This window comes from Schistocerca serialis, chromosome 1 (assembly GCF_023864345.2).
Source record: "Schistocerca serialis cubense isolate TAMUIC-IGC-003099 chromosome 1, iqSchSeri2.2, whole genome shotgun sequence".
In the NCBI taxonomy this organism is placed as follows: Eukaryota; Metazoa; Arthropoda; class Insecta; order Orthoptera; family Acrididae; genus Schistocerca; species Schistocerca serialis.
In genome coordinates this window covers 1176336974-1176401888 of record NC_064638.1, presented here as the reverse complement: position 1 = coordinate 1176401888, position 64915 = coordinate 1176336974, and the positions used below count along the sequence as shown (strand labels likewise).

Genomic DNA, 64915 nt, shown 5'->3' with positions numbered 1-64915 from the left:
ATTTAATTTAATATTTTTTTTTAAAAAAGGCTCTGTATGGGCTGTATTGGCCTGTTATAATCCTGCAGCTCATCTCTAAGTTTGCGTGATGGCATGGCTGCTTGATGAGAATTCCAAATGCTCTATCTCGTTTGTAGGACTGATCACACTTGCATCAGGTGTATGATTTTCTTTACAGATACACCGCACTTTCCCAGAATCCTGTCAATCTGTCTTCCATACTACAGATTTTATATTTCTCTACCATTTCATATCACTTTGTAACATGCTGTGAAATTGACTGCCTGACAAAAAAGTGAAACACCCAGAAGTCATGGTCGTATGTCCCTGTAACTTTGTAACAAACTGACCATTGGAGGGTTTGTAAATGATTGGAGTTGCAATTCTGGGGACAAGCAGAACGGCCATCAGAGTGCACTAGTGTTGTTCATTTTTAGTGTCAGATGTTGAGTGATCACTCAAGAATGCCACATACTAATGTGACACAGCGGTATCAGCACCTGACAGAATTTGAAACGGGCCTCTTCGTGGATCTTCATTTGGCCATCTTGTCAAATCGTGCCATATCCAGATTTGCGGGGCATTCTGAGATGACAGTAGGAACGTGATGGAAAGCATACTCATCAAGGTTCAGGTTGAATACATCTGATCACCACAACAGGGGATCTCGCAACACTGCCCCAAGCACATGCTGATTGCATCTGCCCTCTCTCAACTAATTAAATTTCATTTAAAACACTGGAAAGTCCAGGATGGAATGTAAAACTATTATGAAAAGGAAAGTTGGCACTCACCATACAGTGGAGATGCTGAGTTGCAGATAGGCACAACAAGCTTCAACTGCCAGAGACTGCAGTCGTGTGTGAGAGTTGCGTTTGTGTGTGTGTGTGTGTGTGTGTGTGTGTGTGTGTGTGTGTGTGTGTGTGTCACCTATTTTCGACAAAGGCCTTGTTGGCTGAAGGCATATTTGTGACAGTATTTTGTTGTGCCTATCTGCCACTCAGCATCTCCGCTAATGATGAGTGGCACCTTTCCCTTTCATAATATTGTTAAATTTCATTTCATTTACTCCTCCCTTAGTAACCAAGTAATACACAAAACCGATCCAAGCAATACAAATATGGCTTTATTCATAAACTTCTAAACAACAATGTAAATAACACTCTCATGAATCCAAACGTAACAAGAACAATACAAGAGAAGGAAAGTTGCTACTCACCATATAGCGGAGATGCTGAGCCGCGATAGGCACAATAAAAAGATTCACACAGTCATAGCTTTAGGCCATTAGGGCCTTTGTAAGCAGTAGACACACACATGTGAGTGCGCGCGCGTGCCCCCCCCCCCCCCCCCCCCCCAGACACACACACATACAAGGGCAACTTGCACACACATCTGCTGTCTCAGAGAGCTGAAACTACACTGCGAGCAGCAGCACCAGTGCATGATGGGAGTGGCGACTGGGTGGGGGTAAGGAGGAGGCTGGGGTGGGGAAGGTGGAGGGATAGTTGGTGGGAGTGGCGGACAGTGAAGTGTTGCAGTTTAGACGGAGGATAGGAGAGAAGGTGCGGGTGGGGGGGTAAGTAGCGGAAAGGAGAGAAATAAAAATAAAAGAAATTAAAAGACTGAGTGTGGCAGTGAAATGATGGCTGTGTAGTGGTGGAATGGGAACAGGGAGGGGGCTGGATGGGTGAGGGCAGTGACTAACGAAGGTTGAGGCCAGGAGGGTTACGGGAACGTAGGATGTATTGCAGGGAAAGTTCACACCTGCGCAATTCAGAAAATCTGGTGTTGGTGGGAAGGATCCATATGGCACAGGCTGTGAAGCAGTCATTGAGATGAAGGGTATCATGTTTGGCAGCGTGCTCAGCTACAGGGTGGCCGTTCATGCGGACAGACAGCTTGTTGGTTGTCATGCCTACATAGAATGCAGCACAGTGGTTGCAGCTTAACTTGTAGATCACACGACTGGTTTCACAGGTAGCCCTGCCTTTGATGTTATAGGTAATGTTAGTGACCGGACTGGAGTAGGTGGTGGTAGGAGGATGTATGGGACAGGTCTTGCATCTAGCTCTATTACAGGGGTATGAGCCATGAGGTAAGGGATTGGGAGCAGGGGTTGTGTAAGGACGGACGAGTATATTGTGTAGGTTCAGTGGATGGCGGAATACCATGGTACGAGGGGTGGGAAGGATAGTGGGTAGGACATTTCTCATTTCAGGGCACGACGAGAGGTAGTCGAAACCCTGGCGGAGAATGTAATTAAGTTGCTCCAATCCCGGATGGTACTGAGTTATGATGGGAATGCTCCTCTGTGGCCGGACTGCGGGACTTTGGGAGGTGGTGGGAGACCGGAAAGATAAGGCACGGGAGATTTGTTTTTGTACAAGGATGGTAGGATTATTACGTTCAGTGAAGGCTTCAGTGAGACTCTCGGTATATTTTGAGAGGGACTGCTCGTCACTGCAGATGCGATGACCACAGGTGGCTAGGCTGTACGGGAGGGACTTCTTGGTATGAAATGGGTGGCAGCTGTCGAAGTGGAGGTATTGCTGGTGGTTAGTAGGTTTGATATGGATGGAGGGACTGATGTAGCCATCTCTGAGACGGAGGTCAACATCTAGGAAGGTGGCTTGTTGGGTTGAGTAGGACCAGGTGAGGCAAATGAGGGAGAAGTTGTTGAGGTTCTGGAGGAATGTGAACAAGGTGTCCTTACCCTCAATCCAGATAGCAAAGATGTCATCAGTGAATCTGAACCAGGTGAGGGGTTTAGGATTCCAGGTTTTTAGGAAGGATTCCTCTAGATGGCCCATGAAAAGTTTAGCATAGGATGGTGCCATGCAGGTGCCCATAGCCGTACTGCAGATTTGGTGGTTGGTAATGCCTTCAAAGCAGAAGTAATTGTAGGCGAGGATATATTTGGTCATGGAGACTAGGAAGGAGGTTGTTGGTTTGGAATCCATAGGGCGTCTGGAAAGGTTGTGTTTGATAGCAGTAAGGCCATGGTCATTAGGAATGTTAGTGTACAGGGAGGTGACATCAATAGTGACGAGCAGGGCACCGTGTGGTAAAGGGAGAGGAACTGTGGAGAGTCAGTTGAGGAAATGGTTGGTATATTTTATATAGGAGGTTGAAGGTGTTGGTCTATGAGAGCAGAGATTCTCTCAGTGGGGGCACAGTAACCGGCCACAGTGAGGCGTCCTGGGTGGTTGGGTTTATGGACTTTAGGAAGCATTTAGAAGGTGGGAGTGTGGGGAGTGGTAGGGTAAGTAGAGAGAGATGGACTCTGGGGAGAGGTTCTTGGATGGGCCTAAGGATTTGAGAAGTGACTGGAGATCTTGCTGGAATGGGATCACTGTGGCATGGTTTTTAGGTGGAAGTATCTGACAGCTGACGGAGTCCTTCTGCCACGTAATCCTTGCCGTTCAAAACTACAGTGGTGGAGCCTTTGTCTCCAGGTAGGATTATAAGATCGGGATCAGTTATTAGATGGTGGACTGCGGTTCTTTCTGTGGATGTAAGGTTAGTATGCATGTTGAGGGATTTGGGGAATGATGGTGAGGCAAGGTTCGAGGATGAGAAATTCTGGAAAGTTGACAGGGTGGTTTGGAGGCAGTGGGGGTGGATTACGGTTGGATGGAGGAGTGAACTGAGTTAGGCAAGGTTCAATGTTGGTCTTTGACTGAGTCTGATTGGTCGAGTTGGTGGCGAAGAAGTGTTTCCACTGTAGGGAGCAAGAGAAGGAGAGAAGGTCTTTAACTAGTCCTGCATGGTTGAATTTGGGAGTGGGGCAAAAGGTGAGGCCTTTGGAAAGGACTGATATTTCTGTGGGACTAAGACTGAGGCTTCTGGAGGAAAAGTTCATGACTGTGTTGCGGGTCTGTTTAGGTTTTGAGTTCCTTGTGGTGGTGGGAGGGAGTTTTGGAGGGTGGGGTAAATGTAGTAGGTCTGCGAGACAAGGTTTGTCAGCTATGAGGGGGCGTGGGGGAGGTTTGGAGGCTGTTGTAGAAGTGGTGGACAGTGGTACTCTGAGGCGGGAGTAAGAAGTGAGCAGGGTGGAGAGCTTTTTGAGGTGACGTTGTGCATGTTGCTTAAATTCCTGCAGGGCAAGAGTTTCAATGTGTGTTATGGGTTCCAGGAATTTGGGATTACATAGCAGAAGAATTTTGCTCATGTAGAGAAGGTACTGCAAGGAGGATTGGGCTTGGTTGATATGGTTTTGCAGGACTATGTTGGCAAATGCTAAGGATTGGCAGAATCTGAACAGGTGGAGGTCATTGTCGAAGGAGGGGTGGCAACCAGAGATGGGTAATTTGATGGTAAGGCCATTAGGGCAGATTTCATGAGCCAAGCAACAATGCAGGAACAGTATGGGGGGCTGATATCTGGCTAGGGATAAGGAAACCTTTCTGTATTGACACAGATGGAAGGAGCAAGGATCCATGGTGGTGCAAAAATGCGAAAAAATACGTAAGAAAGTAGAATTACGTCCAAAAAATTACGCAAAAATACACCCTAATAAGTGTGAATAGTACAAAATGGATGCACAGGGGGGAAAAAAAGATATGAAATCTGAGGAAGACAACGATAGTGGAAGGCGAAAACTCACTAAAATTGGCAAAAAGTCACAAAGGTCAAACGTCTGAACTGCAACACTTCACTGTCCGCCACTCCCACCATACTATCCCTCCTCCTCCCCACCTCAGCCTCCTCCTTACCCCTACCCAGTCGCCACTCCCATCATGCACTGGTGCTGCTGCTTGCAGTGTAGTTTCAGCTCTCTGAGACTGCAGATGTGTGTGTGCAAGTTGCACTTGCGTGTGTGTGTGTGTGTGTGTGTGTGTGTGTGTTTGTCTACTGCTTACAAAGCCCTAATGGCCAAAAGCTATGATTGTATGAATCTTTTTATTGTGCCTATCGCAGCTTAGCATCTCCGCTGTATGGTGACTAGCAACTTTCCTTCTCTCGTATTGTTACATTCCATCCTGGACTTTCCAAACATAACAAGACATAGAACAACTGATGTTAGTGGTACAGCTGGAAGAACCTAGTGATGGCCAGTCAGCGCTGCTCCGCACATATGTATGAGTCGCTGCCAAATGACATGGTGGAGATCGCATTGTGCACCTCTCTCACAGGTGGCCCATGCTGATACAGTTGGCAACTGATTCAAGCGCACACATGCGGCGACACTTCACTCTACACACTCACATACACTAGTAGCAGGATACAGTGAACCTCTGTCTCATGCAGAGTGGGTACCCAGGTGATGGAGGAGATGCCAGTGGCCCAACAAGAATAGATTCATTGGATCTGGAGTGGCAGCAGCCAGTGCTGATAGAGAGGGTGGATTGTTGTGCTGGGCGGGCACTGGAGCAAAGTGCTTAAACGTGTGGAGACGTAGGCACGCCCGAGGGTGATGGGCTCATGCAGCACCCAACGACAGCACCAGAGAGGAGGGTGCCATTGCCATCTTTGCATTGTCATCAGAGGCAGGTCCCACTGCAGATGAGATGGGGCTGGACCCACTGGCAGCATATCGATGCACTAGGACCATCCCGAGGCCATAATGTGAAGCGTCAGGTGCCAAAACTATGTAGCTATTCAACAGGCTGAAAGTAGTTTGGATTTCAACATTTGAAAGCACATTGGCAATCAGGGCTCCAGCAAAAAGGTACATTCTTGTGTAACTAGGCATGCAGTGGGTGGGCCAATGTGGCCGACCCTGGCAGGAGTCTATGGTAGTAGGTTATCTTCCCTAGGAAGGTGTGAAGCTCCTTCATGGACAAGAGGTGAAGCATAGATGAAACAGTGAAGATATGTTACGGCAGAGGGCGAACCCCATCCTGCGAGGCCTCGAAGCCCAAATAGACAATAACAGGTTGAAAAAAATGAGATTTTGTGAGATTACACTGTTAGCCAGCGGAATGTATGACAGAAAACAAAGTGCGCAAATTTTTCAAGTGATTCGCCATGAAGAAGCGCATGACATCAGTATCATCCAGATAATTAATGCACCTTGGGACAGGTATAGTAAATTGCTTTAAAAATCCTTGGAAAATAGGAGGGGCATGGGCCATGCCAAAAGAAAAGCATAAATATTGATTGAGATCAAAAAGAGTATTCAAAACGAGAACTCGCTGAGACTCTTCATCCACAGGAACCTGAAGATATGCTTCAGACAATTTTAAGAAAAGCATTGGTGACCCAATATTTTCATGAACAGTTCCTCCTGGTGTGAGAGAAAATAGGTATCCATGATCGGCTGCGCATTGACTGTCGTACTGAAGTCACCATAGAGGCGAAGTTTCCCCAATGGATTCTGAATTACAACCAGTGGAGTTGACCATTCACTATCCATAACAGGTTGCACCACCCATAGAGATTGAAGTATGTCCAATTCTGTTTTCACTTGATCTTTCAGGGTGACAGCACCAAGATGCACCTGACAAAAACGAAGCCAAGCTGTCGATTTCAAAGAAATATGAGCACAAAAATTTACAGCATGCCATATACCTTCTGAAAAAAAGTTTGAAAATTCCTTGCACAGTGTTTCCAATTGAGAACACAAGGTGAACTGTGTCGGTGACAGAAAATCCAAATGCCTGAAATACGTCCATACCAAACAGGTTCTTAAAACCACTATCAGCAACTACCAAAAATGTAACGGAGCAAGCCACTGACTTGTAAGAGGCAGATGCCATAAATTGTCCCAACAGCACAATGTTGTTTGTTATAAATAACCAGTTTCTGTGTGACCCGTGTCAACGGCAGTGAGCATAAATTTGCATAGGTTTGAGAATTCAATAACATCACTGAGAATTCAATAACATCACTGCAGCACCTGTGTTGACCTGTAGCCGGGGCACTTGGCAAAAAAACACTTAACTCGATAAACAACTTGGGAGAAGTTCCAAGCCTTGGAGTCACACAGTTTACGTCCATATCCTGAGCAACCTTTGGCAAACAACACGTGGAGGTGATGTTGCCTTTCTTCTGGTATGCATTACAAGTAGCCCAGCACTAATGGCACGCCAAATGTTTGTGCTGGACAAAACAGGAAGGACAAGACGGAAACGGAGAATGCTGATGCTGGTGCTGTGGCAGTCGTGGCTCCTGGGGATGGCCTTGGTCTGCTCAGTGCTGGGCCCGCATGTTTAACACCACCAATGCCCCTTGCTCATGCAAGCTATCTGTCATCCTAGTGGGCACGTGTGCCCACACTTCAGTTTGGTCACCCGCTGCCTGGAAAACTTCAAAAGATTGTGCTATTTGCAAAACTTTTGTCACCAGCTGGTTTTCACAGAGTAAAGCCTTCTTGTACACTTCCTTGTCCAGAGCTAAGCAGATAACCAGACCACACACCATACAGATTTTTTTTATCCGGGCATCAGTAACAAACTGATACTTATGGCTAAGGTCTTGAAGTTCACCTACTCAAGCCCTGCTTGACTGGTTTCGCATTGATAGATTTCAACTCGCGTCACTATGAAATGCATTAATTTGCGATGGTAGCTGGACAATAAACTGCACATGTGGTCAAAAGTAAGACCTGCTGGTTCCTGTGAAGGAGCAAGCTGACAAAGTAATTGATACATTTTAGGTGGAATCCATGCGAGGAAGAAAGCTTTGCACAAATTCGAATCTGTCACACCAAAAGCCAAAACATGCGTCTGAACCTTTTTTCATAAGCTTCCCAATCCTTGGCTGAATCATCATACGGAGGAAAAGTGGGTAGATGGACCAGTGGAACGGTACCCTGTCTGTTAATGGAAGCCAACAAAGGGGGTAACTGCCGAAGTAAGCTGTTCAATCAGGGCCGGTAGCACAGCGTCCATTATGACTGAGCTGATGAATCTGCACTTAAAGACTGCACACCAAACTTGTCGCCAATCATGTAGTAACCAAGTAATACACAAAATTGATCCAACTAAGACAAATATATCTTTATTCCCAAACCCCTGAACAATAACGGAAATAAGCCTCTCGTGAATCCATGTGTACCAAGACTCAGAACAACTTATGTGAACAGAACAAGTGGAAGAACAAAGAGAGCACTATTCTTGTTATATAATATTGGTGGGTTCTTTTTCTTTTCTATGGACAGTTTAAAGAGAGCTGCCATTCATTACACTGAATGCAAATACTGTCTAAGTAATTCTCCATTGTCTTCAATCATGCAGTGATGCTATTTGTGCTCACATTGTCAACAACCTAAAAATGTTGCTCGATCCTATTTGATCAATTATTTCTTTATATTGAGATTTTAGTAGTTTTATTATTCTTTCACCTATTTCTAAAGATAGTCTGTATGATTGTATCTCGGAAATCAGTTAATGGTGTGGTACACAGTGAAATGACTTTCAGCAATGTATGAAGAATGACTATCTGTTCAGCTGCATCTATTACTTGCAAGACACTGTGTGTTAAAAAAGTGAGTTGTTTCATGTGAATGTTTTTTTCCTGAACTTCGACTATTCCTTGAGCAAAGCATATTTTCCTCCAGGGACAGTATAATTTTGAAGCTTAGCATCAAATGTAATCCAGGATCCTGCGACAGACAGATGCAAGCAGTATTTGTCTATAAATCGGTGCATGCTTTCTTGTAACTTTCCTGTAAAAAACCTGGACCTTTTACCGTCATGTGGGACAATTTTCTATGCAAAAGGTTCTTGATAAACATGAGCTGGAAAGGGGATTAATTGCACAGCATATTCAATGTAATATCTAATAGGAATTTCATCAGGACCTAGCGCATCACTCTATATTGCAGTAGTAATTGTTGTAAAGTTTAATGGAAAGGCTTATTGCAGTGTCTTACATATGTGAGTGTGTGGAAATGAAAGTAGATATAGTACTATCCTCATACAGGGTGGAGCAGAGGAAACACATGTTTTTTGAACCGCTAGTACGTGGTGATGAGGGTGTATTGACCTCGAATGAATGTTGGCAGACTGCCCATATAATGCAGTTTCGATGGCTATGGGGTGCAGAGCATCGTGTGCTTGTTGTCGAGCAATACCAGAAACAATGATTCCGTAGTCACGGGGCAACGTCTTTTCCGTCAAAATTTTAGAGTTGGACATCGAGGTGCAGTGCCTGATCAAAATACTGTACTCCAATGGGTTGCAGTGCTTAGAAGTACTGGATCTGTGATGGAAAAAGAAACCACCTGGTCTTCCCCGTTCAGTTCATACTCCAGAAAATGCAGACCGAGTGAGAATGGCAGTTCTTGCTAGTCCGAAATGTTCGGCTAGACGACGTGCTGGGTATGTCATGTCGTTCACTCCACCGCATCTTACATGATGATCTTAAGTTTTACCTGTAGATTAGATTAGACTTACTTTCATTCCAATTGATCCGTAGTGGGGAGGTCCTCCAAGATGTGGAACATGTCAGAAAAACAACAATACATGACAAATATTTACAACTAAAACAAATAAGCTAATGTACCATTCCACAGGTCCCAAGTGGAATGATCGTCATTTTTTAATGAACACTAAGAGTCATTTTACAGATACTAATGCACTGAATTTAAAATAAAAAAGTTTTTTATTTATTTATAAGGTAATACAACTACTGTAATACTTATTTACAATGAACACATTACTGCACTGAAATGGTGCAGAAGTTAGATTATACTAACACACACACACACACAAATTTTCAATGAACACATTACTGCACTGAAATTGTGCAGAAGTTATGTTGTACTTATATACAAATCAGTTGGTTTTACTAAGAAATTCATCAATGGAGTAGAAGGAGTTGGCCACCAATAAATCCTTTAGGCTTCTCTTAAACTGAATTTCATTGGTTGTTAAGCTTCTTATGGCTGCTGGCAAGTTATTGAAAATATGTGTTCCTGAATAATGCATACCTTTTTGTACAAGACTAAGTGACTTTAAATCCTTGTGAAGATTATTCTTATTTCTAGTATTGATTCCACGAATTGAGCTGTTGGTTTGAAAAAGTGATATATTTTTAATGACGAATTTCATTAAGGAATAAATATATTGGGAAGCAGTAGTTAGTATCCCTAGTTCCCTAAACAGGCTTCTGCAGGATGTTCTTGAGTTCACACCACATATAACTCTCACTGCACGTTTTTGTGCCTGGCAAACTTTAGCTTGGCTTGATGAATTACCCCAAAAAATGATCCCATATGACATTATGGAATGAAAGTAAGCATAGCATGCCAGCTTTTTCATTTTTATATCCCCTATGTCTGACAAAATTCGCATTGCAAACAGAGATTTGTTAAGACGCTTCAGCAGTTCTGTGGTGTGCTCCTCCTAGTTGAATTTATTATCAAGCTGTAATCCCAAGAATTTAACACTGTCCACTTCTTCTATCTTCTTGTCATCGTATGTTAGACATATACTCTTGGGACACCCCTTACAAGTTCTGAACTGCATGTAGTGTGTTTTTTCAAAGTTTAGTGACAAAGAATTGGCTAGGAACCAGTGATTAATGTCCACAAATATTTTATTGGCTTATCTTTCTAAGACTACACTTGATTTGCTATTTATTGCAATGTTTGTATCATCGGCAAACAAAACAAACTTGGCATCTGGAAATGTTACTGATGAAAGGTCATTGATATACATAAGAAAAAGTAAGGGCCCCAAAATGGAACCTTGTGGGACCCCACATGTAATTAGTTCCCAGTTGGATGATGCCTGATAGCTTGATACATGTCTCTTTCCTAATAATACCCTTTGTTTCCTGCCAGAGATATAAGATTTGAACCATTTTGCAGCATTTCCTGTTATACTATAATATTCTAGTTTACTTAAAAGGATATTGTGATTTACACAGTCAAATGCCTCTGACAGATCACAAAATATACCAGTTGCCTGCAATTTTTTGTCTAATGAATTAAGCACTGTAAGTGTAGATAGCCTTCTCAACATCAGAACCTTTTAGAAATCCAAACTGTGGCTTTGACAGTATGTTATTTGAGATAAGATGGTTATAAAGACGACTGTACATTACTTTTTCGAAAATTTTTGAGAATGCTGGCAACAGTGAAATTGGACGGAAATTTGATGCTATTTCTTTATCTCCCTTCTTAAACAGTGGCTTAACTTCACCATATTTCAGCCATTCAGGAAATATTCCACTAATAAACGACTGGTTACACAGACAGCTTAATATGTTACTTAGCTCAGAATCACATTCTTTAATTAACTTTGTTGATATTTCATCATACCCACTAGATGTTTTTGATTTTAAAGATTTTATGATGGACATTATTTCTGTTGGGGTAGTGAGGGTCAAATTCATATTATGGAAGTTACTTGAAATGTCTGGTCTAAGGTAATCCATAGCAGCATCTACTGAACCTGACAACCCCATCTTTTCAGAAACAGTTATAAAATGTTTGTTAAAAAGTTCTGCAACACTATACACATCTGTCACCAATGTATCATTTACTGTTAATGCTATTTGTTCCTCTTCATGTCTGGTTCTACTGGTCTCCTCCTTCACTATATCCCATATTGTCTTTATTTTGTTATCTGATATGATTATCTTTTCCTTGTAATATATTTGCTTTGACATCCGTATTACAGTCTTTAATATTTAGCAGTATTTCTTATAATGTGCTATAGCATCAACATTGGAAATGTTTCGGATTGACAGATACAGTTTTCTTTTTGTTTTACAAGATACCCCTATTCCTCGAGTAATCCATGGCTTCTTTGTAGACTTTGCTCTAACCTTGGTAAGTTTTGGGGGAAAGCAGTGTTCGAATAAGGTAAGCACTTTATTAGCAAAAATGTTATATTTTTCATTCATGCCATGAGCACTGTAAACATCAGTCCAGTGAATGTCTCTGAGGAGTGTCCTAAAATAATCAATTTTTGGCTTACTGATTACCCTCTTGAGCTCAGATTTAACAGATTTTATATCCTGTTCAGTATTAACAGAAGGAACTGCATGTCATGGTCTGAGAGGCCATTGACTATTGGTTTTGTAATATAATTTTGTTCATTGGACTTTTCTATAAAGATATTATCAATGGCTGTTTGTGAGCAAGTGGCTATCCTAGTGGGGAACTTTACAGTGGGAATTGAGTTGAATGATAGTGTTACTACCTGAAATAAGTTCTTATTGGGAGAGTCTTTAAGGAAATCTACATTGAAATCACCAGCAACCACTATTTCTTTGTTTTTGATTGTTAAATGGGCCAGTACAGCTTCAAGGTTGACAAACAGATTAAAGTTACCTGCAGGTGCTCTATATACACTTAATATTATGAAAGATTTTTTTGTGAAATTCTAATTCTGTTGCACATGCTTCCATATGCTGTTCTAGGCAAAATTTATGAATGTCTATGTTCTTAAATTTATGACAGTTCCTGATGAATGTGGCAACTCCTCCTTTCTCCATTTCTGATCTACAAAAGTGAGATGCTAACCTAAACCCTGTAACACAAGATAATGATCGTCCAGCTCCTAGGTGAAAGGGATTTTGTGCAGCGCAGAGAGTTTTGTCGCGTAATGGACGATATTTTTATGGAAGATGCAGATGCCATTGTCTTAATGAGTGATGAAGCACATTTTCATGTAGACGGTTACATCAGTGTTCAAAGTTGTCGGTGTTGGATGCCAGAGAACCAACACAAATTACACCAAAGACCTCTCCACAGTTTAAAAGTAACAGTGTGGTGCATTTCAAAGATGGGGATTGTTGGACTTTTTTTTTTTTTTGAATAGGAAGGAACTGCATTTACTGTGACATCAGCATGCTACGTTAAAATGTTAAACAACTTTCTTCATCCAGAACTTAAAAGGCATCAATGGAACTTGAGAGAAATATGGTTTCAGCAGGACAGTGTCACAGCTCACACAGCGAGAGCATCCATGGAAGTGGTTCGACAAATGTCCCGAGGACATGTTATTTCGAGATACAGTGATGTTTACTGGCCCCCTCGCTCACCTGATTTGTCGATATGCAACTTCTTTTTGTGGGGATATTTAAAATCAAAAGTCTACATGAACAAGCCTCTCACAATCGATGACCTGAAGAATTCCATTCGTCAGGAAAATGAGCTGTGCAGAATGAAATGTTGGAGAGAGCCATACGTAGCTTTCGGGAGAGGATCCAAATTTGTATCCAGCAAGGAGGACGTCAACTCCAAGACATTATTTTTCAAACCTAATTAAAGTATATATATTTCAAAACTGCATTAAAAAATCCATCACATAATGCTTCTTTTTATTATTTTCATCAAACCATGTCCCGATCATTTGATAGTGAAAAACATGCATTTCCTCTGCTCCACCCTGTATATGAATACTTTTTAAATGCAGAATTAATTTGTTTTACCTTTTTGTATGTTGTCTTAAGTTTCAACACTAATGAGACTGAAATAAATGGTTGTAACCTCAGCATAAGTTGCATTGAGAAGTCCCAGTTTTTTATTTCTTGATGGTGACTAGTTTCAGACACCCGTGTCCATTATCAAACCATCTGTGCTGTAAATGTGACAAATACAGGCAATAGCCCATGTACAGAATCTGCCCCTGCAGTAATCAAAGCAGTATATGGCAGACTTAACAACAACACATTACATAGGAGTTCTTTAATGTCTGTCCTATGTGGTGTAATTTGCTGCTGTTAATTCGACCATGTATCAATTTGATTGCTGCAGGTGCAGTTTCTGTACATGGGCTGTATTTGTCACACTTACAGCATGGATGGTTTGAAAATGGACATAGGTGTCCAAAACCAGGTACCATCACGAAATAAAGAATAGATACTTCTCAATGCAACTTATGACGACAACCATTTACGGTGTTTCAATTAAAAGTTGCGGACCTATTTTTCACCTGCAGCATGCTCCAAGTTCTTACCAATGAGATTCCTGAGCAACTGGATCTAAGATTTAGACCAATTCTTTGGTTTCACATATAACAGGAACTTCCTAGGGATTTCTGATACATCTTTCACCATCATCTGCCTGAATATATTACTGTAGGCTTCCATATAGATCATCTTATGGATGCACAAGCTTCTCATTCTGTTTCCCTACATTCTTCTTTGTAGTGAAGCTGTAGCAATCTCTGTTTGCAAAAATCAGTGATTGGCACCATTAAACCATCATTCGTCTTTGCTATCTTTTATTATATGACATAATATTACTTATTTACCTAGAGCAGCATTCCTTAATCTTTTCAATGAATGGGACCTTTTTTAATGGTCACTTTTCTTGTGTTTCTATAATATGTTTGTACTCTAACATTCTGTAAGTGTTTTATTTGCAACAAAATAGTCAATTATTTCAAATAACATTTATTTGCTTTGAAAAGTAATTTCAAGCCAGAAGCTCTTAACATAACTAAGATTTAAAATAATACAATCAAACAGGACTTAAATTTTAATGACATAGGTGCTAATGTTTGTTATGTTTGTAAATATACTTTATGGATGAAAGACGAATTTTCTTGTGTGCTTCAGTACCAAGTCTGCTGTGGTATTGATTTATTTTTTTGAACCCTTAAGCTGAGAAACATGATTCGCAAATGGTAAAGTATCAACACCTAATTTGTGACAATTCTGGATATCCATCTTTTAAACTGCATCAGAATTCTCCTAACAACAGTAATTTAAATTTTTCTGCCAACAATGAACGCGATGTTAGTTTAATAAAAGTTTGGTATCCTCCTGAGGTGATTGAGGGTTGCGCTTTGACAATAAATTATTTTTGGTCCAGAATTCATTTTGGTTTAACCTGCTGTTCATTTGGAAAATACTTATTAAAAGCTTCATTCAGACTTTTCAAGTACTCAATAACTTCCTCTCCTGTGTCAACCCCTTCCTCTTTTAAAACACTATGTATTGTTGGAAAGCAATAAAACTTGTTGACATGCATACAAATTCTTTTTCTGGAAAACATTATTTCCTCTCATGAGCAGTAAGTACATTTACTTGCTTGGCTTGAAGGGTTAAATTAAATTCATTGACCTTTGTGTAAATGTTGCATATATAGGCAGTTTGAAGCAAGGAGCACAATGTTGCTCGTTGTATAGATGCTAGATGACAGAGTAATAAATACTGTTGTGGATGTTGGACAATGACTCTGATTGCACAGTGTGTAGCCATTCCCTTATTGTTAAGTTTTCCGTCTGCAGGGTTCCAGTCTGGTCTCTGATAAATACAGGCTTATTCACTCTCAGTGCCGCTTTTGTGCCTCATCGACAATGTCAGTGTGGAGACAGAGATTAGTGTCACATTTGTACCAACTATCCAAATTAGTAAGCAGAAATGAGGGTTAGTTGTTAATCATTTTTTTCTAATTTTGTAGGGGTGTTAACTTGAGTGATCTTCACAGAACCCTAGTGTTCTGCACAACACAGTATAAGGAATGCTGATGTACAGTATGAGTTAAGGTGTGCATGATTTGCAACAACTCTTCTGTTTCTTGAAACTGCACTAACGTAGGATGTTAGTGACTACAAGTATCTCCTCAATTCCACCAAACATAAATACTTTCCTAGCTTTCTTGAAGATGAGCATCATCCCTGCAATAGTGTCACGATTGCTGAATGATTGTTCAAATGAGTGGAAGGTCGATCTTGTTTTGTTTTGGTTGAGCCTTTCTTTGTGTGACTTTCTTTTTCGGGTATATTGACACAACCTGTTTAAACGATCATTTGCAGACTCACAAGCTGTAGATTACAAGCATGTGAGGTGTAGGTTTGTCTATAGGCTTCAGCTGGCGAACTGCAATTCCCCTACCAAATAGTGGTCATTCACAAAGGAGCACCCCCACGACAACTACGCTTGTCCCCTCCCCCCTCCTTGCAATGTCTCTGCATCTACGACCCAAGTTCTTTTGTTCATACTCCAGTGCTCATAAATGGAAGCACTCTTTATAAAATGTATATTGTGTATTTTAACTAATAATGACAATAAGTATTTTACAAAAACTTGTTCAGGATACTGTTTTTCCATTTTTATGTAATTTGTACAAGAGTTATAACATTTCATGCTGAGCTTCTTGAGATATGAAGTTTTTGTTTCTCTTATCTGGAAGACACACTCCTGCAACAGAAACATGTAATTAGACACATTATAGTTTGAAAACAACAGCAACATTCATAAATATAATACTGGGTGCTTATAATTAAAGTGCGGCTGCTCATGGAGTGCCATAGTATAATTATTATGGCAAAGAAACTTTGTAGATATGCCAATGCATTAACGTGGATCCAATCTCTCCTGGAACAAAATTGGTTCCAATTTTCACCACCAGGTGCAAATCTAGCAATGTGAATGCAATAAACGCATATAGAAATGTTTTTATATGTAGTGGATTAGGAACGTGACACAGGCAGAAGAGGTCAAACAACTCAGTAAACCATGCATGAAAACAATGGTTTCCACATAGTTGAACTTTTCCAAAGCACATGCTCTACAAGGAGGTCTTGATGACATGCAGACATCACGGTACATCTGACAGGGCCTCTGGTTGTATTCTCTTCAAAGAAGAATGGACAAATGATGATGGTGCTTGTGGAGCCACACCACACAGTCATGTATGGTGAGGGTAAAGGCTCCTTGTGCACAACATGTGGTTTAACAGTACCGCAAATTCAGCAGTTCTGTATATTCACTGTACCTTGTAGTGTCAAATGTGCCTCATCACTTCACAGAATATTGCCGGCCAGTTGTCATCAACTTCGATATGTGCCGGAAACCAATGAGCAGATTCATAACATTGCTGCATTGTTTTCGAATTTTACCATCATCATCTTCAAACAATTTAACATTGGATCTCCCCTCAGACCTTTCCATCAGTGATACTCTCACAACAGAAACAAATACCGTCTGGACAGACCTTGAAGGCCCAATGGTACTGACCAGCTGCTGTGTCATCCTCAGCCCTTAGGCGTCACCTGATGTGGGTATGGAGGGGCATGTGGTCAGCACAGCACTCTCCCAGCCTTTGTCAGTTTTCATGGCTGGTGCTCCTACTTCTCAATCAAGTAGCTCCTCAATTGGCCTCACACAGGTCGAGTGCACCCCGCTTGCCTACAGCACTCAGCAGACACTGAAGGTGACCCATACAAGTGATAGCCAAGCCCGACAGTGCTTAAATTTGGTGATCAGATGGGAACCGGTGTTACCATTGAGGCAAGGCCACTGGTGATACTCTCTCAATGCAACACTGTAATTGCTGCCATTCTCTTCTTGGTAGCCAGACTGACATTATGGATTGTCAAATGACAGAGTGCATATCACACCATCATACAAGTAGTGTACAGTGCCAGATTTGCACCTGGTGGCTGAAACTGGAACTAATTTTTTCCAGCGCAAATCTGTTCTGCATTAACGCATTAGCATATCTACCAAGTTTCACTGCCATACGATAATTACAGCCCAAATTGTATCTCCTTAAGTAGCTGCACTTCAATTATAACCACCTGTACTAGAAGGAGCAATTATTTACACTGTTCACCATTCAGCCTTAATGTGGCACTTACCACCTACCCACTGAATTTAAAAGATAATAAAATTAACTTCCATACTAACTGAAATCATATCTGCTTGGCAACATCTTGTACTCCATACAAGGATTTGTGAATGTGAAGTATTAAAAATGATATAATAGTTGTTAACTGACATTTTCATTTGTTAATAAAGCAGAATTTAATAAACAATAATAATGGAAATTCATAGATAGAAAAATACATCAAATAAGAGAAAGGTAACCACCTACCTAAAAAGGGCTGGTGCATGGCACACAAACACATACAGTGAAACCTCTTTATAACTTTCCTCCATATAATGTTTTCCCCTATGTTACATCCGTTTTCTTCGGTCCCGACTAAAAGCCCATATAAACAATGTTAAATTTTCCTCTTTACTGCGTTTCCTCTATATTACAATTTCCTCCATGTAACGCTCATATTTTTGTAACCCTGGTCAATTATTTACCTCTTTACAACGTTTAAGTGACTGGATGTAGACGCATCGTTTTCCATTCTGTGGATCACAGTTTGCACCGGCTCGGAAAGCCCGCGCTCAGCGTGTTTCGTGTCAGCAGCAGAACCCGGTCATGTGACATGTGACGCACAATCTGCTTGTGATCTTTTTGGTGCCATTTCAGTCGATGCTTTGTATTCATAGTGTATTGTATGAGCTGAGCAGCAGACAGCGTGTCTAGTAAGAGTATGTCTTCGATATAACTTTATTTAAGGTTTCATCAGTGGACATGGGTGAAAAGTGGAAGAACATTTCTCTGGAAGAGAAGGTTTCTGTTATTAAAAAAAGTGGAGGCATATCTTGGTGTGAGTCGTGTGGAGCTAGCAAAGCAATTTGAACTGGCCCCCTCAGCACACAACACTATTATGAGAAACATATCGTCGATAATCGAAGGGTTTGACAATTGTGGAAATTCGAAACTTATGCGTTTGAAACCATTGACTTGATATGCAAGAGTTTCAGGAATTAATAGGCAGTGATTCTGTCACTTTTGAGGACTTTGTGGCTGTGGATGACAATGTGGCAACCACTGGAGTACAAAGTATTGAGGACTGGCTCATATTCTATAATTGGGTCAACTGAAGAACGGGATACCACCTGTCATCTTTGGACAATGATGTCATATCTTAAGAATATGTTATAACTTTTTACAGTACAAACTGATCCATGATCCATTTACTTTCAGCCATCCACCTACCTAGCCACATGTTTTAATTACAAAAAACTAATTTGATACATTGATCATTTTCAATGAATATCATATTACAGTGTTGTGAAAATTTAAAATGTCATCTATGGCATCATTTGTCAAAGCTGATTAGTGGTATCCCGATCTTCAGTAATGCCCTATAATTATTATTTGGAAGCCTTCCTCTTTATAGTGTTTTCCTCTATACAGTGTTCAGAATTTGTGGTCCCTTGAAAAACGTTATATAGAGGTTTCACTGTAATAGGAAACAGCTAATACTAGCTCTTGGCCTCTTGCTCTTTTTCCAGTACGAGTACACACACACACGTGTGTGTGTGTGTGTGTGTGTGTGTGTGTGTGTGTGTACTCTTACTAGAAATGCTCAGAGACACTAGTGTTAGTGTTTCCTATTACGTGTGTCTGTGCACCACGCACTGGTCCCTCTACAAGGTGAATAAAATCTTTTGCACTGGCTGTTAAAGTACTTTTCATAAAAAAGTCACAACCAGTCTCACATCAGTAGAGACGCAGCCTCAGGCGATAGCTTTTTAAAAAATTCTGGCATAGCAAAGTGGTTGCTTAGAGCCAAATCCCAACATTTATCGTCTGGACAAAACATGCTAAAAGCGGTTGCCTATAATTAAACTGACTAGGATTGCATGGCACCATACTGTAGACAGCACACAAGTGTGCATACTGCCAGTGTAGGTAAGTGATTGCCTTTCTCTTATGTTATGAATTTAATAATAAAAGTACAAAAGCTGTTGCTACTAGCAATATTCAAACCAGAAGCGTTAGGATAATAAGACTTTCGTTCCAAGGACTCGCATAGTGCCAACTCTGTTAATAAACTTCGAATGTTTCATACTTAACAGTGCTTGAAAATTGTCTAATCTTCAAAGGTGATTTTTTTTCAGAATTTTTGAGAATCTGGTTTTATTGCTTTAGGATACTGATGTCCACCTACTGAGCTTCAAATCCTATAAGTTTGAAGAAAATCAAAGAGGACCAATCCATAACTGAAACTGTAATTGCACATAATAGAAATGTAACTCAACTACAGCACTTCATGAAACCATGCTGAGCAAAATATTGCCAGTAACAGGACACCAACAATGAAGCAAACACTTACAACAGAGAACTGTATAGCAGCTATTTTATGCATAAATAGTCTTTCCCCAGAAATCACATGGGAAACAGAAGCCAAGACCTGGCATGATCATTCAAAATTAACAACAGACCACTCAAGTACCAACACTTAAGGAAACAAATAAATAAAACCTAGTGAGCATTCATCACAACTAGTTCAGGAAGAACAAAGAAAGTTTTTGCATCAGGGGATACCCAGACACCCCACATTGTTTTTATGCAAACACTAACCAATCAGGAAAAAAAAACTAAATACATAATGATTGTTATATCTCACTGACACAGAGACCAATAGGGGAACGGCTCAGTTGGACACAATGGTAGAAGAAAGTAACTGTGGGACAAAAGTCAACTGCAATAAGCTGTTATTATGTTCACATTATCCATATGAGTCCTACAAGGTTGAGCAATTTCTGTTGCTTTCCCAAAAAGAAAACTGTGTTGTGGTTAACTGAGAAAGAAAAAGACTTCAAGAAGTGGAGATAACTCTGGAGGATATCCATAAATGCACACCACTCATAAAGAAACTTGTAGCGCACCTTGGTTTCCAAGAAAAGCCACAACTAAAAAGCAAAATGTGAACTGTAGAGAGAAAGGTACAGCATAGTAGTAGTAGCAGCAGCTTTATTCATTCGTAGATCTCTTTTTACAAGGATATAGGACATGTCAAAGTATTTACAAGTTTAGATCAATTTAAAATAAGCCAATTCGTATACACATATATTTAAAGGCTTCCAGTTAGAGACAATCATTAGATTTATTCCTGGTATACAATACTTTTTTTACAAATAACTTATGTAATAATGTAGTGCCACACTGTTCACTCATATCTCACTATCAGTCTCACACACACACACACACACACACACACATTAGTGATCTCTGGGCCATTTTCTGTATCACAACTTCCCATTTGCTATCCTGAAAAACTGAGTCAGCATCCCTCCATAATGAATAAGATGTTGAGCTCAGAAAGAAGAAGAGGTGTCAGTATTGTGTTATGCATAGCTTGGGGGTAAGTATTCCTAGACAGGAAAAAAACAAAGTGAAAGTGTTATGTGGAATGTTTTATAATCATTATTATTATTATTATTATTATTATTATTATTATTACTTATTTATTTGTATAACATTTTTTTTTTCGAAATGTGGTGCTACAGAAGAATGCTGAAGATTAGATGGGTAGATCACATAACTAATGGTGAAGTATTGAATAGAATTGGGGAGAAGAGGAGTATGTGGCACAAGGGACCGGTTAATAGGACATGTTCTAAGGGATCACCAATTTAGCATTGGAAGGCAGCGTGGAGGGTAAAAATCATAGAGGGAGACCAAGAGAAGAATACACTAAGCAGATTCAGAAGGATGTGGGTTGCAGTAAGTACTGGGAGATGAAGAAGCTTGCACAGGATAGGGTAGCATGGAGAGCTGCATCAAACCAGTCTCACGACTGAAGACCCCAACAACAACAACATGTTCAATGTCACTTTATTGCTTATTGACCAATCATAAACTTCCTTGAGAGTTTCATTTGCTTTCTCAGCAATGAGTTCTCTTGTTTTCTCAGTGACTATAATATTGCTGTCATCAGAGAAGGGAATTTTTCACCATGAGTAACACTACTGGGAAAGTCATTGCTGTATGCCAGGAATAGTATTGGTCTTAATATGCTACCTTGAGGAACCCCTATATTAATGTATTTTGGTTCTGATAAGTGTTTTAGTCCCCCCATGAACCATGGACCTTGCCGTTGGTGGGGAGGCTTGCGTGCCTCAGCGATACACATAGCCGTACCGTAGGTACAACCACAACGGAGGGGTATCTGTTGAGAGGCCAGACAAACGTGTGGTTCCTGAAGAGGGGCAGCAGCCTTTTCAGTAGTTGCAAGGGCAACAGTCTGGATGATTGACTGATCTGGCCTTGTAACAATAACCAAAACGGCCTTGCTGTGCTGGTACTGCGAACGGCTGAAAGCAAGGGGAAACTACGGCCGTAATTTTTCCCGAGGGCATGCAGCTTTACTGTATGATTAAATGATGATGGCGTCCTCTTGGGTAAAATATTCCGGAGGTAAAATAGTCCCCCATTCGGATCTCCGGGCGGGGACTACTCAAGAGGATGTCGTTATCAGGAGAAAGAAAACTGGCGTTCTACGGATCGGAGCGTGGAATGTCAGATCCCTTAATCGGGCAGGTAGGTTAGAAAATTTAAAAAGGGAAATGGATAGGTTAAAGTTAGATATTGTGGGAATTAGTGAAGTTCGGTGGCAGGAGGAACAAGACTTCTGGTCAGGTGACTACAGGGTTATAAACACAAAGTCAAATAGGGGTAATGCAGGAGTAGGTTTAATAATGAATAGGAAAATAGGAATTCGGGTAAGCTACTACAAACAGCATAGTGAACGCATCATTGTGGCCAAGATAGACACAAAGCCCATGCCTACTACATTAGTACAAGTTTATATGCCAACTAGCTCTGCAGATGACGAAGAAATTGAAGAAATGTATGATGAAATAAAAGAAATTATTCAGATAGTGAAGGGAGACGAAAATTTAATAGTCATGGGTGACTGGAATTCGAGTGTAGGAAAAGGGAGAGAAGGAAACGTAGTAGGTGAATATGGATTGGGGCTAAGAAATGAAAGAGGAAGCCGCCTGATAGAATTTTGCACAGAGCACAACTTAATCATAGCTAACACTTGGTTTAAGAATCATGATAGAAGGTTGTATACCTGGAAGAACCCTGGAGATACTAAAAGGTATCAGATAGATTATATAATGGTAAGACAGAGATTTAGGAACCAGGTTTTAAATTGTAAGACATTTCCAGGGGCAGATGTGGACTCTGACCACAATCTATTGGTTATGACCTGTAGATTAAAACTGAAGAAACTGCAAAAAGGTGGGAATTTAAGAAGATGGGACCTGGATAAACTGAAAGAACCAGAGGTTGTACAGAGTTTCAGGGAGAGCATAAGGGAATAATTGAAAGGAATGGGGGAAAGAAATACAGTAGAAGAAGAATGGGTAGCTCTGAGGGATGAAGTAGTGAAGGCAGCAGATGATCAAGTAGGTAAAAAGACGAGGGCTAGTAGAAATCCTTGGGTAACAGAAGAAATATTGAATTTAATTGATGAAAGGAGAAAATATAAAAATGCAGTAAATGAAGCAGGCAAAAAGGAATACAAACATCTCAAAAATGAGATCGACAGGAAGTGCAAAATGGCTAAGCAGGGATGGCTAGAGGACAAATGTAAGGATGTAGAGGCTTGTCTCACTAGGGGTAAGATAGATACTGCCTACAGGAAAATTAAAGAGACCTTTGGAGATAAGAGAACCACATGTATGAACATCAAGAGCTCAGATGGAAACCCAGTTCTAAGCAAAGAAGGGAAAGCAGAAAGGTGGAAGGAGTATATAGAGGGTCTATACAAGGGCGATGCACTTGAGGACAATTTTATGGAAATGGAAGAGGATGTAGATGAAGATGAAATGGGAGATACGATACTGCGTGAAGAGTTTGACAGAGCACTGAAGGACCTGAGTCGAAACAAGGCCCCCGGAGTAGACAACATTCCATTGGAACTACTGACGGTCTTGGGAGAGCCAGTCCTGACAAAACTCTACCATCTGGTGAGCAAGATGTATGAAACAGGCGAAATACCCTCAGACTTCAAGAAGAATATAATAATTCCAATCCCAAAGAAAGCAGGTGTTGACAGATGTGAAAATTACCGAACAATCAGTTTAATAAGCCACAGCTGCAAAGTACTAACACGAATTCTTTACAGACGAATGGAAAAACTAGTAGAAGCTGACCTCGGGGAAGATCAGTTTGGATTCCGTAGAAATACTGGAACACGTGAGGCAATACTGACCTTACGACTTATCTTAGAAGAAACATTAAGGAAAGGCATACCTACGTTTCTAGCATTTGTAGAGTTAGAGAAAGCTTTTGACAATGTTGACTGCAATACTCTCTTTCAAATTCTAAAGGTGGCAGGGGTAAAATACAGGGAGCGAAAGGCTATTTACAACTTGTACAGAAACCAGATGGCAGTTATAAGAGTTGAGGGACATGAAAGGGAAGCAGTGGTTGGGAAGGGAGTAAGACAGGGTTGTAGCCTCTCCCCGATGTTATTCAATCTGTATATTGAGCAAGCAGTAAAGGAAACAAAAGAAAAATTTGGAGTAGGTATTAAAATCCATGGAGAAGAAATAAAAACTTTGAGGTTCGCCGATGACATTGTAATTCTGTCAGTGACAGCAAAGGACTTGGAAGAGCAGTTGAACGGAATGGATGGTGTCTTGAAGGGAGGATATAAGATGAACATCAACAAAAGCAAAACGAGGATAATGGAATGTAGTCGAGTTAAGTCGGGTGATGCTGAGGGTATTAGATTAGGAAATGAGACTCTTAAAGTAGTAAAGGAGTTTTGCTATTTGGGGAGCAAAATAACTGACGATGGACGAAGTAGAGAGGATATAAAATGTAGACTGGCAATGGCAAGGAAAGCGTTTCTGAAGAAGAGAAATTTGTTAACATCGAGTATAGATATAAGTGTCAGGAAGTTATTTCTGAAAGTACACTCCTGGAAATTGAAATAAGAACACCGTGAGTTCATTGTCCTAGGAAGGGGAAACTTTATTGACACATTTCTGGGGTCAGATACATCACATGATCACACTGACAGAACCACAGGCACATAGACACAGGCAACAGAGCATGCACAATGTCGGCACTAGTACAGTGTATATCCACCTTTCGCAGCAATGCAGGCTGCTATTCTCCCATGGAGACGATCGTAGAGATGCTGGATGTAGTCCTGTGGAACGGCTTGCCATGCCATTTCCACCTGGCGCCTCAGTTGGACCAGCGTTCGTGCTGGACGTGCAGACCGCGTGAGACGACGCTTCATCCAGTCCCAAACATGCTCAATGGGGGACAGATCCGGAGATCTTGCTGGCCAGGGTAGTTGACTTACACCTTCTAGAGCACGTTGGGTGGCACGGGATACATGCGGACGTGCATTGTCCTGTTGGAACAGCAAGTTCCCTTGCCGGTCTAGGAATGGTAGAACGATGGGTTCGATGACGGTTTGGATGTACCGTGCACTATTCAGTGTCCCCTCGACGATCACCAGTGGTGTACGGCCAGTGTAGGAGATCGCTCACCACACCATGATGCCGGGTGTTGGCCCTGTGTGCCTCGGTCGTATGCAGTCCTGATTGTGGCGCTCACCTGCACGGCGCCAAACACGCATACGACCATCATTGGCACCAAGGCAAAAGCGACTCTCACCGCTGAAGACGACACGTCTCCATTCGTCCCTCCATTCACACCTGTCGCGACACCACTGGAGGCGGTCTGCACGATGTTGGGGCGTGAGCGGAAGACGGCCTAACGGTGTGCGGGACCGTAGCCCAGCTTCATGGAGACGGTTGCGAATGGTCCTCGCCGATACCCCAGGAGCAACAGTGTCCCTAATTTGCTGGGAAGTGGCGGTGCGGTCCCCTACGGCACTGCGTAGGATCCTACGGTCTTGGCGTGCATCCGTGCGTCGCTGCGGTCCGGTCCCAGGTCGACGGGCACGTGCACCTTCCGCCGACCACTGGCGACAACATCGATGTACTGTGGAGACCTCACGCCCCACGTGTTGAGCAATTCGGCGGTACGTCCACCCGGCCTCCCGCAGGCCCACTATATGCCCTCGCTCAAAGTCCGTCAGCTGCACATACGGTTCACGTCCACGCTGTCGCGGCATGCTACCAGTGTTAAAGACTGCGATGGAGCTCCGTATGCCACGGCAAACTGGCTGACACTGACGGCGGCGGTGCACAAATAATGCGCAGCTAGCGCCATTCGACGGCCAACACCGCGGTTCCTGGTGTGTCCGCTGTGCCGTGCGTGTGATCATTGCTTGTACAGCCCTCTCGCAGTATCCGGAGCAAGTATGGTGGGTCTGACACACCGGTGTCAATGTGTTCTTTTTTCCATTTCCAGGAGTGTATTTGTATGGAGTGTAGCCATGTATGGAAGTGAAACATGGACGGTAAATAGTTTGGACAAGAAGAGAATAGAAGCTTTTGAAATGTGGTGCTACAGAAGAATGCTGAAGATTAGATGGGTAGATCACATAACTAATGAGGAAGTATTGAATAGGATTGGGGAGAAGAGAAGTTTGTGGCACAACTTGACCAGAAGAAGGGATCGGTTGGTAGGACATGTTCTGAGGCATCAAGGGATCACCAATTTAGTATTTGAGGGCAGCGTGGAGGGTAAAAATCATAGGGGGAGACCAAGAGATGAATACACTAAGCAGATTCAGAAGGATGTAGGTTGCAGTAGGTACTGGGAGATGAAGAAGCTTGCACAGGATAGAGTAGCATGGAGAGCTGCATCAAACCAGTCTCAGGACTGAAGACCACAACAACAACAAGTGTTTTAGTAAATGTTTAGATCTATCTGAAGTATGTACCCTGTCTGCTACGTATGATCAAAACCTGTCATTAGCTACCCCTCTTATCCCGAATGCTTCTAATTTATTTAATAGAATCTTGCGGTCAACTGTATCAAACACATTAGAAAGATCCAAAAATTTGCCGGTGACACACTCATCTTTATCAAGAGCATCAAGTACAACTTTTGTGAATTCTACTATGGCCTACTCTATTTTTGCCACTTCGGAAACCAAACTTTGATTCGCTTAAAAGATTGTATTTATTTAGGTAATTCATTAATCTGTCTTTCATAATTGCTTCTATTATTTTTGAGAATGTTGACAGCAGGGAAATGGGCTGGTAATTTTCTATGTCTTCTGCATTACCTTCCTTAAGCAAAGGTACAACTCTTGCCTGTTTTAACTGGCTCTGGAAATGTTCTTGATGTGAAGGATTCATTTATTATATTTGTTAAGGGGCCTTGTATAATCCCTATGCATTGTTTCAGTACACACATTGGTACTCCATCTAAGCCTACTAACTTCTTATTTTTTAGTTTTTGAAGAGTTTTATTGACTTTATTCTCTGTGGTTGGAAGTAACATCATTGTATTTAGTGCAACATTACTTACAGGTGTCATATTTGTTTTGGGAAATTTTTGCTGTAACTGCTCTGCAATACTTGAAAAATGCTCATTTGCATAGTTTGCTAAGTGTTGTAAGAATTCTGGATCATTGCGAATCTTTTTCATGGAACTGAGGTGTTTAAGTGTTTGGGAGGACTTCTTAATACCTGCAGTTATCCATCTGTTTTAGTGATATGTTGATACAGACATGCATACTTTTGGAAATGCCTTATCAAAGTTAAATTTAAACAATGTGGAGAATTTCATATTCACATTGGTTTCCTTATACACTTAATCCCAGGTTTGTTTTCTTAGTTCTTTTAAAAAATCTTTTATTTTTATTTCTGATAGATGTTGTTTGTAGGCTTGCAGTTCAGGGAATGATTCAAGGCCTGATTTTACTGTTGTTATTTGATGGAGATGATCTGATGGTCCAAGATTTCTTACAGCTACTTCACATTTTTCCCTGCCCATATTTGTGGCCACATGGTCAATTACTGATGCAGTGATTGTAGTAACCCTTTTTGCACTATTCACCAATAGGGACATGCCAAAACTTTGAAGGATGCTTATGAAGGTGCTGCTGGATTCATTTATGATATTACTGTTGATGTTAATGTCACCACATAGAATTATGTTGACCTTTGTACTTGAGACTTTATCGAGAACTTCTGTTAATTTATTGAAAAGAGTGTCCACGCTACCACTGGGAGATCTACACACACACAAAATGATTAATTTCTTGGTAATATGAAGTGCTGTTAATTCAATAGCTAATATTTCAAAGTGTTTTGCTGTCACTTACTGTACTGAGGTCATGTCTTGATTTGAACTGTGTTCCTTTTCTGATATAAATGCATGATCCTCCACCCCTTGAAGTAGTTCTGCAGTAAGAATCTGCCCTTTCATACAATGATAATACTACATGTCGGATTTCTGTGTCTCTACATCAGTGCTCAGTAATACAAACTACTGTGCAGTTCAAAAATTGGAGCTCAACTTCTGATAGTTGTATTTTATTTTTTATTAATAGCATGTTTTGATGGAGGACTGTTAAGTTTGTGAAATGCCCATATTACTCTTTCCAAAGGTTTGTTTTTCTTTGCGACATCTGGTATGCGTGATATATGAAGTGTTAAAATCTGTCGTGATTGTTTCAGTATTTTTTTTAAACTGCTGGAGATACTCTTTAGGCAGGGGAACCTGTTGTCTGGATTTATCCTAAAAAGGACCTACTTTTCCTGCCTATGACAACAGGTATTTGACCATGTGTGGCCCGAGATCCACCCCCTATACTTTCATTAATCAGCTGTACCAATCTTCCCTTCCCAGTCCTGTTTAGGTGTAGGCCATCCAAGTGAAACCCCATCTGTTGATAGTCCTGACTGGCACCAGAGAAACATGAGCAAAGTTGGCTGTCCTCAGAGCCATCCCTTGCCCCACACTGATGAATGGGGGCTACTGGGCTAACATTAAGACCAAGGCATCAGGAATAAAAAAGGAAAACTGCAGCTGAAATAGTGTGGTGTGAACATGGCCAGTACACGAAGAAAAGGATAAGTACCCCACAATTAGCCTCAATGAACATTTAATACATACATGCCCATGCACAAGGCTAAAACCACAACACTTGAAACTGTTTTCAAAATTTAATATATTTTTTTTTATTGATTTATTTAACCTGGCAAGATTAGGGCCATGAGGCCCTCTCTTACATCTAACCAGGCATTCTACTTATTTTACATTCATATGTTTTAGTAGGCATGTTAAACTACATTTAGTAAAAAAGTGAAATAAACAATTAGAAAGGTACACCTGGAAAAATACATGCATATAGAGTTTATATTCGTAGATCATAAGTACTGTTATAATTAGACATTATTGAAGAGACAGATTTTATATAGGGGTGCTGGCAGCAGGGAGTATGAGGGAGACTCATGGTGAAGGGAGGAGAAGAATAGAGAGACATGATGAAACATAATTAAGGAAATATAAAGGAAAAGAAGATTGCGTGGCTAATAGAGATAGATGAAGAGGAAGGCATCTCAGGAGCAAGATAGGATACACTAGCTTTGCTATTTGACAGATGAGAGGATTGGCCTTGTACATTAATTTTGTGGAGAACTTTATGAGGATGATAGTAGGAAATGCTTCAACTTCTTCTTGAAAGCAGCAGGAGATTGAATTTTACACAAGGTAAGGGGCAATTTGTTACAGAGGCGGACAGCGGCAACTGAGAAGGAGTCTGCAAAAGTTTTTGTTTTGTGAGTGGGCACAGTTAGGATACCAAATAAGAGTGACCTCGTGTTTCGATTATGATGGCATGACAGGTTTTTAATCTCTGAAGCAAGGTACTGGGGTGCTTCCGCGACGAGGAGTCGGTGAAGTAGACATAGAGTGTGGTAGTCACGCAACTTGTCCGGCCGCAGCCACCCTAGCTCGGAGTATGAAGCACTAACATGATCATATCGGCGAATGTTGCAGGTGTAACGCACACAGGCATTCATGGTTAGCTCTAGCTGTCTTTTGTTTTCACTACTCATGCCTTGTTGAATCACGTCACAATAGTGGAGGTTCGGTAGAACGAGTGCTTGCACGAGCTGGCATTTCAAGTCCTGTGGAAACATGTTCCGAAACTTTTTGAGAGCATAGAGACAAGCAGACGTCTTTCGACACACTGCGACTGTATTCTCCGCCCAGTTGAGATGCTCATCCAAAGTTACACCCAAGTTCTTCACTGTTTTCTGATATGGTATTGGAATACCGTCGAGCAGAATAGGAGGTAGCCGTTCGCGGAAATCTGAACTTATTAATTTCTGATGGGCTATTAAGATTACTTGCATCTTTTTTGCATTTAGTTTAAGCCCCAGGTTTTTCACCCATGTCACTACTGAAGACAGATCATCATTCATCTGAGCGATTGCAGTGTTTACATCTTCAGGTCTGACGCTTAGGTAGAACTGGAGGTCGTCGGCATAGAAATGATATTTACAGGAAAACAGAACCGACGAAATATCGTTGACATATAAAGAAAACAAAAGTGGTCCTAAGACTGATCCTTGTGGCACTCCCGAGGAAACATGTTTCCAGGAAGATTTTTCATTTACGCAGACAACACATTGCTGTCTGTCTTTTAAGTAGCTTTCAAACCATCTCATTGCACTATCAGAGAAATTAAGCTGTTGCATTTTTCTGAGCAATATGTCACAGTTAACAGTGTCAAAAGCTTTGCTGAAGTCCAGTAGCGTCAATATTGTTGCCTTTCGATTGTCGATGGCATATTTCAGGTCATCAGTTACTTTAATTAGAGCAGTGTTTGTGCTGTGATGTTTACGGAAACCGGATTGAAATTTGTCATATAGGCTGAATTCATGCAAGTGTTCAGTGATTTGGTCATGAACAATATATTCAAGTGCTTAGGAAACAGCAGGCAGTATGCTAATTGGTCGGTAATCACTAGGCAGTTGCGGGTTTTCGATCTTAGGGATGGGTCGAATTATGCTTCTTTTCCATGCAGTGGGGTATATTCCGTTCACGAGGGAAAAATTAAATATGTCAGTTAAGACAGGTACTAAGATATCGGCAACATTCTTAATCATGGTTATACCGATACTGTCCTACAGAATGAGTTACTAGTATTGTAAACACCTTTGCTCTATTAGAGATTATAAATATGTTTTCATGTTTGCTGCATGTGAAGAAGACGACTGACATACTACTTGACTGTTCGGTATATACTACTACACCGAACTGATAGAGCCTTACACATGACTATCACAACTGGACAATCTTCAGTGAATTGGTACACAAGGAGGATAAACTAAGAGAACTAATAAAATTAAAACAGTACTCACAAAGGAACTAGAGGCATGTGCCGCCAACAACAGGTGCAATGTTGTGACTGAAGATATTACAAGATCCTAATGGAGCAGCACTCAGCATCGAAATGGATGCAACAATAACAGTTCAAGAGACGAAAAGTAAGTTTGTAAGAAACATAAGTGCTGAAGTAGAATAGCTGATTGAAACATCTGTACTTTTGGAGTGGAGAATAGCAGTTAACTGTATTAGAGCTGTACTTTACATGTTTGGCCAAATTTTTAAGACTGAAGTATCATGGCCCAGATAATGTTATTTAAAGCAGCATGCCTTGTTCAGGGTTGTGTGAAGGTCAGCATAAGGAGTAGACAAGCATTACTGAAATGAAAATACTACAGATGTTAGGGGCATTAATGAAAAGACAGTATAACCATGAAGAACAAATGAGAAAAAGGGACGAAGAAAATGAGAAAACTGCAGGAAGGACACAAAAAACCAATGAAATAGAATACAGAATTTTTCTTGTCACCATCTAGTATTGCAGGAGGAGATATAGCTGGATACTAGTATTCAGAAACTGACAATTAAGAAAGAACTTCTGAACTGCACAAAGGGCTACAGAAACAAAACCAATTGGAAATAGCTGAAGATATGAATGAAGAAGTCTGCATGGGCATTAGGTCAGGATGACTGTGAAAAAAATAAACTTGTTGAAATAAAAAAGCAATATACAAGCAGTTTATTGTAATGGCCATTATAATTATCCGGGCTGTTATGCCGTGGTTGGTTGATGAATTCTATTTCCGGCCGTGAAAGTCTACATTTTAGTTGATTGTAATGTAACTGAAATACAGAAAAAAACTATACTATGGAGACTTTAGTTGTATCAAATGTATGTGTACATGAATCAAACAATTGTTAAATGTACATGACATACTGGGAGCAGACTGGAAGTCATAGAACATTCTGAAGGACAAAAGGTTATGTCTAAAGAGAAGACTACAGAATATATTGAGGCATTTACAAGAATATAATGTGGCATGACAGAAGCATCAATAGCTATGGGAAGCAAGCACAAATGGATCATGTACAATATAGCAGTTTGAAACAACATCTAGAAGAGGAAGAAAGCTACAGCGGAGAAACGAAAATCACACAGAAAATTGAGGGAATGGAAAGTACCCGTAGAACAATGAAGAGTAAATTAGACATCCTACTAATAGAGTACAAGGAAGTATTTTCCAGTAAACCTGGTGTCATCAAAGCAAAAGAAAGCCACATCAGCCATACTTTACAAAACCATACCTGATACTGCAAGCAGTGGTAGGGCAACAAGGTTTTGCATGTGAAGAAAAATGAGGCACATAAGGACACACCCCTCAACCTTCAGTGAACTTGGGATTTGTTAAGAGATTGGAGTTACCAGGAAAATGTAATTAAAGTTGTTTCTGACTCACTGTATTAGATGAGTGAGGAGCTAATTGGAGTTGCCAGGGAAATGTAGATAAAAATTGTTTCTGACGCACTATATTGATGAGTGGGAAGCTAACTGTAAATGCATGCCCAGACATCAGCACTGCACAAGCCCAGGGCAGCCCAGCTCATCCCCACCACTATTGGCATGCATGCTGTCACTGGGCATGACTGCGTATGTGTGGGGCTCCATCTGCAGCTGGAGCAGCAAGAGTGTTGATCAACAACAGGTAATGTCAAGCCAATAACTGTTTACCAACAGGGACCATATGCGCTAACATGCAGTTGTACGAGGGGTACACCCGTCCTACCATGACAAACAGCAAATGCTGTATCAGCAATAGCTTAGTCAAATGAGAAAGAAAGAAAGAAAGAAAGAGAGAGAGAGAGAGAGAGAGAATGTATGTATGTATGTGTGTGTGTGTGTGTGTGTGTGTGTGTGTGTGCGTGTGTGTGTGTGTGTGTGTGTGTGTGTGTGTGTAGAAAAAAGGGAGTATATTCCATGTTATGAGCTTTCTTCTGTGTTCTTTCAGTTGATGAATTCGAACTAAAGATGTTAGGTGACTGATAACATGGATGCTGCGTAACTGAACCATTAGGTGATTGATGTCTCACATTTAGTTTTGTGATTTCATAGTTAATCGTATTTCGTGTTTTGGCTATAAAACTTATGTGTTGTCTATAATATTACTATGATGTGGAATGTTAGAGGGGTGCGTTTCAACAACTGTATTAGTTATGTCGTTTCGATTAAACTTATTACAGTTTCTGCCTGTTTTTTGTTTTCGAAATTTGCTTCCAAATTTGAAAAAGAGGTGAATGGGGGAATGTAAGGCACCTTGCCTTACTGTGATATCTTTGCTTTAAGTAATCTCTGGGAGTACATCTACATCTACATCTACATTGATACTCCGCAAGCCACCCAACGGTGTGTGGCGGAGGGCACTTTACGTGCCACTGTCATTACCTCCCTTTCCTGTTCCAGTCGCGTATGGTTCGCGGGAAGAACGACTGTCTGAAAGCCTCCGTGTCAGTGGAAGCCACAGTGAGAGCTCTTGTTTGGATGGTTTGTTGGTTGATTTGGGGGAGGGGCCCTAAAAGTGAGGTCATTGGTCCCATGGGATTTTTGAAGTATGGGGAAGATAGTTGGCCATGCCCTTTCAAAGGAACCATCTCAGCATTTGCCAGAAGCAATTCAGGGGAATCAAGGAAAACCTAAATCAGGATGGCCAAATCTGTTGTTAGGGCTGTGTGCCTAGTAAAGTGGTACATTTATGAGTATTGTACGAGGGCAGTTCAATAAGTAATGCAACACATTTTTTTTCTGAAACAGGGGTTGTTTTATTCAGCATTGAAATACACCAGGTTATTCCCCAATCTTTTAGCTACACAACACTATTTTTCAACGTAGGCTCCATTCAATGCTACGGCCTTACGCCACCTTGAAATGAGGGCCTGTATGCCTGCACGGTACCATTCCACTGGTCAAGCCAACGTCGCACTGCATCAATAACTTCTTCATCATCCGCGTAGTGCCTCCCACGGATTGCGTCCTTCATTGGGCCAAACATATGGAAATCCGACGGTGCGAGATCGAGGCTGTAGGGTGCATGGGGAAGAACAATCCACTGAAGTTTTGTGAGCTCCTTTCGGGTGCGAAGACTTGTGTGAGGTCTTGCGTTGTCATGAAGAAGGAGAAGTTCGTTCAGATTTTTGTGCCTACAAACACGCTGAAGTTGTTTCTTCAATTTCTGAAGAGTAGCACAATACACTTCAGAGTTGATCGTTTGACCATGGAGAAGGACATCGAACAGAATAACCCCTTCAGCGTCCCAGAAGACTGGAACCATGACTTTACCGGCTGAGGGTATGGCTTTAAACTTTTTCTTGGTAGGGGAGTGGGTGTGGCGCCACTCCATTGATTGCCGTTTTGTTTCAGGTTCTTAGTGATGAACCCATGTTTCATCGCCTATAACAATCTTTGACAAGAAATTGTCACCCTCAGCCACATGACGAGCAAGCAATTCCGCACAGATGGTTCTCCTTTGCTCTTTATGGTGTTCGGTTAGACAACGAGGGACCCAGCGGGAACAAACCTTTGAATATCCCAACTGGTGAACAATTGTGACAGCACTACCAACAGAGATGTCAAGTTGAGCACTGAGTTGTTTGATGGTGATCCGTCGATCATCTCGAACGAGTGTGTTCGCACGCTCCGCCATTGCAGGAGTCACAGCTGTGCACGGCCGGCCCGCACGCGGGAGATCAGACAGTCTTGCTTGACATTGCGGCGATGATGACACACGCTTTGCCCAACGACTCACCGTGCTTTTGTCCACTGCCAGATCACCGTAGACATTCTGCAAGCGCCTATGAATATCTGAGATGCCCTGGTTTTCCGCCAAAAGAAACTCGATCACTGCCTGTTGTTTGCAACGCACATCCGTTACAGACGCCATTTTAACAGCTCCGTACAGCGCTGCCACCTGTCGGAAGTCAACGAAACTATACGAGACGAAGCGGGAATGTTTGAAAATATTCCACAAGAAATTTCCGGTTTTTTCAACCAAAATTGGCCGAGAAAAAAAATGTGTTGCATTACTTATGGAACTGCCCTCGTAAAAGTAGACTGAGTGCCAAGTAGGAAGAATGCTAAGCGTAGTAACTGATTGCATATATGTATGCTGGTGATATTGTGTTCAGAGTCACTTGGTTCATGGTTCAAGGGCCTAGTGTTTGTATAATTTACTATCGTTGTCTGATGTGTAATATGAGAATCGATACGGTGCGCGGATCAGGAAAGAGGGTATAAATGCGTACTTATGCTGTGAAAAAGAGCAAGTTTCACATAATAACTAGTGCTCTGATACAATTGCTGCATGTGAAGAATTATTTCTTTCTTTCTGGGGATCGGCATATTGTACGACTTTGCACCTGACCATTAGTACCCTGCACTGATGGTGCCTTACACAATGCTCACAACCTACATAGAGAACAAATGAATAAACATGAACACAGTGCCGAGTACAGGTATGGGAGACCACAGTTCTATTTTTGTAAAGTGAGGTGAAGTGTAAGTAATGCCAAAGCAGAGTAAGAAAAACTGGTTTCAAAAAAGGCAAAAAATACCAAGTTTGAATGAGATACCAGGAGTCTTTAAACCTCAACCTCCACTAATGAAAAATGGAAAAGCAGTTTTTTGCAGAACACACAAATAAGAGGTAAAAACACCATCAGTAAATTATATACAATTATATCTACACCTACATCTACATGGATACTCTGCAAATCAGAGTTAAGAGCCTGGCAGACGGTTCATCAAACCACCTTTACAATTATTCTCTATTATTCCACCCTCGAACAGTTCACGGAAAAAATGAACACCTGAATCTTTCCGTATGAGCTCTGATTTCCTAATATTACTATGACAATTGTTTCTCTCTATGTAGGTCGGCATCAATAAAATATTTTCGGATTCGGAGGAGTAAGTTGGTGATTGAAATTTCTTGAGAAGATTCCGCCGCAACGAACAATGCCTTTTTTTAATGGTGTCCTTCCCAAATCCTGTTTCCTGTCTGTGACACACACTCTCCTATTTCACGAAAATACTTGCTCTTCTTTGAACTTTCTTGATGTACTCTGTTAATCCTATCTGGTAAGGATCCCACAACAGGGACAAGCGTAGCGTATGCAGTCTTTTTAGTAGCTCCAATACATTTTCTAAGTGTTCTACCAATAAAACACAGTCTTTGGTTTGCCTTCCTCACAACACTTTCCAATTTAAATTGTTCATAATTGTAATTTCTAGGTATTTAGCTGAATTTACAGTCCTTAGATTACACTGATTTATCATGTAACCAAAGTTTAATGTTCTTTTTATTATTTTTTTGTAGCATGTTATGTGAATGACCTCACACGTTTCATTATTTAGAGTCAATTGCTAGTTTTCGCACTATACAGATATCTTTTCTACATTTTTTTTTGCAGTTTGTTTTGATCTTCTGATGAGTTTAATAGACAATAAATGACAGCATCATCTGCAAAGAACCTAAGATGGCTGCTCAGATTGTCCCCTAGATCATTTAAGTAGATAAGGAACAGCAGAGGGCCCATAACACTACCTTGGGGAATGTCGGAAATCACTTCTGTTTTATTTGATGACTTTCTGTCAATTACTACGAACTGTGACATCTCTAACATGAAATCACGAATCCAGTCACATAACTGAGACAATATTCCATAAGCATGCAATTTCACTACATGCTGCTTGTGTGGTAGTGTCAACAGCCTTCTGGGAATCTAGAAATACGAATCAATTTGAAATCCCTTGTCAGCAGTACTCAACACTTGGTGTGTGTAGAGAGCTAGTTGTGTTTCACAAGAACAATGTTTTCTAAATCTGTGTTGACTGTGTGTCAATAGACCGTGCTCTTCTAGGTGATTCATAATATAAGGAAAGACTGATTTTAATCTATAAAGACCAAAATGTACAGAAATATTATGTATTCACATTTCCAAAATGTCCACAGAAGGTGCTCTGTAAATAAAGGTGAAACACTCTTTAACTGCAGTAAGCTTAAGGAAGAAAATCCAACAACTTATTATAACAGCTGCTGTGGAAGTTGGCTATGTAAACAAACTTGTTATATTAATATTTGTACAACATTCTTAATAAATGTCAAGATCTTTAAAAGAATTTATTGTTGGTAACACACAATGTAGCCTTCTTTGGTCAGAAGTGCCCTTAACTTACATTTCTATATTGTTTAATTACCTTTTAATGATTATTTCTTCTTCTTTGTCACTACTGGTTGCACAGGGGCAGGGGCAGCATATGTTGCTTGAGATATGCGATTCATATAGTACAGCGCCACAAGGGAGAATAACAGACTGGAAAGAAAACTGAACATTATTTTCAGTTCACAAATATCACTCCTGATATATCAATAAATACAGTATAAATTACAATGTAAAATTATCAAGAGAGAACACCTCAGAAAAAATACATACCAGTAAAAAGGGCTACTGCATTTAAAGCATAGCAGCATGCAGTTAACTACCTCTCTTTCTGGATTAGAGCATCCACTCTATATTTGACATTAAATTACATGTGGCCACTTTGACACCGTCACACAATCACGGATCATGTTACATTAACTGAATGTAACAACAATAATAAATTCAAAGACCTGATGTTGCCAGTGACAATCACACAAAAAATCTGAATTATTTATTCTACACTTTACAATGGAAATTCTTGGATGGAGAAATGTATAAAATTAAGGATACGCTACCACTCAAGTAGACACCTGCTGCCGCGGCAAAACTGACAGTCACTAACTGAAGAATCAATCTTGCCGCAGACGCGGGTGTGTGCATTTAGGTCTATGTGTGGTTGTGTGTGACTGTTTGTACTTTTACAAGAGCAAGACTTCAACATCTAATGTAAATAGTGTTTTATGTTGCATGTTTCTATGCACCAAGCAGCAGTCATCTACAGGTGACTGGTTGCTTTCCTTTATTTTAAGCATTATTATACACTTTAATGCAAGGAATTACTAACCCTGCTATTCATTTTAAAAGACAGTCTGCAGCTTGTGATCTAGTGGTTATGGTTACTGCCTCTGGACTGCGGGATCCCAGGTTCGATTGCCAGCATGATCGAAGATTTTCTTCGCTCACGGACTTGATGTTTCTGTTGTCCTATTCATTGCCTCTCAACTTTACTGATGTGCAAGTTGCCAAAGTGGTAAAAAATAGAGGCATTAGCACTAGGCAGCAGAACAACTCTGGCCAATAATGCCATATTATCATTTAAATTTTTCATCTTAAAAGATAGACTGAAAAAAGGCTAATTTATATTTATAGAATTTGTAGATTTAGAGAAAGCTTCGACTAGAATACACTCTTCGAAATTCTGAAGGTACCAGTGATAAAATATAGAAAGCAAACGGACATTATGATTTGTACAGAAACAACACTGCTGTTATTAAAGTTGAAGTAACTGAAAGGGAAGCAGTGGTGCAGAAGAAATGTTAAACAATCTGTACATTGAGCAAACAGTAATGGAGACCAAGAAGGAATCTGGAAAGGGAATAAAACTTTAGTGGGAATAAATAAAAACTTTTGAGGTTTACTAATGACAATGTAATTCTGTCTCTACAGGGATGTGGAGCTACGCTGACTCCAATGCCATGGCTTGCTGTGCTGGGTTCCACTGTTGAGGATATGTGGTGCACACAGCCTGATCGAAGTGGTCCCACAGATCCCTGATTGGGTTTAAATCAAGGAAGTTCAGTGGCCAGGGGAGTAGGGCAAACTCATCCTGGTGCTCTTTGAGCCATGCACATACACTGCAAGCTGTGTGAAGTGAGCTGCTGGTAGATGTCACCATGCCGAGGGAAACAAACTGCATGTAGGGGTGGACATGATCCCCAAGCATACGTGCGTACATGACACTCCCACCTCCGGCCTGGACCCTTTCGACAATTGTTGCAGGGTATTTGCTTTCTGTCTGATGGAGCATAAAAGGTGATTACTCTGAAAAGGCCACCTGTCACCAGTTAACAGACAGCCAGTTTCAGTATTGGCATGCAAATTAAACTGCCTCTGTAGCCGATGAATAATTGTCAGCATGTGTGCATGAACCAGGTGCCTGCTGCTGAGGCCTGTATGCAGCAATGTTTGCTAAATGGTCACTGAGAACATACTGTTGATAACACCTTGTTTCATTTGAACAATCAGTTGTTCAAGTTGCACATCTATTCACTCGTACACATCTTCTCAACTGTTGTTCACAGCCATTATCTATGGCCCATGGTGCGGCATAGTTGCCTTGGCACTGGTTTTGGATAGTGCCATTTTGCTAAGCATGCTATACTTTAACCACAGCAGCATGTGGACATTTTACAAACTTAACCGTTTCAAAAATGCTTCCACCTTTGTCTCAAAAGCCAATGATCATGCGGTTTAGGACATCTGTTTCCACATTACAACAATGCCTGCACTGTTTTCTACATCCCCTGACACAGTTTATATACCGTCCACTGCTAGTACAGCCACCCACTGTCTGTGAAAAGTTATTGCATGTTCACACTGAACACAGATGGTGGTTACATTAATGTGACTGCACTGTGTAAAGCAAGAAGCAGATAGAACAGCTGTTCGGAAAGAGAACTTTTTTAACATCTGATACAAATTTAAGTGTTAAGACATCTTTCTGGAAGTACAGAGTGACTCAAAAGCCTGTTAACATCTGAAAATTCAATTATTTCATGGAATAATGTACGTTGAGAGGTAAAAACTGACACACATGCTTGAAATGTCATGGGGTTTTAAAGAAGGGGGGGGGGGGGGGGGGAGACCAACAGATGGCACTTCATACAACACAAAAGCAGTATTAGCATAACAACTGATCTTTAGCAAAGACAATGTTCTTTATAACAAATGCTCAACATGTCAGCCATCATTCGTCAACAATACTAAGTCGACTGACAATATTGCGAGTAGCACTGTACAGCTTATCGATATGGATGGTTAGAAATAGCTATCAGATGTTGTCTTGTAACATCTCTAATGAGGTTGGATAATTGCAGTAGACTTGTGGCTTCAGGTAATCCAAAACCAACAGTCACACAGTTTGAGGTCTGAGGACCTGGGGAACCAAGCATGATGGAAATTACATATCAGAATGCATTTCTCAGCAAACAATGTGTGCAAGTGGACTTTCATATATGTAGCAATATGGGCTGGAACGCCTTCCAGCAGGTGTTTATCAGCCACACTAGGGATGATGAGATTCTTTAACATATTGGTGAACCTAACACCTGTCATATGCTGACAACTGTTTGAAATGCTGCATCCCACATTTCCTTGAAGAAAAGGGTCCCATCATGACTGAAGTGGTAAATCCACACCACACAGTGACTTCTCCTCATGGGCTAGAGTTTACACAACAAATTTAGGATTTTCGGTAGCCAATATTCCGAGAGTATGTGGAATAGGCTTCACCACAATACGCCAGACAACCAATCAACACCTTCCCTCATTTCCTTAAGTGTGTGCACTGCAAATGCTCTCCGCATCACAAAATTGGTGGCTAACAGTTCATTACAGTGCTCGATTTTGGCCACACAGAACTGTAGGGTATGTCTTAGTGCTCTCCAAAAAGTCGTGCATGAAATGCCAGTGTGACGTACCGCTTCACAAGTGCTGACCTCACCATGTGGAGATGAACTGTCCGAAAAGCGGTAGCACTTTCTTCTGTTTGCAGACTATGGCGCTTTGAACTTTGTGCTCATTTTCCACACAGTGACACTTGTCACAGGATCCTTATTCATTCGAATACCCTTCTTATGGTGATTGGATCATAAAGCAGCAACAGACAGTTCTCCATTCACTAACAGTGCCCTTTCAGGTAAAGTTATGCCATGATTACTGGCCCATCTGACTCCCTCTCTCACTACAACTCATTTTATACATGATTCTCATGTGGTATCAGCAACATGTTGCTGTCCAGCTCCATCTGTTGGCCAGTTTTTGCACTAGTTTTTGGTTTCAAAAAATCCCATACTGTTTCAAGCACATGTGTCAATTTTTACCCCTCCACCTATATTATTCCGTGAATTAATGCATTTTTAAATGTTAAAAGACTTTTGGGTACCTGCATTTGTCAGGTGAGTGGCCTTATACAGAAGTGAAATATGTACGATAAACAGTACAGGCAAAATGAGAATAGAATTGGCACAACTTAACTAAAGATGGGATTGGTTTATGAGACACATTCTGAAGCATCAAGGAACTTCTTAATGAAGAGAAGTGAGGTGTAGGGAAAGGGATAAACATTGTACAGGGAGACAGGGCTTCAACACCATAAGCAGATTCAAAGGGATGTAAGGTTCAGTGGTACGAAGATATGAAACGACATACACAAGACACGGTAGTGCAGAGAGCTGCATCAAACCAGTCTTCAGGCTGAAGACCACAACCACAACGGAGGGAAACATGTGACTTATTAAAGCTCTGGGTCAGTACACAAGGCATGTGCCAATAGCAAAATTGATAGCGCATTGCCTGTGAAAGTTAAGGACGCGTATTCCAATTGACCAAATGGTATAATTATCAGTTTCTGAAACACAATCACTTACCATGTTGTTGTGCAGACTCTGTGTATCATACCAGCAGAAACCATGGCAATAGCAAGACAAAGTACAACTGAAACAAAATTAAACACATGCTCATTATCTTCAATTCATTAATACCGGAAGAAATTAAGCAATCAAAACTACAGGTGTCATTTACATTACCTTCAGGAAAAAGGGTTGTTTGGAACCCTTTACCGAACAGAGCAGACTCCAGATTTCCAACTGCCTGACAATATAATAGGAAAACAAATTCATATGTGAAGATGCGGAAAATTACTTCATGAAAAATGCCATTCTCTGACAAGGAAGAAACAATTATTTTTAACATCCAATTCTACGCAAGTCATTAGAGATGGGCTATTAGGCCAAGTAAGCATAACAGGGAGCATATGGCTTGGCTGTAATGGAAGGTAGAGCATTCATGCAATATATATCTCAGGGAAACAATTGAAACACTACATCAAAATGTCTGTAAGGTAATTTGGACCTGCTGGTCTCTGAAAGGAAAGCAGTGTCTCGCAACCATGCCATCTCATGACACACCCAGATAATACTATAACAATTTAATGTGTATTACATTAAACAAGATCACAATGGTGACCACTGAAATTATCAGCATGTCTAAATTAAATAGCTAGACACATTCTGATCGAAATAAATTAGTTAACTTGTAGGTAATATATCCGGTAGAGACTGTTTTGAATTTATAACAAATCTGTGGTAGCACAGTAGTTGTGCTGAAGGTATGAAATCAAATAACAAACAATTCCAGTGAAAGACAATGAATTTCAGTAGTTAACTGCCAAAGCACTCCTACTAAAGACCTAAAATTTACCTTCCTCTAATAAAACAATGGTATTCATATAACTAAGTACCAAGAGTTGGATGGAACCCAAGGTTTTTGATAAGTGATGGTGGGCTGTAGTTCCCAGACAGTCGCAGTTGCAGAGTCATTCAAAGATATCTTTATAATACAGAAGTACCCCTGCTGTATAATGTATGTAAAAATTTATTTGAAATTACCAAAGACTGAAGATATGCTTTTACAACTAACCTTTGTTGATGTAGCAATACTGTGTTTTGCTGCAATAAATAAAAATCTCATATAAAAAATTTTCCCATTCCATCATGGCAGGCTGTTACAGCAACTGATTTAAAAGCGTTTCAGAACAAAAACAGTCCAGGTTGCGAAATTTTTAACGTCAGCGTTTCACCCTTTCACATCATCAAATTGTCTACAAAAATAAGAAACCAATCAAAAATCAAAAATAAGAAACCAATCAATTAGATACAAATGGAGGAAAAGGGCATGGTCCTATCTTACATGGCTATGAGGACAATGTGAACTAAAAGTAATAAAAACTTATGTAAAAGTAGCTGGATACATGACCCATCAGTTATAAAACCACATATAATGTAAAATATACACCAAGGTAACTGTATATATAATCTATCCATCATGAAACATCTAAACCACACAGTAGACCTGGTGGAAAGAGAGAAACAGCCAGAAAAACACTGAGAAAGTAGAAATATGTGGCGGAAAAATTTTCCACAGTTATCGTATGTTACCTTGAGTACACCAGCCATCTCACTGTTTTCGAGGTACAAATTTGTGAAGATCCCGTTCATGGGCAACTTCTATTATGATTTAGCCAAGCACTTCAAAAACAAGATTTGCAAGTTGTTTACACTACTGGTAATAAGCTTCAGTATAATTATATTCACAATGAATGCCCCCAGAGAGATAGGTATGCAGGGTCAGGCGTATATAAATAGGTGTGCAGCAATTGCAAAAAGTCATAAATAGGTGGCCAGACTGGCAGCAGGTTCAAGACCTGGTTCAAAGAACACTTGTTAACTAAGAAAGGTCAGCTTAAGCAAAATTCCGCATTTTCTGAGTGTCTGAAGTCCAGTGGGCACCACCCCCACACTAGAAAACCTGAGGGTAATGCACATTGCTCAGAAGGAGAAGTAGTTGAGTCTACTAGAGGAGCTTGAAATTGTTAAATAACTTGATGGTAACAAAGGCAACTTGATGAATGATCAACTGACTAACAGTAATCAAGTGTATTATGATACAATGTTACCAGTGTTCCAAAAGTTGCTGCATTGATTATTATGTGTCGACAGCATCACACTCAATTTGTCGATTTTTGTGTGGGAAGTTGGGGGAACCATATTTTAAAGGGAGCTTTTTAATGACTTTTGTATTGTAGATGTTTTTTATTGTAAATGACTTTACCTCTTTACATTTTATAACTTACATTTCTTTATTTTAATGACCAAGAATATTTTCGTATCTTTTTGCGAAGCTTAAGACTGCCCCCCAGTCATGGTATATTGAAGCTTTATCGATTCAGAAGACATATGCTATGAATGTACTCCAACTGTTAGCTGTTTTACTCTATGTGACGGAGTTTTAGAGACATATTTTGATTCGTTGTTTTTTATGTAATCATTTTACCTATTCTTTGTGCTTTATATGGGGGGTACTTTTATTTTATTTTTGGGATTTATGTGTCTGCATTGGTTTGTTTATATGTAGTTTATTTACTAGGTTTACGCATATTCGTTTTTTAAAAATGTTCCTTAAGCCGGACATGCGTGCCACCTGGGTACTTCTTACTGCACTATACGCAACACCTTTTCCCAATTTTTCATAGTAATGTGTGTGTGTGTGTGTGTGTGTGTGTGTGTGTGTGTGTTACTGCACTATACGCAACACCTTTTCTCAATTTTTCATAGTAATGTGTGTGTGTGTGTGTGTGTGTGTGTGTGTGTGTGTGCGCGCGCGCGCCAATACAGACATTATGCCATGTGTGGCTCATACTGCAGTTCTGTAAGCGTGACCCTATTTTGTACAGCAATGGCAGAGCCATCTGGTGTGTTCAAGTTAACACATGATAACCATGGAAAATTTTTCCACCACATATTTCTACTTTCTTGGTGTTATTCTGGCTGTTTCTCTCCTTCCACTAGGTCCACTGCATGGTTTAGATGTTTCATGACAGATGGCTTATATATCCAGTTATTTTGGTGTCTATTTTACACCATATGTGGTTTTATGACTGATGGGTCACATATCCAGTTACTTTAAAGTTTTTATTACTTTAGTTCACTCACCCTTATCCTCCATTTGTTTCTAACTGATTGGTTTCTTGTTCTTGTAGACAATCTGATAATGCCCAAAAGGGTGAAACGCATGATTGACATTAAATAATTTCCTAACTGAGACTGATTTTGTTCTGGAAAAATCTAATGTCAGGTGAGGTTGAAATAAAAGCAGATTATGAACCTATATCAATGAACCAAAACGTCATGACCACTGCCCACCATGAGATGGGGTGCTGTCTGGAGCTGTTATGTGCTTGTGACATGAAGAAGTGATGAATATGGAATTAATGTAGTGGTGATATGGAGAAATACATTGACGTGACTTTGACAAAGGGCAGATTGTTATAGTCCAACGCCCAGCAATGAGCATCTCTGAAACGGTGAAGCATGTTGGCTGTTAATGTGCTACTGTCATGAGCATTTATGAAAAGAGGTTGAAGGATGGTAAAACCATCAGAAGACAAGGTGGTGGACACCCAAGGCTCATCTCGGAATGTCATGGGCAGAGTTTGCTCATTCTGTAATGCAGGATAGGCAGCAATCTGTGTTATATGAGATGACAGAGTACCATGATGGTCCACGCACATACCGTATTTACTCGAATCTAAACCGTGCCTGAAATTTGAGACTCGAAATTCAAGGGAAGAGAAAAGTTTTAGGCCGCACCTCCAAATCGAAACAGAGTTGGTCCATTTTAATATGAGACACAATTTAGGTCGAATAAATGACGATACAGCTACAGTAGTCTGGTTCGAGTCGTAAGCTTAGCAGTTAAGCTTTACCAGGTAGCCATTGCTATGCGTCAGACGCTCCGTCCGTATTTATTCGGGTACCCTTCCTTTTTCACGTGCTTCGTCTGGTTTGAATTGATTGCTTATTTTTCTTTGATCTCATAAGTGCCGTTCTCTTCGTTATAGGTGTTAACGTCACTCTAAGCTGAAAATGCATTACTGTACAGTGTCATGCATTGTTTGTCGCATTCTGATAATGAGTGTTTACGGCCTGTCGCCGCTCGCGGCACGGCTTGCTTTTGTGCGCGCTACCGCCTCTTACAATGGAAAAGAGAGAGAGAGCGAGAGAGAGAGAGAGAGAGAGAGAGAGAGAGAGAGAGAGAGAGAGAGAGGAGGGAATTGTCTCATTAGCGAAACAATGGCAAAGAGACTGTTATTTGTTGTTACTTACACTGGTGCTTTCTTTGATAATGATCAACAAGAACCAAATAACAGACTGCGTATGATAGAAGATGTTTTGAACGAGAGTTTAGCAAAAATTTTCCTCCGTTTGAAAATCTTTGCAGACGCCTCTTTAGCACATTACTTTCCGCACAGAAATTAGTCATCTTAGATTTAAAAATCTAGTCAATTGCCGTGCTTCATTTCTGACTGTATCACTATTAGGCATAAGAATAATACGAATATAAACATGACATGATATGTATATTCTTCCGCGTTCGCTGTTGTCTCACTCTAGATTCGTAGTTTATTAGGCAGACAGGATTTAAATGAGGTAGCAGCAAACACGAAATAATACATGGCAAAATGTTTATATTCGTATTATTCTTACAGTGAAGAGAATACTGCATGTGATTCACAATTCATAAAAGTTCCTATTAGCAACCATCTCTTCTCACAGGTAGGCAAAAATTCAGAATGTAGAGTTGGCCATAATGACAAAAACCCCAAACAGTCTTGCCAGTCGGATTTTCGTAGTACATTGATATGCTGCTACATCCGAACATGAACAATACGGAATTTGTATTTACTTCGTTGGATAATGTATGAAAATGCAGTGGTCGAAACTCGGGGCGGAGAAAAAAGCTCGTCTTCCACCTTTTTTTTAAAATTTATTTAGTGACGCAGAGGTTTTGGCGCCAGTATTTATCTTTGTGCCTGCAAAGCAAGCCTGTGTAGCACCACATATATTCGACGGCAGAAGTTAGTTGTGGCGGCACCCACCAACATTTTTCAGAACTTCCGCTTACTTTGCACTCGATTCTAAGCCGCAGGCGGTTTTTTGGATTACAAAAACCGGAAAAAAAGTGCGGCTTAGATTCGAGGAAATACGATATATTCAGTGCAAATAATTGAACATGGAGCTCTGCATTTGACAACCCCTATACGCTTTAATGCTGACCAAAACAACATTGTCAGTTACGACTGCTATGAGCATGAGATCACTGATACTGCACTGTGGACCAATGAAAATAGGTCAAATGGTCGGATGAATCATGTTTCTTGCTACACCAGATCGAGGGTCAGGTCAAGATATGTCATCACCCAGGTGAATGGCTAGTTGAAACACGCACTACACCATAGATACATGCTTCTGTGAGCTGTATTTTGCTATGGGAACATTCACCTTAGATTCCACGGCACCGTGACGGCTGTGGACTACATGGGCATTATTGCGGACCACCTGCATGTTTCATGTCTTCCCATAAGGTGATGGCATCTTCCATCAGGATAACTGTCTATGAAACAAAGCGAGAATCATGTTTCAGTGGTTCAAGGAGCAAGATGGTGAAGTCACATTTATGTCTTGGCCACCAAATTTGGATAATCTGAACCCAATAGAACACATACGGGAAACTATTGGGCACCATATCTGCGATCACAAACCACCAGCTTGTGTTGTATTGGAATTGCTAGACCTGTTCATATACACCTGGTGCCACATACCTCCAGAAACCTACCAAGGATTTGTAAAATCCATACCATGCAGAACTGCTGCTGGTATTGCATTCCAAAGGATGACTAACACACTATTAAGCTGTTGTTCATAACAGCTGGGTCATCAGTGTATTTTTTTCTACAATAGTCACCCACAGCAGATTCAGGTTAGTCTCAAGGTTCAGCTATGCGCCATTGCAGAAACATTCAAAGATACCTCACTAGCACAAAAATACCCAGCCACACATGTAAAAATTTATCTGAATTACGAAAAACGTATAACATGGTGTGCAAATTCCACAATATTTCCACGAAGCAACTGTCCGACATCTTCAGTTGGTTCAATCTTGCTGGTGGCTAGGTACAACGATACCCGCATGTCGACGCCCCGTTTCTAGAACAAGTGCAGCTAGAACGCGCAGGTGCGGAAATCACACACGCACATTTAGTTGCAGATAGATGGTGCCATACTCGAGACGCTCTCTGCCAAAAATCTCAGAGCGGCTCTCCTTCGCATGCGCCGTGTTTACTATCAGTGTGGCCAGACGTTACTCACTAAATACCATACTAGATCAATGTTATGACAGGTCTGTGATCAAAAAATCTTGATTTCCATGTTGTGATTTACTAGCAGGCAATGCAGGGTTCCAGGCTGTGCTCAGTTGAAACCTCGCATCCCTGTTGATAAGATTATCAACTGTACAGATGTGTAAATGCTTCCTTAATGATGCAATCCCACAAAGATGATGCCGGCGATAAAACTTCAGTCTTTTCATAAATCATGTGATGTCCTGTATTCAGACAGTGTTGTGTAATCGCCAACTTTTCCGGTTGGCGAAGGCTTTTATGACGCTGATGTTCATCACAGCGTTCTTGTACTATGCGACATGTCTGGCCTATATATGCTGCCCCACACTGACAAGGAATCTTGTACGCGCCACATTTCCTTAGGCCAAGATCATCCTTAACCAAACCCAACAGGTTTCTCAGTTTTGCAGATGGTTGAAAAACACACTTAATGCCATATCTTCCAAGGACTCTTCCGATTCTTGATGACGTGGCACCAAAATACAGCAAAAAGTCCTTAGTGGTGGGTGTCTTCAAATCTTCATTCAGCTCCACGGACTGAACTTTACTTGAGCTGAATGCAAGACTGTCTCTCAGAACAACAGTTTTGTTGGAACACTGTCTTCAAATGTTGTATTTCACTAAAAAAGGGAAGCTTGAAGAGCCACAACTTAAGATGCTCTCAGAACTCATCTTCCTTCAAAAATCTATAGGGTGTTTATAAAAATTGAGTCATTTTCTTATGGGATGGAGTACTGGTCAAAAACAAGATAAAAATAGTGTCTATTAAAATATGAGTTTGCGCATCCTTAAAGGCCAGTGTAGGTCATGACCACATTGTATAACAGTAGTGTCATCACAGCATGTTGTGCACTGCATCGTTCTGTATTTAATATGATGAATTAATAAATACCCTGTAGAATGACATGTATTTCCAACCATAGGTCGATTGTACACATGATATTTTTTATTCCTTGTCCTATCAGGATCATTTCCTGTAGTTTTTTTCTCATTTAACAAAACTGCCCTGTACACTTGGGATGTCATTAAAGGTCCTAACACACTTCAATGCAGCACTCTTGTATTATCTTCGTGTATGTATTGGGCTTAGAACACACTTATTTCACATAATTTTAGGTTATTGGGAGTTACCCCATCTTATCAATGTTTGATATCTGTATTAAATAATTCATGTTTCAACAAAAGTCTTTTACATAGTCTTATTACTTCACATACCATTTGTGATATATAGCACAAGATAAGAAAACTCATTCATAAAATCATTTTTGTTGAAGTTGACAATATCTACTAATCATTATTTATAAAATTACACAAGAGTGGTCATGAAGAAAGGGTCTGACAATTGTGTTGCCTCAAAGTTGCTGGCTGAGAGTAAGTGTGTGACAGTAAGTGAGTGAGTGAGTGAGTGAGTGAGTGAGAGAGAGAGAGAGCTTATTTGTGTGTGTGTGTGTGTGTGTGTGTGTGTGTGTGTGTGTGCAAGCGGCAGGGCAAACTAATTGGACATCCAATGGCCACAGTACTGATCTGTTTTGTGTACTCTAGGCTAAGAAGTAAGGCAATGTTGGCTAATGTCTAATGTTACAGATCATCATCCCAACTGTTGCCTCTGCAACTACTGAAAAGGCTACTGTCTCTCTTCAGGAACAGAATGTTCATCTGGCCTTTCCACAGACACCCCTCTTCATGTGGCTATGATGGGACATCCTACTCCATTCTAGTAAATGATTATGGCAACCTTTTGGATAAAATATTAAGAGATAAAAATACCATTTGGATCTCTGTGCAGGGACTACTCAGGATGATACCATCATAAGCAAAAACAAGACTGGCATTCTATGAGAAGGAGCATGGAATGTTGTATCCCTTTATCGTGTAGATAGGTTAGAGAACCTAAAAAAAGTGGATACTTGGAAGTTAAATTTTTTGGAATTAATGAAGTGCAGTGGCAGGAAGAACAAGAATTCTAGTCAGGTGAGTACCTGATCATAAATACATCAAACAGAGGTAATATATGAGTAGGTCTAATAAGCAAAAAGAAAACAGGAATCGGGTAAGCTTCTATGACTAGTACAGTGAAAACACCATTGTAGCCAAGACAGCAAGCCAGCATTCACCACAGTAGTATAAGCTTGAATGACAAACAATACTGCAAGTGATGAAAACGTTGAAAGAAGTTCTGTTGAAACAAAAGATATTTGGTTGTGAACTGGAATTTGACAGCTGGAAAAGGAAGAGGACGAAAAATAATAGGAGAACTTGAACAGTGGGGGAATAAATTTTAGAGAGAATTTTGCACAGACTATAATTTCATTACCACTAATATTTGCTTACAGATCTAGAAAGAAGGCTGTATACATGGAAGAGACCTGGAGAGGCAGGAAGGTAAAATGGATCACATAATGGTAAGACAAAGTTTTCAAAAGTAGATTTTAAATGGCAAAATATTTCCAGCATAAATGTGGGCTCCAATCATATTTTATTGGTTATCAACTGCAGATTAAAACTGAAGAAATTGTGGTAAAATAGGAAATTAAGAAGATGGGATGAAAATAAATTTAAAGAAGCAGAATTTGTTTGTGGTATGCATCACAATTTCAATGTAGATTTATGTAATTTTTAATAATGGAAAATCCAGGATTGAATGTTACAGTATTATGAAAAGGAAAGTTGCCACTCACCATATGGCGGAGGTGCTAAGTCGCAGATAGGCACAACAAAAAGACCGTCACAAATAAAGCTTTTGGCCAGTAAAGCCTTTGTTAAAAATGCACGCACGCACGTGCACGCACGCATGCGCGCGCGCACGCACACACACACAAACACACACGACTGCAGTTTACGGCAACTGAAGCCACACTACGAGCAGCAGCACCAGTACATGACGGCAGTGGGGACTGGGTGGGGGTAAGGAGGAGGCTGGGGTGGAGAGGTTGGTTGGTTTGTGGGGGTTGAAGAGCCCAGACTACAAAGGCAATTGGTACCGGAGTGGAGAGGGGGAGTGAAGTAGGGTAGACAATGACATGCTGCTGGGGGGCATGGAGGGACGAGGTGGAGAGAGGATAGGCAGCTATGTGCAGTTGGGAGGTTAGATGGAGGGCAGGGCAGAGGTGGGCAGGGCAGGAGGGAGGGCATAGTGGAAAAGGAGAGAAGTAAAAAGACTGGGTGTGATGATAGAATCAGGGTTGTGTGGTGCTGGAATGGGGACAGAGAAGGGGCTGAATGAAAGAGGACAATGACTGACGAAGGTTGAGGCCAGCAGGGTTACAGAAACACAGGATATATTGCAGGGAAAGTTCCCACGTGTGCATTTCAGAAACGCTGGTGTTGGTGAGAAGGATCCATATGGCACATGCTGGGAAGCAGTCACTGAAATGAAGGATGTCATGTTTGTCAGCATGCTCAGCAACAGAGTGGTCCACTTGTTTCTTGGCCACAGTTTGTCAGTGGCCATTCATACGGACAGACAGCTTGGTGGTTGTCATGCTCACATAGAATGTAGCACAATAGTTGCAGCTTAGCTTGTAGATAATGTGACTGGTTTCACAGGTAGCCTTGTCTGTGATGTGATAGGTGATGTTTGTGACCGGACTGGAGTAGGTGGTGGTGGGAGGATGTACGAGATATGTCTTGCATCAAGGTCTATTATGTGGTATGAGCGATGAGGTAAGGGGTTGGCAGCAGGGGTTGTGTAGGGATGGATGAGTATATATGTAGGTTCGGTGAACGGAGGAATACCACTGTGGGAGGGGTGGGAAGAATAGTGGGCAGGATATTTCTCATGTCAGGACACGACGAGAGGTAATCGAAACCCTGGCAGAGAATGTAATTCAGTTGCTCCAGTCCTGGGTGGTACTGAGATATTAGGGGAATGCTCCTCTGTGGCCAGAAGTGGGACTTTGGGAGTTGGTGGGAGACTGGAAAGATAAGGCATGGGAAAATTTGTTTTTGTACACAGTTTGTAGGATAATTACGGACTGTGAAGGCCGCGGTGAGACCTTCGGTATATTTTGAGGGGGACTACTCATCACTGCAGATGCGACGACCACGGGTGGCTAGGCCTATGAAAGGGTCTTCTTGGTATGGAATGGGTGGCAGCTGTTGAAGCAGAGGTATTGCTGGTGGTTAGTAGGTTTGATATGGATAGAGGGTGCCTTGTTGGGTTGAGTAGGACCAGGTGAAGCAAACAGGAGAAAAGGTTTTGAGGTTCTGGAGGAATGTGGATAGGGTGTCCTCACCCTCAATCCAGATTGCAAAGATATCACCACCAGGTGAGGGGTTTAGGATTCTGGGTGTGTAGGAAGGATACCCCTAGATGGTCCAAGAATATGTTGGTATAGAATGGTGTCATGCGGGTGCCTATAGTCATACCCCGGATTTGTTTGTAGGTAATGCCTTCAAAGGAGAAGTAATTGTGGGTGAGGACATAGTTGGTCATGGCGACTAGGAAGGAGGTTGTTGGTTTGGAATCCGCCAGGCATTGGGAAAGGTAGTGTTTAACAGTGGTAAGGCCAAGGGCATTAGGGATGTTAGTGTAAAGGAAGAGGGCATCAATAGTAACAAGCAGGGCACTGTGAGGTAAAAGGACAGGAACTGTGGAGAGTTGGTGGAGGAAATGGTTGGTATCTTTTATACAGGAGGGTAGGTTCTGGTTGATAGGTTGAAGGTGTTGGTCTACGAGAGCAGAGATTCTCTCAGTGGGCACACATTACTGGCCACAATGGGGTGTCAGGAAGGATGTAGAAGTTAGGAGTGTGGGGAGTGGTAGGGGTGAGCAGAGAGATGGACTCCGGGGAGAGGTTCTAGAATGGGCCTACGGATTTGAGGAGTGACTGGAGAGCCTGCTGGATGTCTGGAATGGGGTCACTGTCGCAAGGTTTGTAGGTGGATGTATATGACAGCTGGAGAAGTCCTTCTGCTAGGTAATCCTTGCAATTCGAAACAACTGTGTTTGAGCCTTTATCCGCAAGTAGGATAATAAGGTCAGGATCAGTTTTTGGATGCGGATGTGAGATTAGTTTGCATATTGCAGGATTTAGGGAATGATGTTGAGGCAAGATTTTGAGATAAAGAAATTCTGGAAAGTTAACAGGGGGTGATTTGGGGGCAGAGGGGATGGATCATGGTTGGATGGAGGACTGAACTGAGTTAGGCAGCATTCAACATTGCTCTATGGTTGAGTTTGATTGCTAGGGTTGGTGGCGAAAAAGTGTTTCCACTGTAGAGACTGAGAGAAGGTCTTTAACAAGTCCTGCATGATTGAATTTGAGAGTGGGGGCAAAAGATGAGGCCTCTGGAAAGGACTGATCTTCCTTGGGGCTAAGGCTTCTGGAGGAAAGGTTCATGACTGTGTTTTGGGTCTGTTTACATTCTGGATTCTGTTTGGTGGTGGGAGTGAGTTTTGGAGGGTGGGGTAAATGTAGTAGGTCTCTGAGACAGGGTTTGTCATCTATGAGAGGATGTGGAGGAGGTTTGGAGGTTGTTGTAGGGTGTTGGGCAGTGGTACTCCAAGGCAGGAGTAGGAAGTGAGCAGGATGGAGAGTTTTCTGAGGTGGCATTATGCATGTTGCTCTAGTTCCTGCAGGGCAAGAGTTTCTATGTGTGTTATGGGTTCCAGGAATTTGGGATTGCACAGCAGGTGAATTTTGCAGATGGAGAGAATGTACTGCAAGGAGGTCTGGGTTTGGTTGATATGGTTTTGCAGGACTGTGTTGGTGAGGGCTAAGGATTGGCAGAATCTGAATAGGTGGAGGTCATTGTGGAAGGAGAGGCGGCAGCCGGAGATGCGTAATTTGATGGTAAGGCCATTAGGGCAGATTTCATGAGCCAAGCAACAATGCAGGAACAGCATGTGGGGTTGGGCTCTGGCTAGGGATAAGGAAACTTTTTTGTATTGATGCAGAGGGAAGGAGCAAGAATGCACGTTAGTGGAAAAAATGCGAAAAATTAAGCAAATAATGTAGAATTACATCCGAAAAAATTCACAAAAATACACCTAAATGCGTGTGAATAATCACGAGAAGGATGAAATGGATGCAAAAGGGGGAAACAAGATGAAATCAGAGGGAGTCGACGATAGTGAAATGCGAAAACTCACTAAAATTCAGTGGCAGCACCAATTGATGTTTTGTGGAACTCAAAAAATGGTTAGATGTAAGTACTATATGTGTTATTCACAGGCAGCTATAAAATGACACTGCAGGCAAAATAAGCCTACTGTGAAGTGCTAAATAGTTTAAATATAGCAGCTATTTTGATTTCTCTACTTATATTTTTATAGCATTGTAGATTTATAGAAAGCTTTTGACAATGTTGACCATAATATTCTTTTGAAATTGTGAAGTTAGCACAGAGAAATTAGAGGGAACAAAAGGTTATTTACTTACAACCTGTACAGAACGTAGATGGCAGTTGAAGAATCAAAGGACATGGAAGAGTAGATGAGAGAGAGAGAGAGAGAGGGGGGGGGGGGGGCGGGGGGGAGGGGGGGTCATAGCCTATTCCTGATATTATCCAATCTGTACAATGAGCAAGCAGAAAAGAAAACTATGGAGAAATCTGAAGAGACAATTAAAAAGTCAAGGAGAAGAAATAAAACCTTTGAGGTATGTCAATGGCACTTTAATTCTGTCACGAAACAGCTAAATCTTGGTAGAACCTCTGGATGGAATGGGCAGTGTCTTGAGAAAAAGTTATAAGATGACCACGAACAAAAGCAAAACAAGCGATACTGAATAAATTAGTTTAAAAAATGAGACACTAAATGTAGTAGGTGAGCTTTGCATTTCATGCAGCAATATAACTGACAATGGCAGCAATGGAGAGGATATAAAATTCAAACTTGCTATAGCACAAAGAGCATATCTGAAGCTAGGATCATTCCAAATCAAATCACACAGGTCATGTCACCCATCATCTCACATTTTCGTGAAACTTTGCACATTTGCTTATATTTATAACATAAGAACTTGTGCAAAATCTTTTTGCTCTCAGACTAAAACTTTTTTTTATATTGAATTTTAACTGTAGTGATATTCTGATAACTGTGCTCTGCAAGAATGTCAGTGCAAAATGGTACATATCTTCATAAATGCTCTTAACTCAGGTGTTTATGAAGCTTTTAATTTGGAATTTTTTTTTTTTTTTAAGTTAAGAGGAGCACATGTTTAAGAGACATGAAATTGTTTAAGCAGTATAGTTACAAAGAACATTACAAAAAAATTTAATGTGTGTCACTTTCCAATTTCCGGAAAAAGTACAGACACACTGAAAAATGTTTGTATCACATTTCTCTAACCTGGTGGGACCTTATAATTGGTCTTAAATAATTTGCAAGACAGTACACACTGTAATAAAATAAAATTGTTGACAGTTTTTCAACATATGGACACACAAATCAATCTGAAATCACAATACTTTGTGCTGTGCGAAAAAAATAATAATAATTATTATTCTTATTATTATTCTAAGTAAGATCATCCATACCTGACACCCACTGCTTCAGATTTTCACGAAACTACTTCTACTTGTTAGTTTCTGCATGACAATAGTCAATGCAAAATTTCTCCACATTTCACGTAGTTTGTAGGGAAAAAAATGGAAATTTTCTACAGACATAAATGCCGCAACTGAAGTTTGTCATTTGGATTACATTTCTTCAGACAAAAATAAAAACAACAATAATAATAATAATAGAAAGTATCTTGTTTTCAACATGTCACTGTCGTATTTCCCCAGATGTCACAGAAGGGATGTATCTTTATTGGGAAAAATTAATAACTATTCTAGACTTATGGGAACATAGGAAATCAACTTAAGCTGTTGCAGTCAAAAAAATGATTTTTAAATATGTATAACATTTTCTGACAGCTGATACAAGATTTATTTTTACCGAAACACTGATACTAGCTAAAAAAAAGAAAAAACGCAGCAGCACCCTGAGTTTTAATAGATATTGGATGTTCATTTAACATACATCATGTCACTGTTCTGACCATTCAAATCAGATTATGTAACTGACAACATACAGTAAGGCTGGCTGCCTCCTGAAAGTACAGAGCCAAGAGTTATAAATTTAATTGAAACATTTTCATTAACTTTATTTAGGGTGTCAAATTAGCATCTTTAAACAATAATTATTCTAGCCACACTAATGTTAATTTAAAATATACATGTTCACCAGAGATGATCCCTGAAACTATCAATGAAATTTCTCAAGAGCATTTCTGTCTTTAATCCACTGTGACAAACTATTTTCTGTTAACTTCATATCTTTTTCATTAAAGTAATACATTCTGCCTATCTATCTATATCTATATCCGAATCCCACTCCAGCTACTGCCGGGTCTGGGTGCTGACAAGTCCTCTCCATTTGGCTCGGTCCTCCCACCACTTTTCTTCCTCCACTTGCTGCCAGGTCACACCTCTCCTTTCAACTGACATTCTCACTCCCATTTTCCACCATGTTCTTGGGTGCCCTCGAGGTCTTTTCCCATCCATCTTTAGTTCTTCCATAATTTTGGGGAGTCTCTGCCCATGCATCCTCTTAACATGCCCATACCATCTTAATCTCTTTCTTTCAATTTCTTCTCTCATACTTTCTTGTTTCTACCTAATCATGTTGATTTAGGTACACCAATAGCACATAAAATGTTTTTCAGAGGCACAAAAGACAAGAGTCTTCCTTCTCAGGCCACATGAATGACACTACTGGTCCAAGTGGGTGGAGAAAAAGTAGTTCAACATCTCCTTTTTCATCACAGTCATTTCTGATGCAGGCAAAGTCCCACTTGGCACCACATACAGCTCGTACAAAAGAATTTTGTTGAGGGCAAATGCATGTCCATTGTGGGACCTTTTTATTGAATGACCAAAACCAACAAAGGCTTTTCAGAAGAAGTTACTCTTCTAATCTCTAAAGAATCACAAGAAAGTGGTTTATAATGGAGAAAATTCCTGGTACCCGTTATTGTGCAGGTTGTCAAAAATCTCTTCAAGGTTCTTGCATAGGAAATCTACATCGACTTTCTCTAAGAAGTGAAAAAATCATTTATCAATAATAGCTTTGCAGAAATCGAAGTCACCAGATGCAGTTATTTGTGCACCATTTGATAGTTGAAGACTAGCTCTTCTCAATATATGTTTTATAGTTCCTCCCAAACAATTGCAAACAGATTTACTATGGCCAGTAGCAAAAAAGGAATGCTCAACATCAATAGAAAAATCTTTTTTGTACTCACACAAATTTTTAAAGCTTTTTCTATTCTTGTATTGAGCTGCACATATATCAGTGAAATAATGCACTTTCTTCACTTGTGGGTAATGCTCTGCCAGTCACTTAACCATTTCTTTCTGGACAGCATTTACAAATCCTACATCATGTTCCATCACTTATACATCAGTGCTTCACTGTTACCAAATAATTTCTTCATTTACCACATAAACACACAGGGACAGATTGTATAGCTGCTTCTTGTACAGTGAAAACTCTTAATTTAATTCTGAATTACGAATCTGTTGTTTTCAGCAAAGTCCATTAACAGAATTGCTTTTTCTGGGGTTAGATTTTATTTTAATTATTTTGACTGACATTTAGATATAAATGAGTGTGGTTTCATGCCTGTGATTTTGCTGCCAACAAGTGTATGTATTCACCAACAGTTGCACACTGCTTTACCAATTCTGCCCGATGACCTGTGTTTATTCACAGGCTGAACTCAATTTCTTCGTCAGCATCTCTGTAAACTAATTTCTGTTTTAATAATTTTGGCAGTTTGTCATCACTGGGACTATTACCACAGTGATTAAGCATGCAGTCGTAGTTTTCAGAGTCACATACAAGAAATTCTATAAGTTCATTGTATGTTTCTTCAATGTGTTCCGCATCCAAAAGCAGTTTTCAATTTTGGTGGATACCCCCCCACACACATGGAATGAGTGCTGGCAGCACAACTTAAAATACACCACTTTGGTATTAGCGAACAAAATTTAGAATCACCAATGTTAATGTTTGGAATCTCCCATTTAAAACAAGAGTACAGTTTTCTTAATATGCAATGGATGAGTCTTTTTTGCATATACATATTCCTCTCAATGCTAACTTTGTCTTTTTCTCATGGTAATATTCAAATATATTCATCATTTTGGTAGAAATCACTGTCAATCTTTACTACTTCATCAGCAATAACTTTCCCCTTTTTGGTTAGGAACTGATAAAATGCTCATTTTGGTTTTCAGTTCGAACCACATACTTACTAACATTGAATTCTGCCATTATGTTTGCTTTCAACCAAGAAAGTGGAGCTAAAGTTAAAATTTGATTTTTTTCAGGTGCTCTTACATAGCCACTTTTTCCTTCATTAACAATATCATGGCATCAAAATCTTTGGCTTTCTTAACAATTTCATGATCAAATTTTTCTTCTCTGTGGTCTGAAGCTTCAATACTGCAATTTAATGCTTGGCATACTTTTCTTTCCAAAACATGCTTCACTTTTTCTAGCTTCTTTTTGCCATATGAACCCTTGCTGTGATTTGGATTGGACTGATTTGGGGGAAGAGACCAAACAGCGAAGTCATCGGTCTCATTAGATTAGGGAAGAATGGAGAAGGAAGTCGGCTGTGCCCTGTCAAATGAACCGTCCTGGCATTTGCCTGAATCAATTTAGGGAAATCACTGAAAACCTAAATCAGGGTGGCCAGACACAGGATTGAACCGTTGCCCTCCTGAAAGCGAGTCCAGTCTGACCCACCTCGCTCAGTGTGATTTGGAATGGAGCGAAGTTTTAAGGGTGAGCAACCCAAATCATGTAGTTTTATTTGCATCCTCAATACTTTGACTTTCTAGCACGAGTTGCGAAATGTCACCTCCAGGTCATCTGAAACATTTTCATTTCTATTACTGATGTCAGTATTCTGTTCACAAATCTTGTGACATGTTGTGCACTGTTTTTGGCCTGATTTTACATACATTCTTTTAGCACTTAATGTTTCAGACAAAGACAAGGAAACTGACCTCAAAGATTTTTTAATGGTCTGTGTTTTTGGAAAGGGACACAACAAGTTCTTTGATGATTTTCAAAAACTTTTAAGCAATAGTATCTGTGATGTCCACATATAGTAGCACTTTATTGACCTTGTGGAAAGCTTATATTGGATTGCAGAAATATTAAATCTCATTGGTCTTCACTCAGCTCTTCTATTTTTTACAGAGTTTTTACTAAAGTATAGATTGTCAAACGACATGGCGTTTTTAGTAATTTTCACATTTTCTATTGCAATTAACTGAGCAGTAATTCACTTAAAAAATACTTTATACAAGTGGAATATGGCCGCACCACTGATAGACAATGAGCAACTGAGGCCAAATAGAGTAATTGTTGCATGCCAGTTGTTCTCAACAATGAATTTCAGCCATTGTTGCATTGTTTCAAACAAACTACTGCTGTCTAAGAACACTTCTTATCATTGTGAAGAGATGATTGTCTGAACACATAAATCATATACATGGTTATTCTAAATGATGGATCCATTTTCAAAACTTTTTATTTATTCAAGTACAAATCCAAAATGAACAATCTTTACACCAATGAAAAGAGGAAGTTTCAAAGTTAGTTCTTCCATAATGATTGATATCCATTTAATAAATGTAATTTATTAGTTTTTAATAATTATTTAATAATCAGAAACATGATAAATGTTATAATGGTAGCAGTGATCTGGTTACGCAGATCATTCGGAGTGGTTGGTAGAGGCGGAATGTAAACAGCTTCCTTCAAAAAAACCCACAAGAAATAATAACTGGGTGTGAGACCAGGAGATCTAGATAGCCAGGACAGGTCATCAAGTCCCCCGTGACCGATCCAGGGCTGAAAAAGGGAATCATTCAAAAAGCCTCATACATCATAGTGCCAATGAGGCAGAGCTCCATCCTGTTGGAAAATGAAGTCCTGGGAATCTTCCACAACTTGAGGGAACAGCTATTGTTCCAACATGTCCAGATACATGATTCCTGTTACAGTTCTTTCCGCAAAGTAAAATGGTTCATGAACGTTTGTATGGGACACAGAACAGAACACACTGATCTTTGGTGAGTCTCTTTCGTGTTGTAATGGTGAATGTGGATTATCCAAACTCCATAAGCAAACACTGTATCTGCTGCCTTTTCCACTACGGTGGAACATCACTTCATCGCTAAAAATTACACGCTGTAGAAATGCGTCATCCTCCATTTTTGCTAACACATAACCACAAAATGTGAGATGCTTCTCTTTGTCATACGGGTTGAGAGCCTCCACAAGTTATAATTGGTGGGGCTTGTACAGCAATCATCATCTCAGAACTTTCCATACAGATGGCTGAGATATTCCAAGTTCTCGGCTGGCTCTATGGGTAGATTTACTGGAACTACGCACAAGGCTTTCTTGAATCTGTCGGACATTATCCTCTGGCACAAGTGGTCTGCCTGTGCTTTTTTTCTTTGCACACACTCCCAGTCTGTTTAAATTGCTTAAGCCAACAGCTAATGCTTTTGTGAATTGGTGGTTGAATACCGAATTTGGTATAAAATGCTCACTGCACTGCAATCTGCTACTTACTTTTCGCGAATTCAAGAAACCTTGTACTTCACAGTTGCCATCTTACTCACAACTGACAGTGAAATGGAATGACAGCCCTATTGCCGTGTGAACTCTAACAGCCGCTTCTGAAACCCACCTGCTAAAAACTTTGAAACTTCCTCTTTTCATTGGCATAAAGCTTGTTCATTTTGGATTTGTACTTGAAGACATATGAATTTTTGAAAATGGGTCCATCATTCAGAATAACCTTGTAAATTACGCTCTTTTAAAAAATTACTGAATCAGTAAAATGAAAGGAAATAAATTTTCACACTATAAGTTAACTTGCCCGCCTAGAATGAGTTATACTTAAATATGCTAATTTGATACTTTTGCATATGAGGCAGTGCATGGATGAACTTACTTAAGATTACATTCTTCCAGCACAGCATAAAGTACTTTGATTTCAGATGCGTGTATCAATTAGCAGAACACACATTAAAATTTTGTTATTATTAAAAAGCTTACAATCCAGGGATTATTTAAGACCAAAATAATGTTCCCAGCAGGTTGGAGACACGTGATATAAACATTTTTCCACATCCTCGGAATTTATCTGAAATCGAAAATTGACTTTCATTAACTTTTTTAAAAAATTTCTTTGTAATTTTACTGCTTCAATAACTGGATATCAGTTAATTATACGCCTTACTTAGCTTCTAAAAAAAAAATCAAAATCATAAACACCTGAGTTATGGGCATTTATGTAGATAAGTGTCCGCAGCTCGTGGTCTCGCAGTAGAGTTCTCCGCTTCCCGAGCACGGGATCCCGGGTTCGATTCCCAGAGAGGTCAGGGATTTTCACCTGCCCCAAAATGACTGGGTGTTGTTGTGTCATCATCATCATTCATCCCCATTACAGTCAGAGGAAGGCAACAGCAATCCATCTCCATTAGGACATTGCCTAGTACAGCGGCGCGGGTTTCCCACATCGTTCCCCTACACTCTGTCAAGAAGCATGGGACTTCAATTCCATTTTCCATGTAGATAAGTACCATTCTGCGTTGACATTCTTGCAGAGCCCAGTTATCAGAATATCACTACATTTAAAATTAGATATAAAATAAAGTTGTTGTCCGAGACTAAGAAGATTTTGCAGAAGTTCCTATGTTATCAGCATACGCAAATGTGTAAGGTTTTGTGAAAATCTGATATGAGGCTTACAAATCCTTGAATTATTGCATATTTTGGCATGGAATGACCACCTATATATCTCGAGTGTATGCTTGTATGGATATGAGACAGGGACAATTAGCTGCTCACACAAGACAAATTATTTTGAAATGTGGTAACTAATGAAAGGGTACTGAATCAGATTGGGGATAACCAACTTCTGGTGTAACTTGTGAGATTGGTAATAGACGGAGGTGTTATGCGTAAAAACTGTAAAGGGAGACCATGGAAGGAATACAGTAAGCAGGTCAAACAGATGCAGGTTGGAGCAGTTACCTAGCGATGAAGATTGAGCACTGTGGAGGAATGTATCAAACCAGTCTACAAACTGTCAACCACAACGATAACATAAATGAGAAACTGTTCTATACGGATACCAGTATTAAATATCACTTGCTGATCTGAAAGAAAGATATTTAAACAAGGGAACTGATAAATGAACCATTCATCAAACAGCAATGCAAGCGACACAGTATGGTACTCATGAATGCTACAAACTGTAGAAAGAGCATGCATTACACTCTATGGGTGATTGACTTATAACAACGACAACCTGACTTAAGGTTCACTGTAATCAAGATGCGGATAATCCAGTCCTTGCTGGTAACCGGTGAACACTGGTGGTGAACAAACAAATGCGTTTCATACACTGGAAGCACAATGGATTGTGACCGATAGTGTAAGGTGCAAACCTGAATGTATTGTTCGAATTTCTGGAAAATCGTTAAACTCTGGATAATGGGAGAGGACGTAGATCGAAAAAGATTAGGCTAACTAAACTCAACAGCAGTAAAAGCTTCGGTGACGTCACCATCCGTTGTGCTTGCATAGATAACAATATAAAACGAACACAGTCATCAAAAGAAATTAACACTACACAATTTCTCATAGTGTATTTTTAAAATTTACTGCTATTTTCGGGTTCGATGTATAGTTTCCTATGAAATAGCGACGTGGTATGTCCAAAGGATACTATCAGCAGCAGCTCGAACAGCATTGATGCAAACCAGCCTCCTACGAGTGTAAGAACCTGCGAAGAAGCTAGCCATTGACGATTCATCTGCATGCCGGAGAAGAGCAATACTGTCAACAACGAAGCAATGGCAAAAGACATCCCAGAAGATACAGCTGCAACAAAGCAATTTATCATCTTTTATAACAACAATATTTACAATTCTCTTCGACAAAAACATCACTTGAGCGATATTTTTACGAATGACAAAAGTTGGACTGTTACCCATTTTTATTTCTCGAAAAATAATTCACGCTGTGTTTGTTTACAACTTCCTACCGGTGTCACGACGTGGACATACGTGGGAGCAAAGTTCATAGGATCTAAGACCACCATCGGTCGTTCCACTAACAAGGACTCCCATCAACACTAAATATTGGCGACAATTACAATGCTACAAGGAAAAATACGCTTTTTGGTAGACTAGAGGAGAGAAATGTATAAACAGTGTGGCACTAACTTTTCAGGTTATGAAAAATTATGTGTACAGCGCATACAGCGATTGGGGATAAGAAATAAATGAACAGATTTTTACTTCATAAAGAACTTCCTTGCAAGAATACATAAACGAGACGGTGTTGCACACAACGAATAAACTGCGTGAGGTTGGGTTTCTTAAGCAGACTGGCACTGTGTTCGGACGAATGGAAGCTCTTTTTAATTGAATTCAATTTATTGCCATCCTCGTACTACGATATCTCATTATATATAGGATTTATCAAAGTTAATAATTCATTAACAATGTTAGAATAATATTTTAGGTAACAAAATATTCTTATGTATAGTATGACGCCACACATAACAAAAGTCTTAAAATAAATAAATTAATAAAAGAAGTTTTATTATATATGTCCAAATACAATGTAATTTAATAAGTCTATGGTATTCGTCACCTACAACACTGCTTGGAGGCGTAAAGGGGCCTGCACATGTTCAGTATTTATTTACAATACTAGTTTGTCAGACCTTCAGTGTAGTGAACCGACCTCACAGTATCAAGAACATTGTCAGAAATTGTCAGTTGACAACACGATTTTACAATGTTTAGATGTCGAACACCCAAAAGAAATCGTGCACTGCAATTATAGTAGCTATACCTGGGGAACAACAGAAAACAACGAAAAGAGGAAATGGGTCCGAGCTTGGTTGAAAGGAGAAGAGACTGTTCACATGTTAATTTACTGATTGAAGTTAGGATCATGGGTATGAAAGATTTTGTAAATTATTTTTCGATGAGTACTGCATTGTACAAATTATTGGTGTTGATTGAGATAAAAACAGAGAAGAAAAATACATTAACGAGAGAGGCAATTGCAGTCAACAGAGTATTAGGAGAAACTTCGAGATGTCTGGAGAGAGAAGAGTCATTGTAATGTTCGAAGTTTAGTTCTGTAATATCAGCAAGCACAGTTATTATAATTCTATGGAAATCAGTGAAGCAGTTGTATTTGCCTGGCAAGACCTGTTCAAGCAGTTAACTTATAACATTTTTTACACTTTTTGAATATTTGGTGAATTCGACATGTAATCTAAACTACATTTCCATATTAATGAAGAAAGCAATGTCATAGAGAACCCTCCAGTAACCATCCTAAAGTGGCATATACGAAAATTACCTTGCATAGGCCTATTAAAATTCTTTTATGTTAAAAAGCTTGAAAAAATTGTATCTAAGATATGATACGCACAACGAAAAATTGAAAAAATTAACGGTGCGCACTAACTCCATGTGGCTGTTTCACGAAGCTCTGTCAATATCTCAATGGAGAAAATTGTCAAACTGTCAATATTTGACCTCACACGTTTTGTATGTGTTGAGAATACTGAAAATTTTTTGAGGTCCATCAGTACTGCTCATCAGTATTTCTAATATTGACAATACATCAATATGTGCCCTCAGATGGTCAATATATTGACAGTTTGACAATATTACAGAACATGTAAGGGCTCCTTAAGTATCATTAGGCAAAGAGAGTGGGGTGCCGAACAGGAATATCTGTGCAATAAACAAAGACTTCAGTGTGCTAGTGTGCTTTGAGCAGTGATCTCTATATTATATTAGTATGGAGATCACTGGCTTTGAGGTATCCGACTGCGCAGTCACGCTTTTGTATAGTTCGATAGTAATGAAGTATTGTTCATTCACAACCGTTTCGACTTCGATATTGGAACTTTCCTCACACCTAGCAGGGAGGTCCGTATCAACTGAGTAGCACTATGAATAAGTGTTTGAGTGTGACATCCATGACAAGTGGTAAACTATGAGTCCACGATGGTGACAAACAGAACTAATTTCGAACTCTGACGTATTTCACGTGACACCTGAGTCAACTATGCCATGAATGAACATTGGGCAGAGAACTCCTTCACACGTGGTTCCACAACCAGCCACTCACTATCATGATATGG

The 64915-nt window shown here is 40.3% G+C and overlaps 1 protein-coding gene across 1 annotated transcript; it reads right to left on the bottom strand.

Annotated features, from left to right (window-relative positions):
- Nucleotides 1-15880: 15880 nt before the first annotated feature.
- LOC126418650 (protein KRTCAP2 homolog) lies at nt 15881-62887 on the bottom strand. The gene is made up of 6 exons (XM_050085528.1): nt 62732-62887; nt 62468-62622; nt 41497-41560; nt 41338-41404; nt 36966-37081; nt 15881-16053 (listed from the first exon to the last, which is right to left on the bottom strand). Exons 1-5 carry the CDS (start codon nt 62733-62735, stop codon nt 36976-36978), a joined length of 396 nt encoding a protein of 131 aa, XP_049941485.1. The 5' UTR covers nt 62736-62887; the 3' UTR covers nt 15881-16053; nt 36966-36975.
- Nucleotides 62888-64915: the final 2028 nt, after the last annotated feature.

Bases quoted from the DNA above. Each gene is read 5' to 3' on its own strand.
- LOC126418650 (XM_050085528.1), bottom strand. The intron at 41,561-62,467 runs GTATCCTTTGGA...TTATATTGTCAG, and splicing joins TGTTCGAGCTGCTGCTGATA to GCAGTTGGAAATCTGGAGTC. The intron at 41,405-41,496 runs GTAATGTAAATG...ATTTTGTTTCAG, and splicing joins AACAACCCTTTTTCCTGAAG to TTGTACTTTGTCTTGCTATT.